At 42.2% G+C, this 71,255-nt stretch overlaps 3 protein-coding genes across 14 annotated transcripts in view; all 3 read left to right on the top strand.

Moving 5' to 3' along the window:
• The window catches only part of hivep3b (HIVEP zinc finger 3b), a 36,559-nt gene extending 23,639 nt beyond the window's left edge, over window positions 1-12,920 (top strand). For all 4 annotated transcript variants that reach the window (XM_005744484.1, XM_005744485.1, XM_013913680.1 and 1 more), the window contains 8 exons: window positions 326-2,678; window positions 3,017-3,303; window positions 3,434-5,467; window positions 5,799-5,947; window positions 10,154-10,329; window positions 10,486-10,587; window positions 11,344-12,011; window positions 12,197-12,920. In XM_005744484.1, the coding sequence (XP_005744541.1) occupies window positions 677-2,678; window positions 3,017-3,303; window positions 3,434-5,467; window positions 5,799-5,947; window positions 10,154-10,329; window positions 10,486-10,587; window positions 11,344-12,011; window positions 12,197-12,856 (6,078 nt within the window). In that variant the 5' untranslated portion in view covers window positions 326-676 and the 3' untranslated portion in view covers window positions 12,857-12,920. The remainder of the gene's footprint in view (window positions 1-325; window positions 2,679-3,016; window positions 3,304-3,433; window positions 5,468-5,798; window positions 5,948-10,153; window positions 10,330-10,485; window positions 10,588-11,343; window positions 12,012-12,196) is intronic.
• A 20,958-nt stretch (window positions 12,921-33,878) lies between these two features.
• phactr4b (phosphatase and actin regulator 4b) lies at window positions 33,879-58,016 on the top strand. Of its 9 annotated transcripts, none has more exons than XM_005744478.2 (16): window positions 33,879-34,046; window positions 40,282-40,396; window positions 40,644-40,688; window positions 45,384-45,554; window positions 46,651-46,731; window positions 47,522-48,025; window positions 49,334-49,657; window positions 51,872-52,003; window positions 53,032-53,557; window positions 53,875-54,170; window positions 54,290-54,488; window positions 54,671-54,726; window positions 54,994-55,055; window positions 55,144-55,281; window positions 55,483-55,559; window positions 56,501-58,016. In XM_005744478.2, exons 3-16 carry the CDS (start codon window positions 40,676-40,678, stop codon window positions 56,514-56,516), a joined length of 2,595 nt encoding a protein of 864 aa, XP_005744535.1. In that variant the 5' UTR covers window positions 33,879-34,046; window positions 40,282-40,396; window positions 40,644-40,675; the 3' UTR covers window positions 56,517-58,016. The 9 variants fall into 9 exon arrangements, with proteins under 9 accessions (XP_005744535.1, XP_013769139.1, XP_005744537.1 ...); XM_005744480.1 differs by having other exon boundaries at window positions 33,903-33,918; XM_005744481.1 differs by lacking the exon at window positions 33,879-34,046 and adding an exon at window positions 34,313-34,327.
• Window positions 58,017-59,698: 1,682 nt separating this feature from the next.
• rcc1 (regulator of chromosome condensation 1) lies at window positions 59,699-66,181 on the top strand. Its single transcript, XM_005744474.1, has 10 exons — window positions 59,699-59,780; window positions 61,022-61,118; window positions 61,438-61,625; window positions 61,738-61,917; window positions 62,288-62,384; window positions 62,485-62,607; window positions 62,747-62,887; window positions 62,992-63,111; window positions 63,201-63,353; window positions 65,417-66,181. The coding sequence occupies exons 2-10, from the start codon at window positions 61,040-61,042 to the stop codon at window positions 65,590-65,592; spliced, it is 1,257 nt and encodes a 418-aa protein (XP_005744531.1). The 5' UTR covers window positions 59,699-59,780; window positions 61,022-61,039; the 3' UTR covers window positions 65,593-66,181.
• The last annotated feature ends 5,074 nt before the right edge of the window (window positions 66,182-71,255 follow it).

Genomic DNA, 71,255 nt, shown 5'->3' with positions numbered 1-71,255 from the left:
CCCCTTTATCGGTGTAACTCTTTTGGTTTTTAAAAGCACACTAAGTCTTCCTCACAGGGCCCACTGTGTTTTCTGTTTCTAAATATGATCTGTTGATTTCTTACTTTTGACTGCAGTCAAAACAGCAGGACCTTAATTGCTACTTTGTCTTGTTTTGTTGGTTTTATTTAGAGGAACTTTGCTGGAAAGTGAAGAAGGGAAATGTTATGTTTACAGTATTTTCACATGGACCTTTTTTGAAAAGAAATCTGCTTGATGATTGATTAATTTTCCTTTTTCTCATTCAGTGCTTTCATTGCTTCCTTTGCTTTTTCTGTTTCTCTAGACCCATTTAAAAGACGAACAACTAACAGTCTTGCCAACGAACAAAGAAGATGCAAAAAAGACCTTGGGAGGACTTTTAAAATGGCTGAGGCTAGATAGAAGCAGAGCTGCTTTGAACGGAGAAATGATCCATGTTTACCTGCATCCATGCGGCTCCAGGGCACCTTTTAATGATGCCTCATTTTGTCCTCTTGCATAACTTTTGGCCCACTCTGAAAAAGGTGCTCCATTTTGATTTACAACTTAGTCTGTCAATGTTCCTATGCCTCTGACCTCTCTGCTGCCATGCGGTTAGACCAATGAGGCTCCGAGAGCCTTTCGTTACGAGTCTGTGAGGTCTCCTCCCCACTCTATGGAGGCTGAGCCCAGCCATCCGGCTGATGGGGAGCGCTCTGGAAGGCAAGCGCAGCAGCATGTGACATCTGAATCTTCATTGGGTTCTTGTCCACCTCAGCAACCCCAGCAGCCTTCTAATCCTCGTCCTGTACACAGAGCCTTGGGCCGCCTACAAAACCGCCAACCCAAGCGCACTGACCTGCTTCGGTTACAGCAGCAGCAAGCAGTAGCATGGCAGCGTTCAGATACCCCAGGTCCCTCAGGAGGCAGCTTCTTCTCTACAAGCTCCTCGTCAACCTTATCCCTCCCCTCTACGTCCTCCACCCAGGGTGAGCATGCTCACGGCGTTCCAACTCACTCCAGTCAACAGGGCCTAGAAGGGGTTAGCTCACCTAGGAAAGGGGAGAAGAAACCACAAAAACCAGGGAAATATGTGTGCACTTACTGTGGCCGTCCATGTGCCAAGCCAAGCGTTCTTCAGAAACACATACGATCACATACAGGAGAAAGACCCTACCCATGTGCGCCCTGTGGGTTTTCCTTTAAGACCAAGAGCAACTTATACAAACACCGCAAGTCCCATGCCCATCGTATTAAAGCGGGTCTGGCATCCAGTCGAGATGAGCCCAGTTTGAGTGGTGCAGAAGGCAGTGGCGCTGGAGAAGACCCTGAGGAACACACAGAGGGAGAAAGCACTGAGTCTGAGGACGAGACAGGCCAGCACAGAAAATCCTCTAAAGAGATGCTGGGGCAGCATAGGAAAGGAGGTAAGGAGCGCCTGAGAAGCTCAGAGGAGAGCCAGAGGCCTGAAGACTCCCACGCTGTCAAGCAAAGACTTGCACTGAGGCTTAGTGAGAGAAAACGTGGGCCCATGGCTTCTCCAGATGACCCACCCTCTTCCCTCTCCACATCATCTTCTTCTATTGGGCCTGGCAGTAAAGGCAGCACAGAGTCGGGCTACTTCTCCGGATCAGGCAGTACTGACATATGCCAAGTTAGCCCTCCAAGTTCCAGTGCCAAAACCTACGCAGAAATTATTTTAGGGAAATATGGAAGGCTGGGAGGGCAGCAGCGGAGTCCCCACCAGCAGCAGCCTCATCCCTCACATTCCTCATCCTCAGGAACCGAGGAGAAGAACATCTCCTTCGCCGTACCCAAAACCCAAGTAATAGAACACATTACCAAGCTCATCACTATCAATGAAGCAGTAGTAGACACGAGTGAGATTGACAGCGTTAAGCCTCGACGCTCCTCCCTGTCACGGAAGAGCAGCATGGAGTCACCCAAATTTACTGCCCCCAAAGACCCCTATGCCTTTGATCTCAAAGGAGAAGCCGCAGGCCCCAGTGGTTTGAGGCACATCCATAATCCTGACGCTGATCCACCGGGTACGCAGGACCAGTCAGCAGTGCCTCTGCTTAGAAGCCACTCAATGCCAATATCAACCAGCCAAGGAGAGTCCTTTGCCTCTGGCACCATGTCACCCAGAGGTTACCGCCTCTGCCAATCTTTTGATGAGCAGCAAGCAGTGGTCGCAGAGATGAGGATCGGCCATGCGCAGCGTATGCTCAAGCGCCAGCCTGCCATAGAGGTTCCCCTGGGAGCCGAGTCAATGTTGGAGGAGCCCAGTCCCACCACTTCCTGCTCCTCCTCAACAAGAGGCACCGAACTACCCAGACAGCCACAGCAACAACAACAACAACAGCAAAAGAGTCCCGCTGTGTTTGAATGTGGAACATGTGGGGCCCGCTTTCAAGAGACTGAAGTCTTCGAGGCCCACAGAAGCATCTGCCCAGGGCAGGAGCAAGAGAGCAGGGATGCAAGCAAAGCGTGCAGTGTAGATCGCCCGCTGATGATGCACCATAAGTTTCGAGCGTTAGCCATGGCTGTGAGGAAGCGGAGGAAAGAGGAGAGTCTGGAGGAGGATCCTCCCAGTCCTGGATCTGTAGCTGTGTCCGGCAGCTCTGGAGGCCTCATTCCAGTACCACGCAGACCAGAGCAGAAGCAGGCCCTCTCAGGTTTGTCTCTCATACATACAAAATATGTTTTTTTAGCTAAAATCATTATGTTAAGTTGCATAATCGATACAGCTATTCTCTTGAAGACCTTTTCTATGCCATTTTAGCATCTGAGACATGCAGATTATCATATACCTAAAAGTTAAAGCAGTGAATATCTAAAACTACATCACTGTCTTAACATAGTTAAACAGAAAGCGGGAAAAACTACTACCATGTAACCCGTAGCACTGTACAGTAGATGGGAATAGAATCCACAAAATGCTAAGTTGCATCACTCAAAAGCACAATACTGATGCCCTATAATGGTAGCTAATTTTTCTACTGCTTGTGTCTAGGTGTTTCCTTACAGACTGAACCAAACCAACAGCAGCAGCAGGACAGGAAGGGTGTGTCTGTCATCCAACACACTAGCTCTTTTGAGAAGCAAGAGAGTATATCTATGGAAAGTCAAGATCCAGACCTCAGAGAGAGTCAGCAAACACAACCTGAGCCAAAACCATCACCCTCTACATCTCGCCTCATCCGCCAGCCAAATATTCAAGTGCCGGAGATACTTGTTACTGTGGAGCCCGATGCTGAAATGCCACCTGTGTCACCCCCGCTGACAGCATCCTCATCAAAGGTAAATGTACCTTTTTTAATTATGTTTTTTTTTCTTGCTTGTTTACAGTCTTCATACAATGCATTTGTCCAAGTTAGCATCATTACCATTGACTTAAATACTAAATTTATAAAAAATGTATCTGTCCTAGGAGGCAGAGAGAGTAGAGGAGTTCCACTGGCCTCAACGAAGTCAGACATTGGCCCAGCTCCCTGCAGAGAAGCTGCCACCAAAGAAGAAAAGACTCAGGCTGGCAGAAGCTGCCCAGTCCTCTGGAGAGTCCAGCTTTGAGTCTATGTCTTTGCCTCGCAGCCCCAGTCAAGAAAGCAACATTTCAAACTTTTCTGTTTCTTTTGAGGATGTAGCACAATCAGAGCAAGCTGCCCGAGCTCCCAGTAGCCAAAGTTCCCAGATGTTGATGGTGCCATCTGCTTCTCACCAACACCACCAAAGCCACAAGGAGATGAGGCGCTCAGCCTCAGAGCAGGCCCCAGCTAGTCCACAACAAACGGAGCAGATCCCAGAGATCAGAAGTAAGTCCTTTGACTATGGATCCCTGTCTCCTCAGCAGTCTGCATCCTCCTGGAAGGAAAGGAGAAAGTGTCTTCTAGTGAAGCATGCTCCATTAGGGGAACCAGAACAGGAAGTAGGAGGCAGAACTAGTCAGCTGCCCAGAGCAGAGAGTCCGCAACCTGGTCCTTCCTACTCTAATCTTTCTCCTCTGTACTCCACTGGAGTAAGCTCCCAGTTTAGCCTCGATGCCACTGGAAAGGCTTTGCAGCTGTTACAGCCACAAATTTCTTTATCCTCTCAGGAGGTGCTTCCTTTGCACCCCAGAGGGCATCAAGCATTCCCCCCAGGGTCTTTGTCCCAGCTCCTCCCGGTCACCACAGCCAAATCGGAAGTACTATCCACCCAAATCATTCAAAGAGCATTTCTACAGTCACACACAGAATCTCCGCCTGTACAGATACATCCAGCACAAATCCACATGGCTGAAAGGTTGGGAATACCCCTCCATCAGCTTCCTCCCCCTTTTCCTCACCATTTTTCTTCCAGGAATACATCGAGCCAGGCCATGTACTTGCCCGTTCCTCCAAGATTTACCACACACATTTCTTCTCCTCAAACTACAGAAAGCAGACCCCCCATTTCTTCTGTGTCTTCTTCACTGACTCAGGAGTCCCTTGTGACAATCTCCTACCACCACCCGAGGCCGGTCATCGCCACATGCCTGGCACAGCTTGCACCAGTAGTGTCTCTCGTGGTGCCAGTACGCCTCCAGACTCATATACCTACATATGCCAGTGCAATGTATACCACACTTTCCCAGATTCTGGTTTCCACCCGCTCACAGGAACCAGTTTCTTGCACGGCTATGGTCATCATGGGCCAGGTGGAACGGGAGACACTGCAAAGGAGCTACTTGAAAGTCCCCTCTCCAGATGTCAAGAGCCTTCTTCCTCTGTCTCTGTCATCAGAGCTGGCCTCAGGATCTGGAGATGGATACAGTCCACTAGGGGCAGGAGGAAGTAAGCGCATGCTGTCCCCTGCAGCCAGTCTTGAGCTCAGCACAGAAGCCCAGCGTCACCAGAAAAGAGTTAAAGAGGAGGAAGAGGAGGAGGAAGAGGAGGAGGGCCACCATAAGGAAGAAGAGGAGGAGGGCCGTGTGGAACCAAAGGTAGTACAGGAAGAAGAAAGGAAGGCAACTGGGAAAAAGCTGGAAAAGGAAAAGAAGAAATCAGATACATTAGAAGTAACGAGTGTGGATGTGCATGGGCAGCCAGAAGACCAGCCAAGGAAAAATGACAGGGAAGAAAAGGTGGAAGAGAAGGAAACAACTGAGAAGATCACCCAAAAAAAGGAAGCTATCTCAGCTGTGGAGGTGGGCGCAAGCGCATCTTCGTTCCCCAGCCTCCACACTTCAACCTCAGTCAACTGGTGCTACCAGAAGTATGTTAAACCCAACCCATCTGCCCAGAGGGACCCCCGCACTTCAGTTTATTCAACCTGGAGCGTCAGCGCTCACAACCCCAACTTGCCAGGCATCAGCACAAAGGTCGCCCTGTCTCTGCTCTGCTCTAAACAGAAGCACACTTCTGAGATTTATACCATGGCTACGGCCCCTACTCCAGCCGAAGTCAAAGTGGCCCCTGAAAACAGCAGGACGCCGCATGTGTCAGAGGTAAACATAAACACAATAAACATACATTTCCACTTAAATGTTGACCATGTTTAATTTGCTTACATCAGAACATTTCACGGTCTGTTTTGCTCTTGAATACTTCTACATCTTAGAAGTCAAAGCTCTGCAGTCTTCATCTCTTTAGGTTGCTAGCATAGTATGCTAGCATAGTTGCATACTATGCTAGTATTTTCTAACATGGTCACCAATTGTGCCATTAGAAAAACATAATGATAAACAACTGGAATTATACTGAATCTTGCTTTAACAGCACTTAACATTTTATTATAAGTTGTTTTGAATTTTTTTCCCATGTGTGTCTTGAGTGTAGGTACATGCCACCCCACCCAGCACCCTCACTGAAGTAAAGGAACAGCAGCAGCCTGAAAAGAAGGAAGAAAATAAAGAGATGCGAGAAGTGGAGAGACCATCCACCTCCAAGCAGAGTGAGCCTTCTCGGGTTTGCATCTTTGAAGGAGGGTAAGAATTGTTTAATTCTATAGTTTCAAAATATGGCAGCTCCTCATTACACTTCTTCATAAACCAATGCCCGCTGACTGCAAAACAGCCTATGGAGAGCTGACAAGAGTGCATGGAGAAAATACAATAACAGATGGGAGGCCACGAGTCCAGAGGGACTTCATTTGTACCTGTAGCCAAGCTTTTTCCTCTCACTGCTGGCACGAATGTCTGTGTTTTAGAGGTGTTAATTTGGAGAGCTAGCAGCGTCTGTGTGTGTATGTGTGGGTTTGTGTGTGTGAGAGGGCGGAAAAGGTTGTCTCCAACTTTGTGAGACTCTCATTAATATTTTTATGGCTATAAAAAGTCACACGGAGGCACAGTATGAGGCAGTCTGCAAGCAGTCAGAGTCACAGTCGAGGCTGTCATATTTGTCTACAGACCAGATCAGGATAACACATAAATGCTTTCCACAAATGCCTGAGTGATTTTTCCTCCAGCACCAAGTGCTTTATTCCTGAGGTTTGAGTATTCTGAACTAAAGTTTCCCCATTAAATGTATCTGATTAAATCTTTATTTTATGATTTCCTCCTGTTTGTCCACTAAGCCTTTCATGGTTTGACTCGTTCCTTACACTCCTATTCAGCTTTCAGGTCCCCCCAGTCAGCTGATGACCGTCCCTCGGTCTAGATTTAAACTCAGAGGAGTTTGGGAATTTTCTGTGTTTGCCCCCAAACTGTGCAGTCAAATCTGCTCCCTCCACTGAGATTTTGAAAGCTAGACTTAAAACTTGTTTTTACGTAATGTCATTCGAGTCTGCCTACTTGCTCACTGTGTCTCCCGTGCCTTTTTTGACTGTGACTGCATGTTTAGCACCCACTATATCTCATATCTATGTACTTCTTATCTATTCCCCTGTTGTTTTCTGTACAGCACTTTGAAAAACGTGGGTTTTTTAAAATTTGAATTTAGTGGAAAAGAATAAAAGGAAGGTATACAATGTTGCTTTACGTAGATAATTTCCTATGATACTGGTATTCTTTTTGGTTTGGTTTGGTTTTGGTAAATTTTCTATTTTTGAGTTTTTCTCTTCCAGAGTGTTAACACTTGGCACACCCTGCATTTCCTGCTTAGGTGCATGAATGTCAGGTGTAAAGAAGCTGTCCGTGTAACAGTAGATAAGGCACTGAACTTCAGGAAGTGCACTTTCATCCACAAAAAACCCCCAGAGGTGTTGCCCATTTCTCTCTGGCAGCTCTTCCAGTTTCACTTACCTGCACATTATTTTGTTTTCATTCCCTCCAAAGCCTCCTCTGTGTCCTTCCTGTCTCTCATCCCCGCTCCTTGATGTTCTCCTGCGTTTCCACCATGCATGCAAATGGTCACAGCTACTCAATCTTGAAGAGAACAGAATGCTTTTCATCCCGACTCATTATCCCTGTCTCCCTTTTGTCAAGACTTTGAAATCATAGCCGTGTGCCACTCATTTCATTCTAGAAAGCAGTCTTTTATGAATATGTATCACGCAGCTTTGTTTATGTTCCAGTGGCTTGCCAGATTTTATCTGCTTCCAGGCTTCTCTGGAGTTTAATAGTACCACACTGTCATCTCAATAATCGATTTCAGGAAATGGGCAACAATAAATGCTTTTTACTAGTCGTGGTGAAAGTCTGGGGAAGTTTATGTGGGCAGCAGCTGAACTGATTCAGTGAAAAACATGATTGTCTTCTCTGGTGCAAATGGTTAACCATGCATGTTTTGTTACACCCTGTAACACTTTACCCGTGCCACTCAGACAGACTGAGGACAAAAATATTAGTTTATTCTGTTTCTTTCTGGTCAAATGAGGATTAAATATGTTTTAATCATCTTTAGTAGCTCTGTTTGGTTAGAAGCATTATTCTTCAACAAGGCTCTCATAACGCTAAAACATGATTTTTGACTGAATGTACTGAGAGATATGCTGCTGATTTAATGCTAGATAACTGAAGTGAAGTTCTCTTACTTTACTTTTTTTTCTTTTCGGATATGTGGGTGGATATTTTTAGCAGTAGCAAGAAATACACGGCAGGTAAACAGTAGCCAGCTCCTGAATGAACACAACACATTCTCACTGTTGAGGCTATTTTACAGTTGTGTAACAATTTGTTATGATTTGCCGTTACTGGTTCTGTTATACAACGGGGAACATTCACAGCCACGTAGATGTCGTGACATCCTGTAATTAGACACAGTCGGCACAGATTGGATATTTACAATTCAGAATGATTTGTGAGTTTCCCCATGAGTAGTGGATTTTTCATAGAGGACAATTCATTCAGATATAAGACCTCTGTGCCACGCCGTGTCTACAAATAGCCTTTTGGTAAACATGAAGTTTGTGCATAAACAGTGTTTTTTATAGAGTAGACCTAAATGTGTTGCTTGATTTTTATATGTAGTATCTATTTTAGGTTGGTGGCCATAGCCAGGCTTCCCTTCCCTCTCTTTAGCCGCTGATGTTGTTGGCAGGGCCACCCGTTCAGAGCAGAATAGCTGCTATTCTTTGCACCAGGGTGTAGTGGAGGGACTCAGTGCTGAAGGGGTTTTGGTGGGGCTTCCCCAACCTGCACCATAAAGAAAGCCTTGTTTCTCAGTTTTGTGTGTGTGTGTGTGTGTTTGTGCATGTATCTGTGCTGCAATCACTAACTTCCACAGTTATCTTTGTTATTATCACTGAATTTGCTCGCAGTGCAATGTGAAAGAAGAAAGAATGATGACTGCACTCTGCAGTAATCCTCCAAGTATCTTTGAGTGCATATTTTGGGCTTTGGGGTTTGCAGCTTTCATTATCACCTTCTGGGCTCCTAGCAGCTGTTTTCAGGGTTTAACTGAAAACTAGCTGGCAAACATAATGCTCTGTCTCTCAGATAAATCAAGAAATATGTGTATGTGTGTCTGGCTGTCTTATCTCATCCTATCTCGTCAAACATTCATCAGATCCACTTTAAACTTGGCAGGTGCGCTGCCGAGGACACGAGTAACTGCAGTGCCAAATTTGAGGTTATCTGGATGAGCGGGTCTCATATTTTATCTGCGGTTTTCTATTACCTTTGTTTTCCTCAGGTTGGCCGTTCTGCTCTGTGCTGAATGGGTTGTCATTGTGAATACATTCGTTGCCCTGTTGCAATCTCAAGGCCCATACCGCAAAGCTAAAACATCACAACTAAGTGCCAAATCGACTTTAAAAGGTTAAAAAAACACACAGTCTGAAGTTTTTATGTTTTTTAAGTGTTAATGAACAACGATCAAAGCTGAATTATATTGACATAAAAATCAAAAAAGCTTTTTAAAATCACGCAGGAAGGAAAAACACACAAACTGAACGCTGAGCAGAAGGTTTGAAGATGGGTATTTCTTGCTGTGAGGCCACAGTCGTACTCCGGGTACTCCCACACCTCAACGACCTGCAGTTAGTGGGGTTAGGTTAACTGCTGATTCTAATCTAACCCTTCTCATTCTAATATTTTTGCTAATAATTGTTTTCTGTTATGCTTTCACACCCTGCTTAGCGGACCTTTGTATATATTGTAGAAATGCCTGAACATTTGGACACAGTTTCAGAAAAAATGGCTCTCATCACTGATTACTTAGTCCCCAGTTGTTATGTAATGGCAAATAGTAAATGAATTGGTTCTTATATAGCGCTTTATGCAATATGCCTCATTCACTCATTCATTTCTTCCATGCTTAAGTGTTTTCTGTCTGTCAGAGTGTGACTGTCGAAGCAAACATCTAAACAAGTCGACTTCCTGTTTGATTATTTTGCATCTGCCTCGGTTGGTTCTGGTCTCAAGTTCACTTTATGAGTATTTATTAGCAGAGACACACACACACTCATTCATTGAATGTATGCTTATAGTGGTGCTGTTTTCAGTACAGAAATAACCGGTCTTGTCGCTTTCACATCAAGCGACACATTCAGGGACTGCACCAGTTTAGAAGATAAAGAGGAAAATGTTTTTTCGAGATGAGACAGAGACATAAAATCAGAAAGAGGAGGTATTACTGGACTTAAATGTTATGTTGCCCTGCATCTGCTCACCATAACCGTGATAAATTTGCAAATGGGGTAATGTGAATGTTGTGCTTACAGCTTGTTCCGGTTTTCCTCAAGTGACCTAAAATCTAATAAATGCAGCCTTAAAGTTGCTGTCTCTGATCTCTTACCTGTCTGTTTCTCATAGGTATAAATCCAATGAGGAGTATGTTTACGTGAGAGGTCGCGGCAGGGGAAAGTACATATGCGGAGAGTGCGGCATCCGCTGCAAGAAGCCAAGCATGCTGAAAAAGCACATCAAAACGCACACCGATGTCCGTCCATACATTTGCAAACACTGCAACTTTGCCTTCAAAACCAAAGGTGAATGGAAAATTTGGGTTCTGTTTATTAAAACGTGATGAGCTCTTTGGTCCTAAATGTAAAAATGCTGTTTTTGTCCATTGATCACATTATTGGCTGTGCTGCTAAAATGATCATCTCATTTGTCTTAAACTCTCTTTCTTTTTCTCTTCCTAGGAAACCTTACAAAACACATGAAGTCAAAGGCTCATGGGAAAAAATGCCAGGCAATGGGTGTATCTGAGTCGTCATTGGATGAGCCGGAGAGCGAGGAAACAGGTACTTCAGGTGGTGGGGATGAATCTCACATACTTGCCTTCCCCCTGTGGAGAAATCTTGGTACACAGCTGGATGAACTCCTGCCTGTGAAGAATAGTAGCTGTTCAGCACTGACAGCTTATGCAACACGATGTTCTATTCTCCTCCCTCTGGCCTTGCATAAGAAATTTGAAAAAGTATAAGATAAATAAATGAAGAATACAGAACATGCCACAGCGTCCTGATGTTGTTGCAACAGTCTGGCTGCTGTAACCTGTCCTTAAGGATGAGTTCTTGGTATATAACGAAACAAAGCTGAGCCCTTTTGCCACAGCTGACACCTCCCCGTCAAAGCTGGAAAAAAGCCTCAAAGCCTTCACGATCTCCTCCCTAACCTTCCTCTGCAACCCCTCCTCTCTCTCGCTGTCTCTTTCTTGCCAACAGACTACACTCATCACAGCCAAGGATGCGCCATTTAAACTGTCTTTCCATTCACAAGGCTGCTGAGATAGTTTGTGAATAGAGGCATGGCGCTTTTCAATTAAATTCCTTTTCATTCTCAGTCTATTTATAAAGTGCGTTTGAAGGGTGCCGGGTTTGGTTTGTCCTTTGCTTTGACTGTCCTCACGCTTTGTGCTTGTTCCTGTAAATCGCTGTTTTGTGACTTTTGTGTTATTGCACGACTTTGCGCATCCAGTAAATGAGATTTTAGGGCCCATGGTGTTGGCATGAATAGATATCTAAAGTCTGCGTGTTTTTCTGTGTCTGCACAAACAGCAGGGAGTGAAGAGCGTGTGTGCGGCTCGGAGGAACAGGAGGAGCATCAGTTTTCTGACGTGGAGGAGTCGGATGACGACGAAGACAACGACGACGACGATGACGAAGAAGAGGAGGAGGAGTCCACGTCCCACGAGGACCCACCGTCCTCTGTATCGTCTGACACCCACCCATCAACAGGGGGGCGTTCAAGCTCCAGCAGGCACTCTAAGCAAGGCACTCCTGACCCCGAGCTTCCGGGTCCCATTCCCTGCACCAGTCAGGAGCCCTCCCCACGTGGAGTTTGGCCTGGCAGAAGAGCCGCCTCGCCGGGGAGCAGGAGAGCAGTGTTCTCCCGGCGAGGCTGGAAAGCATCTCCAAGAGCCTTCTCCCCAAGCAGTGAGAGCTGTTCCCCCAGCCGCAGCCTCTCCCCCCGCCTGGAGTATTCGTCACCCATCCAGAGCCTCTCTCCGAGGACAGAGCTCCCCTCACCCAGCCGACATGTCTCACCTTCCCCCGAACGAGGACCTTCTCCCATCAGACCCCTTTCTCCTCTCCTTCCCCTTTCACCCAGCTGCTACCGATCGTCACAGGTTCCAACGCCTCCCTCGCCCCTGGGGATGCAGCACAGAACCCCTGGGTACTTACCGTGGGAGAACCCTGGTACATCAGGTAGTCACATCAGAGTGGTAAGTCTATTTTCTAATTAGTTCATAGACGAGTCACAGACATGTGGCTGCACTTTTAACCAGATTAAGCAATCCATATGTCTTCTCTACACTGTCTCTCACAAAGCTCTCAGGGTACAGGACTTTGTGTACTAGAGGAGCAGGCTCATGAGCTAGCAATAACATAGTCTTTGCTCCACCTACAGGAGAAAAGCAGAACAGCAGGAGAAGGGCCAACATGGTCAGACACCAGCTTGTTTCCACCTGCTTTTCGCATTTCCACTTGTGAGGGTTATCCTGGCCACCAGACAACAGACAACATCTTCAGCCATCTTCCCATGCACTCCCAGCAAGCCAAGGTCCCTTATTCGATGATCCCAATAGGAGGGATCCAAATTGTACAGGCAAGACCAAGGTCCCACGCTACTACCCCGAAGTCCCCAACATCACCCCCAATGGAGGGGCCATCACTGGCCAGGTTTGAAACATACTGGGGCGGGACCCCCAGGACTCAAGGGCTTAGGACTCCTGGAGACCACTGGTCAGAGCACCAGACAGCAGGAACCAGCCAGTCAGGGCAGCAAGGTCTTAGCACAGCACTAACATTTTCCAAACCAGAGTTGGAGGCCACAGACTCAAAGCAATATGGCAGCTCGCACAGCTCCGTCCACACCCACGGGTCCTCTACTGAGACCACTGAGCACTGCGCCAGTGACGACCGTTCAAGAGCACCCCCTAGTCTAACACCCCCGGTAGCCTCGAGTGTCATCGGACAACAGCCAGAGAGGGAGGAACGAACATCTGGTAGTGATATGGTGGAGGGAGGAGCTAAAGGAGACTCCGCCACAAGAGACCAGAGAACTTGACAGCGTCTACACTTCGATGCATCGTGCATCCCATTTTGCTTTATTGTTTGCTACACTAGTCTGTTTTGTTTGTCTGGTTTTTTTTTTGTAATTGCTTTGGGTTTTATATACATTTTCAATACTATTGTTCATTTAAATGTTTGTTTTGGCAATATTCAGGTTTGTTATAAAGATGCACTTTTTTCTTTATGAAAACAATGTTTGTGCATATATATATATATATATATATATATGTGTGTGTGTGTGTGTGTATATGTATATGTATATATACATATATATATGGTAATAATGTAAATACAACCCTGTTTCCAAAGGAAGCTGGTACACTTTGACACTTTGTAAAATGTAAAATAAAAACAGAATACAGTGATTTGCAAATGATTTAAATCTCACATTAAACTGAAAATTGGTGACAATATAACAAATGTTGAAAGTAGAAACATTAAATTTTTGAATTGTATATGCACATTTTTAAGTTGAAGTCATGTTAAGCACCATCTTTAAAGAACTTCGGGACAGCAGCACAACCCTTTAAAACACCAAGTGTTGTGGAAAGGAGGGCACCGCGTTCTATAACTCTGAGAGCACCTTTTTTTCTTAGTTTTGCTTTAAACACAATTTTATACTCAGAACATTTTGGGATCATTTTGCTATATTTATTTCTACATTTCTTAAGAAAAATATTTGCGGCGGGCAGTGCTGGCACCTGGATGGAGCCTCGGTGCCTTCATGGTCATATGCAGAATGTATATCACCATGCCTAAAAAAAAAAAAGACAATCCACATAGCAGCACATGCTGATCCTAAACCTGATTTAGCACAAGCCAGATGTATGTCTCTTTAGCCTGCAGGACACAGCATCCATGATTTACAGAAGAATTTAAAGAAGTTTTTGAGTATTCGAACCATAGCACCAGTTTTTCATGTCATGGTTGCCTGTCTGTGTGTTGATTTCTTTTATCTAGCATAACAAAAACCACAGTAAGAATATAAAGTAATAAAAGTTTTGCTATTCTCATATTAGGGTACAAAACGTGCACATTTAACTGCACTCTGTTTTTATGCACATTTTTATCCAGGTCCTGACTTTGTTGGAAACAGGGCTGTCAATGTGAAAGGAATAGAAATCCATTTGTAAATGACCAAAATTGTTCATCAAAAAGAATTCCATTTTTGTTTGTCCAGTATTACTGAAAATTGTAGTTACTTGTGCCTTTTATGTCCAGGTTTGTGTTTTTGAGATGTATAGTAAAGAGAAGGCTGTGAAATTTTATATCAGCTTTTTTAAAAATGTTCTTCTGGAGGGTTAATACTTTGTCCCTTGATTGTTTCTTTTGTAAAGGCCATTGCTTTAATGCCAGGATAACTAAGAGTTGTATCACAGACGTGCTGAAGGGGCAGCAGAAATGTGTCAAAGGAAATGCACTGAAGTTCTATTTTTATTACAAGAGATTTTAGACTAGAATATATGTCTGTACAGGGAAGAGTGCTTCTTATTTATTATTCTTTGATGATAATTATTATTGTTTCAAGGTTTTTTGTCTTTTGGGGGTTTTTTTTAAAAAACTTTTTGTTATTGGGGGGGAAAGAAACTTTTTATTACATCTGTGTGTCTTTTTCATGATGTTCTTGTATCTTGAACTGGTGACAAAAAGTTAAGACGCCGAGTCGTCGGCTGGTACCAGAAGATCAAGTGCCCTGCGGATTTCACACAGCAAAATTTCTAGTCATTAAAGAAATAAAAACAAAAAATGCACCAGACTCTGAGGTCGTGACTTTCTTCTTTTTGGCCTTAGCGGAACATTTTGAACAGAACAGTTTGTCAAGTTTAGGACAAATTGTTTTCACACATTTGATGATTTCTTAACATTATCAGCATTGGCTTCAGTTGAAAAGCAGACAAAACGTTAAAATCATATGATAAATATCTACTGTTGCCAAAGTGCTTATTCAGAGGGGGTCATATGATTGTCTGGGATTTTAGCTTTGTACTATTGTAGGGTCTTTACCTTACAATACAAAAGCGCCTTGAGGTGACTGTTGTTGTCATTTGGTGCTATATAAATAAAATGCAATTGAAGTTATTTTGATGGGAAAATGGGAAATGGATGCAGTGATTTATTGGAACATGCAGTGCATGAGGCACAAACAGAGCTTTTACAATCTAACCTTTATTCATCAAGACATGCTGGACGCTCTTAGGCAAGCTTGTAATTTCTGTAAGTATAGAGCATAGACCTTCAGCACAGATGCTTTAGCCCAGGGGTGTCAGACAGAAGGCCCACACCTCATGCATGTCCCCTGCACCACTAGCTGTTTCTTCTCGTTTTTAATGCCCTACCCTACCTCCTTTTTTAGATAAACATTCATTCACCTCTCTTTAGTACGTGGGGATCTGCCTGGCCTTCCCCAAACTGCATTTTTAATCTGTGCTCAAACCATGTGCCATTATCTATTAGAAATGCAGTCAAACCTAGATGAGGATGTGGTGAGTAAATGTGTAGTTAAACATTTTTATACTGACAGAAAGGGGAATTTCACTGGTCTGGCCCGCTTAGGATCTCCTCCAGTTTTCTTCTGTTTTATATTGACATAACTTAAGATACTGTTCATCTGCTGTAGGTTGTTTTTTAGACCTGAAACCCGTGTTTGCCTTGCACTTATCAAGTTTCCTCAATTTTCTATGGAGCACACCGTGCTGAGATAACCTATGGCATGTGCCACAGATTTAAATAAACAAATGGGAACAAATGATGTTTTTTTTTTTTATGACGGTCTCCTATTAACAGGTAAAGATTATATTTAAAACTGAAAATGAGTGAAAAAGCAGCCAACTTCCAAAGAAAACCACTGAAAAAACCTTCAGAAAGCTCAAGACTTTTGCACAGTTCAATATGTGTTAAGGTGTGTTAAGATCTAGGGTTTGTTCACAATATGTTCGTGCAGATTATCCTTTGAGCTCTCGTGCCTGTAAAGCAGCAAGCACAGTAATCACAATCAAACTGAGTGTTCGAGATGTTTCTGTCAGCGAGCCAGGCAGCTGTACAGCTTCAGCACCCCCACTAGATGTCACCAGTTTCAGATGAAAAATATATTTCTCTTCCATGAAGCTGCTATGCTAGAATCAGGGCGTACTCCTAAGCCTCAACTCAGAACCACTGGAGCAAGTCTGCTTCCTGGTATCACTGGCTTTAGATTTCATTGGGGTCAGCAGGTGACACACCTTCTAATTCTTAACCAGAAGTTACAAGTTCCAAGAACTGTGACTGTCTATATGTGTCATTCTGTTACTCCCATTTTTTTTATTATGAAAGCACATATATTTATCACTTCTAAAGAATTAGTTTGAGATTATGAAGATCAGCTTTATCAAGCCTCACAATCTTCTGATCACGCTGGCACGCGCAACTCTCGGTGTGCGTCGGGCAGTGTAAAACAAGATCAACACACAGGGCAATATTCAGATAAACAGTATCTCTCCCATCGCGTCTCAGGCCATCCGGTGTTTTTGGTCTTACTTTTAGTCTGCACAGCAATGTTTAATCACACAACCAGCAAGAGATTACGCAAAGCTTACTCAGCCGTTACACGCCAGTTTTTTTGACGAGGAGCCAAAAACCTGAGAGCTGGTGTGAATAAAATGTTGCACAGAAAGTATTAAAAAACAGGCAGCAGTGGGGCCCTTTTATTTTTAGACACTTAGTCCATCAAAAGCAGTCTGAAGCAACAGATTCGTCTTCCTCCTCCGAAACATTGCAGATGCCAATGCCTTACGGAGCCCTGCTGGGATAGTAGGAAGTTTTATCAAGGAGTCAACTGAGGAGGGTGGATTTTTAATTAAAAGTAAACAGCTTCCAGGACAGAAGCCTGCAAAGACATCAGGGTGTGGTTTAATATAAAGACACTCTCTGGCTATTCCTCTTGCTTGCTGTCTTTTCCACTGCTTTGCATGCAGTGATGCAGAGGGCTGCCTAATGTGACACGTCGATCCCCGGGGGTGTGCTTTAGGAGGACACATCTGTGTTTCTCAGGGAGCTGAACTACTAACCTCTGGGAGACAAATGTGAAGAATTCACCCAATCACAAAGCAGCAGTGATAGCGGTCACACCACATCACACAATCCCCACATTTTTATGTAAGAGGAAAATGTGTTCCCCTCCCCTAAACAAGACTGTCAGATTACATCTAGACACTTGAGAGACTTGTGCCAAGTTGGTGTAAAAGAGGCTGAGCCGTAGAGTGCACCACGTATTGGGGCGACTGTGGTTCAGAGGGTTGGGAAGCTCGTCTTGTAACCGGAAGGTTGCTGGTTCGATCCCCTGCTCTGTCTGTCCTGGTCGTTGTGTCCTTGGGCAAGACACTTCACCTACCACCTACTGGTGTTGGTGCGATATGGTAGCCTCGCTTCTGTCAGTCTGTGGCTACCACTGTAGGTTCACCTCTTCCTATTTTATGTTTAAGTCGCTGTCTTGTGTTTTTTCCAGCATACTTTCCATATCCAAGTGTTTTCTGGGCATGCCTGCCCTACAGAGGAAAAGTGCTGTCTGCTTCCTGCTTGTTCTGCACGTTCATGCGTAAGCTTTCATCAGCTCTTATAGCAAACAAACAGTAGATTCTGTCATCCTCTCATGTCCATCTGTCACTGGCAGCTTCGCATGCTTCCTCTGTCATTAGAATGGGGAAAAAACAATGGCTAAAATGTATTGTTTCATCATAACAGCTTGACGTACTCAAAATTTTGCTATTCATTACTTCATTTTCCTATCAGGTAGCTGATGAGCATTTGGGAAATGACAGCAATGAAGCGCAATAGTGATAATCCAACATGTACTTAATGTATTTACATGTTTGAAGGCGGCCATTTGGCTATCTGCGTGACTCTGGCACGGCTGACCTGCCTTGGCTTGACTTGACCGAGAGACCAAGTGCATGTGGGCAGGGATGAGCCACACTATCTGTGTGCTCAACTTCACCACGGATTGAGGATGGAGGGGCGTGATTTTGATCTGGTGTCACAAGTTTTCAAAGCACACCCACGGTTTCATGTTATACTTCTTTGGGTTAGGGTTACAGCCTTGATTACTCAAGAAAAAGGGTCACAGTGTCTCTGATATATCTGCATGTTAATCTTTGGAAACAAAAAGCATTGTGCTGGGATTCTGGAAATCAATTAACCTTTATTCTATTGATCATTTGATACAATACAGAAACTGTTACTGAGAAGACAAAGTTAGTTTAATTTAAAATGTCTCCATTGCATACCAGCATATCGCAGCATCTCCCCTCCCACAGTGGTCACAGTGATCCATTGTCTTGTTCCTCCTCCCCGTGTTTCCGCTTTATTAGATAAACAACTCTTCAGACCTCACATCTTCCTCCATCCCCTTCTTCCACCTCTCACCTTATCCACCAGCACAAAGCCAGGCAATCCCTCATTCAAAATCAGACCGGTATCATAAATGTCATTCAAATGTAATCTCTAAATGACATTTACCTCTGTTACAGATGACTTCCAGAGCAGCAGATACTTGGAAAATGTGCCACAAGCTCACACATTCTGGGGTCCTACACTGAAAGTCCATGACAGGCAGATGTGGGTGGAGCTTTCAATGTGTCATCAAGTGAGAGGGGCGAGGAGATGTATAAAAAAGAGTGGCACAGTTCAGACAGCTTCAGACCAGACACTGGCAGCACATGAAGAACACAGTTGCAACTGTATGGATAACAGTCTCTGCAGAGCTCCATCCGTCCACTATGTCTGCTCAGAGCAGCATTCTGCTTCTCGTCACTCTTTGGGCTTCAGTGCAAGATGGTAAGTGCTATATATTCTTTTTCAGTGGGGTGTTCATGGCACAGTTTTTTGTAAGACAGCAGCCTACAATCAAATATTTACACTGGTATTAATCACAGCCACACTGTGCGCAGTGACATGTTAAATATGCAACACACAGCAGCTTGTTTGTAACACCTTTAAAGCTGCTGCTGTTTTTAAACCTAAAATCACAAAGAGAAACTTGAGTGTTTGTGAGTCCTTATTATGCCAAAGTATTCATAGATTCATTTGCTTGGTCATTGTAAATGATCAGAATCAATTTTAGAGCTGAAAACTGGAACTCTTGAATCTAGATCGGTGTTTCTCTCTCTATATATATATCTTTTTAAATATGTGGAAAATAACGAAAGTGAGCCAGACTACTGACAGGTATTGTTACTTAGCTGGAGCTGATGTTGTGTTTGGTTAACCCTTCCCATCTCTGACTAGGTTTAGGTCTACCAGTGATGAACCAGATGGAGGTGGAGGTTCAAGAAAGAGTCCCAACACATCGATTGAGGACCAAACGCTGTGCCTGCTCTAACCCGCTGGACTCAGAGTGTCACTATTTCTGCCACCTGGACATCATATGGATCAACACACCCAGGTGAGCTTAAAAGGAAGCGCCGTGAAAAATGCCTGAAGGCTCTGAGCATATTTTCCTGTATAGTAGTGACACATCTCACAGCCTTGCAGCCCAGACGCTGCAGAACAACTTTGCTGTCATTATCACTGTAGTCGGCAGCAGTGAGATATCAAAGAGCAAAGTCTGCAGGCTGGTTATATCACGAGCAAGGCACTGACTTTGTACTTCTCTCTACAGCAAGACGACAGTTTATGGTCTTGGTGGTGCTTTCTCTCGACGCAGACGATCCACTGGCCGCTGCACATGTGCCAACCGCGATGACCAACCCTGCACCAAATTCTGCTATCTCAGGTGAGCACCTCATACAGCCTCAAAACCTCAATGTAAAGCACTAGATTAAAGGCAAAGCTGAGAATATATGTTTAGCTCACTGTAGGTAAAGGCAGGTAATATTTCCCTTTGAGGATGACAGGGAGAAGTAGGTATAAGGAAACAGCTTGTGCTATTATTAGCCTAAATATGTTTTCACTGAGTCCCACTTGTCCAAGGGTGTGACTGTCAAAACAATGCAGCTGGAGCTGAGGGAGTGGAGTAAGCGTACAAAGTTCAAGCAGGTTGTTTCTGATCGGCTTAGATGTGCAGATTACACAGATCGTGTAATAAAGCCGGCCTGGTCCCTGTCCTGTGATTTATGTATCTGGATCTGGATATCAGTGAAGCGCTAAACAGAGAAAACAAGAAGAGGCATGGTTGAATGGCAGCATTCTTCAAACCTTGACAGAAACGATAACTGCTGATTGTGGGCCTGGAACATAAAACATTTAGTGAGCCTGTAAAGATAAGAGTCTTTTAGGTTAACACAGAGTGCTAAAAAAATAAGCAGCGCTGGATCATGATCAATAAAAGTTTTTAAAGTGACAACCTTCAGCTTAAGCATGACTATTGGTGTTTTATTGGCTCTTTCTCTGCAGCCCTGAAATCAAAACTCTGCAAAGACAAAAACGGCACTCAGTCAGCATTCTCAGGTGAGCTGTGAAAGTTTTTAAAATGCCTTTAAAACCGATATATAAGTTATATTATGATGATTATGATGATATTTGAAGTTGGTGGCTGACGTTTGTCTTTTTTGTGTGCAGCAGAGTGAAGAGGGCGCAGGGTGCACATGATTCAGACAGAGGCAAGTCTCCGTGGGCTCAGGTGAAGCGCGCTGGCTAAACAGTGGAGCTACTGGAGCAGGGGGAAAATGAGAGAGAGAGCAGTGAGCACCTGAACAAATTACCCTCCTTTGATACAGAGGAGGGGAAACAAAGGGCTGAGAGATGAGTCCCACACAGGAAGGCCATGGAGAAAAGCCAAAGCGCCACAAAGATCGTCTGTTCGTACCTGCAATTAGGGGGCGGAAAATATGCCGCCAGTTCTGCAGGCGTAATGGAAACAGAAGAAGAGGATCGCAGCTGATATGAGTTATCAGGTCATGTGTGACTTTTGCCTTTTGGTGTGTCAGAGCTGTGTGACTGTGCAGACAGGCCAGGCCAGCACCGACTAAGAAGACAGAAAGAGGAAGAGGAGACTTGTGCTTCGTATGTACGAGTCATATTTTTGCTGTTGCATAAGACTCTATTTACTATATTATAGAGCTCTAATACTACAGCTTATAAAATTAACTTTTTCACTATCATTGGGGGTTTTTGACTTTGTTAAATGAAGGTTTTTTTTCAAGGATATTACAAGATTTGTGTACAAAAGCATATTGTGTGTAAAAGTAAATACATTTATAAAGCTGTCAGTTCTTTTAATCAAACAATAAAGAAAATGCACATGACGTTGTGTGCGTTGTCTTATGTTATGTCTCTTACGTTTCACTTTGTGGCGTCCTGTGTTTGCTTCAGGAAAGCAGAGAGGTGATTACTCTTAATAAATCACATGGGAAAATTGATGTGAGGGAACCATATTTAGCAGCTGTTGCTATTCAATTGTGTGTGGATCAAACATATTGTCAGAGATCAAACAGAGGCCTGACGTGGGTGAATGGTTCAGGAATCTGCGCTTCACATCAGTTATAAGTTTACCTGCTGTTCAAAGGCAGCACAGGCTTTGTTTTCATAAGGATCTATGGAAAGAATGCATGTTTTTGTAAACCAGAGGGTGAGAACACGCTTTGAAATTCCCACTCGCTCCGTGTTCCTTACCGACTGTTTGTACAGCACATACTCTCCGTTCACACGTGAATATGTAAGCGGGGAGATGAGTGTCAAAGTCCTAAAGGAAGCAATTATCAGAGATGATTTATCTGTCATCAAATGGATAAAGTGGAAGAAAACTGACCGGCCCTCACTTTCTAATCAAAAAACACTAACAGCTACACACGAGTGATAGTATGCCTTTTTATTTCTGGAGTAGGATTTCCTGCTTGACTGCATTTCTTTTCAGGTCATAACTTCCCTTCAACGCTTTCTGGGGAGACCCCCTGCAGCCCACTTTTCCAAACAGGCCTGAACACAGTCTCAGCTTTTCCTCACAAACAGACTGCCTGAATCCACAGTGGACACAGTAATAGCAGACATCTTCAGATGCAGTTTCACAACGCTTCACACAGCTCTGCTATTCTGCTTTATCCTTGCCTTACAAGCTACCTGCAACACATGAAAGAAGAAGTGAGAGCGGGGAAATGACAGGAAGTCTATATACGTTCATTCGGGGTTGATGTTGTGGTCATGCATTTTAAATTAGGGCATTTCCTCATTCTGCTTGCCAAGAGGGACCAACAGCAGCAATAAACAACTGTAATGACTCTGCTGTAACGCAATACAGAGATAAAGATGATTAAAAAAAAACATTCACATGATTAATAATTAACTTACAAAGAAATATGACTGTGTCAGCTAAGCTGTGAGAAAGCACAGGCTGTCTCAGTGCAGAACTCTGTCCATGGTGCTGGAACAGGAGAGGCTCTAGTAAACCACGTTACTGCTGATGGATGAGCTTTACTGGTTTCCACCAACACTCTGGCAGTATTTCTCCATTGCCAGTAGAGAGTGCGCTACTCAGGCCTTTTCTAAATGATCAGCTTTTGTCCTTAAATATAAATTGCTTTCCAATTTCATTCAGATACAGAAAATAAAAGCATGGTGCATAAAATAAAAAAGTTAGTAAATTAAGGTGTAAAATTGAAATGTGTGTATGAAAACAGGCTGGAAAAATCCAAAACAGTGGACATGCAACATGCCCTGAATTGCACGTGAGTGAGTTATCTCTTGATCTAAAAAAAAACAAGTCTGACAAACATTAAACTGAATTTTATGCACTTGCCAATTTTGTGTTTAATTGGTTTCCACAAAGACAAAAGCCGTTTGGGTGTAGCTGTTATGTTTCAGTGGTGTGTCTGCCAGTCTTACAGATACCTTGTGGGAGGTGTAATAGACAAGTGGCTGTACAATAATAATACAATAACAATGTTTCTCCAATTTTGTGTCAAATGACGATTAAAAAGGAATCATGTGTTGATGTACAAACACCTGACCTTTGATTTTGTGAAACTTTGTAGTGGTTGTGTAGCTGTTCTGCAACTTCAGTGTCTTAGTACAGCGTCACTGCACTTGTAACCACATCAGGATGCTGTTTTTTCAGTCCTATAAAGCCACACTACAGGGATTAATAATGGTGAGCAGGTAGATTGCCCTTCATTTCCAATTATTTTATGAATATTCTTTAAAATAAAATAGATAAAGTGTTTAAAACTGTGGCAAGAGAAGAAACAATTCATCTACAATCAATCAAATTATAGGTAATAGCTCATAGTGCACTGAGCAAATACACTATATTGCCATTGCTCATCTACACATATGAACTTGATGTGCATTCCATTCTTAATCCAGTGGGATTATTATGATGTTCACCCCTTTGCAGTTATAACAGCCTAAACTGTGCAGGAGTGTTTATGGAAATTTCTGACCATGTTACCTGAAGTCTGTTCGTGAGGTCAGACGCTGATGTTGAACAAGATTCGCTGCTCTAATTTGTCCCAAAGCTGTTCCATCAGGTCGAGGTCAGCACTCTGGGAAGTTCTTTCACACCAAACTTGGTCATCCATGTCTTTATGGACTTTGCGCACTGGTGCGCAGTCATGTTGGAACAGGAAGGGGCCATCCCAAATGTCTTGGTATGCTGAAACATTAAGAGTTCCTTTCACTGGAACTAAGGGGCCAGGCCCAACTCCTAAAGCACAAGCTCACACCATAACCCCCCTTTCCACCAAACTTTATACTTGGCACAGTGCAGTCAGACAAATACTGTCCCCCCAGCAATTACCAAACCCTGGATTGCCAGCGTGATCCGTTGTTCCAGTTCTGTTCAATTCAGCTTTATTTATATCTTGACAAATTACAATAAGAGTTGCCTCAAGGCCAGAGAACACATCTCACTGCAGCTGTCTCTGTGATTTTTCCGTGGACTACTGCTTTGTTGCTGTTGTTCCCAGTTGCTTCCATTTTGCTATAATGCCACTAACAACTGACTGTGGAATATTTAGTGGTGAAGAAATTTCATGACTGGGCTTGTTGCATCCTATCACGGTACCATGCTTGAATTCACTAAGCTCCTGAGAGCGACCCATTCACAAATGTTTGTAGAAGCAGCCTGCAGGCTTAGTGGTTTGATGTTATACACTTGTGACCTGGATGGGTCAGGAAAAATGATGGCAGTACCGTGTATTTTATCGCCACTTCTTCTGTCTTTATTGTGACTTACTGATCATGATTATGCTGTGCACAGAGATATACAATACAAATACCAAGGTCTTGCTTCTGCCATCTTCAGCCATCTCCAATGCAGGAAGTTCCTCTTTACCAATCAGACAAACTCTCTTTATCTCAGTGATAAGTCCAATTGTCCACTATTCTCCCAGTTCTTTACTCCTCGATTCTGTGTCACATTCAGCGTTGTGTTGTATACATGAGCACTGATTTGCCCATTGACGACTGAAGGCTACACACACCTAAAGTCAGTACGAGTTACATATCATTGTCACCTGGTTTATTGATTGAGTACAGCTGTGTTTTAACCTTTGACAAAGTGGTGAAGATGCGGACCGTACTGGAGATTCTAGCTTGCGCTGCAACGTTTGTGCTTTATATTGAAACGTTGTTTTAATTAAACACAAGAGCACAAATAGTTTCTACAGTGTGCTTCTTTCTGAAAAGCCAGTTTGTCTGTGAAGCTGCTCCTTCCACTAACACGCAACGTACAGCAGAATTCAGGTTTGACATAAATACCTCTCAGAGCCATAGTTTTCCACAGATATAATTTCCTGCCTATTCCTTTAATCATCTTTCATGGGATGCAGAGTTTTGGGGAGGAACTGTAATTCGTGGAATGATGACTCAATAATTGATCAGAATAAATGCATGTCTGGGATACAGAGCATTTCTTCACCTGCAGGTATGTGATGAAGCTGTTAAACCCCTCTAAAGTCATAATTATTACTTGTGTTCTCCTAATACCAATACTTTCAGCTGACAGCTCTCCTAATATGAGTTATGTAAGTGACAGATTGTGTTTGGGTTCATGCTTTTGTAACGTGAGAGTTGTTTTCTCAGCAAACACAGACGCTGACCTGTCAGCTGAAATATTTCATACCTGTCTGTGTATATTTCACAGCTAGGCAGACATCATACAGTCAACACCGGTGTCCTGAAAATCCATCTTGTTTATTCATATTGTAAGCATGATGCAGTTGCACAACACTGAATTCTCCAAATGACTCATTCACCGCACCGGCAGTGACCCTGGAGTTTAATTAGCTTCAAATGATCACATAACATAACACACAGCCCCTACTGATTCAGCACACTCTGTAAACATTCCTGAAATGCTTTGGCTTTCTGCACTCCGCTTTACTTCAAAAGGCATTTTCTGGGTCACAGCCAACTGGCATTGATCAGGATCGTTAACAGCATGTTCCCTCTCTTAAAATAGCCTGCTGTATCACCCATCCTTAACCAAGAATAAAAGCTCAGCAGTAAATCAAGAAAATGTGGACATGTTAAATGTGTAAGATAATTGCATAGGAATTGAAAAGCCCTCTGTCCTCCTTCTGTTCATCCTGGGCACCATTAAGTGCGTTTAATGGTGTTTGCTACTATAAAGGAGTGCAACCTTGTCAGTTTGATTTAACCTCCTAGGACCTGGCGTCCACATATGTGGACATCACATTTTTGGTTGTCTAGACCAAAATACTAAATTTTGCTCTACAAGTGCCTGATATCCACTTACGAGGACATTATGCTGCCTCTGTTTCATCAAAATTTAAAACAAACATCCTCATATGTGGCTCTCATTTTTCTTAGAAACAAAAATTAAGTTAAAAAAAAAAATCTGGTGATTCTTTGTTTTTGCATTCATCGGATCTCAATATGCCCAAATATCAAAGAGAAATTAAAAATGCATGCCATGGAAGAGTTCAGGTCTTAGGAGGTTAAAGAAAGAAAAAGCTAGTGTTCTGTTTAAAGTGTAAATAAAAACAGAATGTAGTCATCTGCAAATTATTTAAAGACTCTTTGAAAATACAACATAACAAGCTGAACTGTGTGCTGACGGCAGATGTTGAAAATAAGACATTTTTCATTTTGGAAAGAATGCATCACTTGGAAAAAGCTGGCAGAGGAGCATGTTTGTCACTGTGTTGCATCTAATCTTCTTGTAGCAAGTTTCGTCTGTCATACTTTGTCAATGGTTGACTGCTTTAGCTCCTAAACTTTTTTTTATGACTGAGCCATGCTGGTCCATCCTGTAAAAATCTTTCACCATAATACTGTTGCAGATGTTTGCTTTAAACCTGTTTGCAAAGAACACACCACGTGGCCCTTCTCTTTAGTCTAGAGGACACAGTCTCCTTCATTTTCAGGAGAAAATCTGAATTTACTTGGTTGGACCACAGGACTTCAGTCCACTTTAAATGATCTCTGTTACACAAAAGGTGGCGTGTTATGTTCTTGCTTAAACCTTATTTTACAAAATGTATCGCAAAGAAGCATTTCAGCGTGCAAGAACTGCATTCAGAAGTATTTCCAACCCCAAGCACCAATTTCAAATAGCACTGAGAAATGTTATTGTTAAATTGCTGAACCACTCATGCGTGAAATATTTCACAGTTTGGTGAACCTCTTCCCATCTTTTCATCTGATACACTCTCAGATCACATTATTAAATAACTTAGTTTTCACATACTCCAGCGTGTTAAGCATTACCGTACTAAGTATTGTATAGGAAGTATACCATCTCAAGTTCTTAATGTGCTGCAGGCATCAAATTCAGAAGGAGTATATTCTTGTTTTTCTTGGTTTCAACTTTTAATGTGTTGCTTTTGTGCACTTTTCAATTAAATCTGGAGTTTAAACGATTTTACAAATAACTGCATTGTGTTTTTGTTTTTGTTGTTTTTAAACAGGACTGTATTAGGTATTCATAAAAATTCTTATCAACAACTCTAGACTGATGTTGTCACATACACAACTGTTCTCTGGGTATGTAGACAAGTCAAGCCAACTTTATTTATAAACAGCAAGCACTGACCAAGGTGCTTAACATTAAGGAGAGAATAAAAAGGAAAAATACATTAATACTAATACTAATACTAATAATAAGAATAAGAAGAATATATTTAAAAACGGGGAAAAGTACATTAAAGCACAATTTGCATATATGTATAAAATACACAGCAATAGCCCAGTATGTTAGCCACATACAGTACAGACACATACACATTACACTCATATATGCACACAGCTGTTCCTTTATAAGGGATGGTTTTGTTTTGTTTTTTTGTTTTGTTTTTATTTCCAGTCTGTTTACTGAATCTTGCGATCAAAAACACAAAATAACCTTTACAGTAAATCAAGTGTGAGTTTTACCCTCCATTGTGCACTGCAGTCATTCTTTACCACCAGAGCACAGGATCATTTTTCTGTATTTTGGCTGAAACAGCTGCCTGTCCCATTCATATCAACATATGCACCACTTAACCCGTGGAGGAGTCCACGCTGTGCAGTACCTAGCTGTTTTTTTAAACTAGACACAGAGAAATCAACAAAAAATTAGGATAAAGGACAAAATGCAAAGACCTGTTTGAGAGAAGGATAAACTGATCCTTTATGAAAGCAGAAATGTGCTCTGTTGACTTTTTCAACGACTCTTTCGCTTTGAGTTGTTACAAGATCTTGTCATGATTGTGGAGTAAATCCAAGAAAAGCCATTTTCAAGGAAGGTTATCCATTGGTTATTTTATGCTCAGTTTATCAGTGATAGCAGACCTTAGCAATATTAGCAGATTAAAGCCTCTACAGAGGCTCTAAAGAGATTTCTCAGTGAAAAACACTGAGAAATCTCTCAGTGATCATTTGAGCATTACAGAATGTGGCTTTTCTTAGTCATCTGTTTCTTGATAGGCTTTATTGCTGTAGATATGCCCTCAGCACTCCCTTAACTAGGAACACCTAAAACATCTAAAGCAATCATGATGTCATAAATACCTGTGTTTGGGATGTATAAACAGTTCAGAATTTGCTGATGTGACCACAGTGGTATCCAGTCAGACTTTCCACACAAAGTGTGCAGTGCTGGGGTTATATTAATTAGAGATAACACCTCATACACTCCCCTCCTAAACTGTACTCATTTTCGTTTTCTTTCTTATCTTACACAGTGAGGATTTTGCTGATTGCACGCACTAGATAAACAACTGAACGAGGATTTAAGACATTTATAATAATATAGTTATATAGTTATTTTTTGTTGTTGTTTATAACAGCCTTGAACCGTGCTGTTGTTATGTTATTAAATTGTTGGCACACTTTTACAAAATAGACATAAGAATACGCTCAAGGAAACCAAGTTGCATTGTGATGATAAAGTTATAGTGAAAGTGAAAACTGTGTATTTGTTGCTTGGAGTGAAGAAGCATGTCATCACTGCAGTTGACCAGCAGATGGCCTCTGGTTATCATTATTTCACTTGAGAAAATAATAAGAAACAGGTACTTACTATTGACTTGCTGCTCAGACTTAAAGCTTGTGCTTTCAATTAAAAATAGGGGAAAGTAAATCTGGAAAAGTTTGTCATTAAAACAAAACAAAACAAAAAAACTGCCCCACCCCAAACACAGAGTATTTGAACACTGCCGGGACACACATTGGCTGATAATTTGATTCATATTGAAGATATATAATTTTTAAAATAAATAAATAATAGTCCAATAAAAATTCTCAACAGAAAGATTGTTTAATCAAAAAGGTTTTAAACTATTTATTATCAAAGTCAGCTGAATGCACTGGTATACTGTTCCAGAGCTTTGGTGTCACAGACTAAAACGCTCTGTCTTCCCTGGTCTTTAGTCAGGTTTGAGGAACAACTAACAAATTCTGAGCCTGTGAACAAAGAGCAGCAGTGAGCAGCAGTGTGTTTTGTAAAATGGATATTAAAATAAAATAAAATAAAAATATTGAAACGATTCCTAAGATCTATTGGGAGCAGGGGCGGCTCTAGAGGAATTTTCTTTGGGTGGCATGGAAATCAGGTGGGGTGGCAAAATCAAAGCCATTTCTTTACACGTATGCAGGTGTTACATTCTGTAGTCTATATGGTTAAAATGCATCAAATGCAGCAAGTATATGCATGTTGCATGTAGAAATGGTCTGTATGATTCCTAATGGATTTAACCTGAATAATTAAACATTTCAGTTCAGTAAAATCCAGGAAACAACACAACATGAAGTGGCTCATTTTAAGAAATAATCAGAGATCTGCTCTGTCATGAAAAAAATGGATGTATATTTCACCAGAATTTTTAACATTAATTACACACACCTTCACGGCATTGTCATTGTAACAATCAAAACCTGTGTTGAAATCTGAAGTGGCCATGATTGATTCAAAATGTGCTCTGGTGTTGGTTTGTTATGAAAACAAGAAATAAAGCAGCTTTGGATGCTATGGGTTCAACAATTTTTAATGGGGTTGGGGGCAGGGTAACATTATGCAATATATTAAGTTTTAGAATTTATGTTCAATGTTAAATGTAGCCAGGCTCAAAGTATCAATTTGAGCTTATTTAAATAAAAAACATGAAAAAATGTTTTCCAGTTCAGCTGAGGAGACTCTAGAGAAGAATTAAATATTCTATTTTGATGGCTGGATTTAGCTTTTGAACAAAAAGAAGCAAGACCCTTATTGATTTAGGATATAGTTCAAGAGGAGTGTCTTGATGCTCAATCATCCAGGTAAGGAAATCCCAAAAAGTTGATTCTGTTCATCTGGATGTAGAATTTTTGGTGGCAGAAACATTTCGTCACTCATCCAAGTGGCTTTTTCGGTCTCAGCTGACTGCAGGTTTCCTCAACGTTATAAACAGTACATTACACAATGACTGAAACCAGATCACTGGCAAGCAACGGGCTGTGAAGTCAGTTTCTTGATCATTAATATGCAAAATGTCATGACCATTGATCAACAACCACTGATCAAAGACTATTGATCAATGATCAATGGCCATGAGTACCATTCACAGAGAGTTGGGGAATGGCTGCAATCACAGCATTGTAAGATGGCGACAGATGTACCCTTAGGCCCCCTCCTCGATTCAGAGATGGTCTTTCCCTTTTCACATAAATGGCCTCCTTGACTCCACGCTCAAACCAGCGTTCCTCCCTGTCCAGGATGTGCACATCCTCGTCATTGAAAGAGTGTCCACTGGCCTGTAGGTGTGAATAGACTGTGGAGTCCTGGCCTGACGAGTTAGCTCTTCTGTGTTGTGTCATACGCTTCGCCAGAGGTTGTTTAGGTTCCCAGATGTATAAATCCCGGCAATCCTTCTGGCAATTAACAGCGTACACTACATTACTCTGTTTGTGCCAGGAGACCCGATCCTTGGGGTGGACCAATTTTTGACTCAATGTGCTTTGGGGTTTAAAAGCCACAGAGACTCTGTGTTTAGAGAAAAATACGTCTCAGCTGTTCTGATACTCCTGACACATAAGGGATCGCTAAGGGTTTTCGTTTAAACAACAGTTGTCCTTCTCTCCTGGATTGTCTGGAGCTTTCTGAAGGTGCCTTCCTAGCTTTGACAAAGCTGGGATAACCTCATTTACTCAGGGCCTTCTTGATATGATTCTTCTACTTCCCTGGTCGCTGTATCTGTGGGGATGGTGTTCACTCTGTGTTGTAGCGTCCTGATGACACCCGTAGGTTTACGGTGAACATCGACTTTTAAATGTGCCCCATTACTGATGGAAATCTCACAGTCTAAGAAGGCTAACCTGCCTTTTCATTATCCTCCCTGATGAATTTGATGTGTTGGTCCACCGACTTAATGTGAATAGCGAATAGTGGTACATCCTGAGATCTGATTTTCACCCAGGTGTTATCCACATACCTGAACCAATGACTTGGTGGTGTTCCAGGGTAGGACTATGATCAATCGTCATGACAGTTTACAAATTAACGATCAAGAAACTGACCTCCCAGCCCATTGTTCATCAGTGGTGTTAGTTTCATTCATTGTGCAAACGTACTGTTTATAAGGCTGAGGAAACCTGCAGTCAGCTGAGACTGAAGAAGTCAGTTGGATGAGTGACGAAATGTTTCTCCCACTGAAAACGCTACGTCCAGATGAACTGAATCAGCTTTTTGGCAGTTCAAGAGGAGCTACCACCGTGGTCTCCATCTTGTTGAAAAAAGGTAACAGATCCAGTTAGTAACCTGGATTTTTAGTGGACTAGGGTCAACAGCCTATCCAGCTTATGAGGCTTAAAAGACATATACAACTGAATGTCATCGGCATATAACTGATAAGAAATGTCATTAAAACAATAAATAATGACAGTTAATGGAAGCAAGCAAGCAAGAAAATAATAATGGTCCCAAAACTAACCCTTGTGGGACCCCATATGTTAGAGAAGCATTGTTAGAGGTTAAGGTTTATGGTTAAGGGTAGGGTTATGTTTATCCATTTGGCACACCCAAAATGAAAAACAAAACAAAAGAAGTGAAAGGTCCCATTAATACAAATATTTCAGAGCATTTTTTAAAGGTAAAAGTATCTAGTTTTTTAAAAGAAAAAAAATGTCCTTAACAAGTAAAGCAACTGTATTGGTGAGGTTGTGGATGTTAAGAGATAACTGATAACAGTTCTATCCCACCTCGAGAAATATATATGCACTATATACTAAAATGCTCCCATTACACAGACAGCTTTTATACACAGTACATAAACAGTTAAAACGGAAAGATTTGTTAAGGAATTAATTCTCGAATTCACTACTTTATACTTTATACTAATTTATCTGTTTTCATCAGACAGTTAGCATGAGGGCCCAGACTGCATTATGCTGTGGCTGTGTGGACCTATCTTTACATATGTAGCACTAGCTACATTCAAAAGAGAACAAATGCACATACATCTGCCAAGTGTACTTATTCAGTTACAGTTGAGCAACTAAGCGCAATCTCATGTTTAACTTTCTGTTTGAGGGTAGTTTGTGAACTTGGTGCCTCCTCTAGGGAAACAACAGTGTTCTTATCTGATTCACTGTCAGCAGAACATGCTGGTCCGCTCACTCAGATAGAGATTTGATCTGGGGATGTAACCTGTGATACTCGAAGGTTTGAAAAAGACAGTTTGTGGAAATTCTGGGGAAGCTGTTTAAATGACCCATGCTGTGTGTTTACTGCTGCCAGCAAATGATGAGGTGTTGTTATATGCATTCACAGCCTTCTCTACCCTCAGTTTGGTGGGTGTGCCATGAGCAGGTGTTACCCTGCAGTCTTTTCTGATTTTTATTTGCAATTCAAAGTTTATCCAGATGGAATGCATGAAAGTTAGCAAGTACAGTTTTAATGATACTGACAGGTCAACTGATTTTTCACTTCTCCATGAGCAGAAATTGATGTTTATTCTCTTTGTGTAGTTTGAGGTCTGTGGTAAAATTGCAGTCAGAGAACAGGACTTCCCCAGATGCCTGAGAAACTAGAATAAGGTGTAACGGCCATACTGGAAGAAAATGTTCCCATTCCTGGAACTTTTTTCATCCCTCAACATGCCTGCTGTTTTATATCTAAATGTGTATGAAGTCATGTGAAAAAGAAAGTATAGCTGCTTTCAATTCTGAGGTTTTACTTATCAGGACATAAAAAATAATCTGATGTTGAAAGTAAATGCATGTGATGTGTTGCACCATATCATTATTTATTTTATAACAACTAAGCCGAAAAGCAGTGTGTGGAAAATGAAGGGTACCCTTATTGCTCCCATAGTAATTAAGAGGGTAAGTAGCAGCCAGGTGCTTCTAGTTAAATGTTTCATTAACTGGTCATCAATAAGGAGGAATGACAATAGCAACTCTGCAGTTACTTCAGGTTATTGCTGCTTAGGGTGGATCTACAAGCTTTTAAATCATTTTTTAAAATTTTCTGATAAATCCTTGAAATTGAAAGATTGCGTCCAGTTCCTCTGCATGATGCAGGCGTCATTGTTTCAGAGTTTGAACAGCTGCTGTCAGACTGCCATTCAGCTGGGTCCATAATTTGCTAGACTCTGTTCACAACTGATCAAAAAAAATCAATATTTGAGCAAAGTGAAGACTTTAAGCTTTTATTTAAGGAACTTGACATGAATTTTGAATGAAGTGTTTATTTACTATCATTTTATACACAGTCCCCCGTTTTCAGTAGAGAATTGACTGTAGTTTCATATCCTTATTACTGCTGAAACAGAGTTAAGTAAAGTTGATTCTGAATTTTCACTATGGGGCCAAAAGAGCAGGAATAAAAAGGATACATCTGTTAGCTGAGAGGAATACATTGTTTAAAGAATGCTCTTTTCTTTAGTTTTCTTTTTTTATGACTTGGGAGTAAAATTTTGAAGATTTTTTTCCCACACTGTTGGTTAATTGGTCCGCTTTACTCCTCCCATTTACTCAATTAAAGAAGATTTTTTGATATTTTTTTGTGACAAATCATTAAATAATTCAAAAAGCATCAAACATAAGCGCCCCCAAAATGGAAGCAGCCAATCGATTTAGTGAGAATGGTCTCTGTGAAGAGATACTGGAAAAACAAGAACAATACAGAATTTCACAGAACATATAATACACTGAGATTATTGCTTTACAACAATCCCATCAATAACTTAATGTAGTTTATTATTATTATTATAGTTGTTGTTGTTGTCACTGTTATTATTATTAAATGTTTAAATGGTTGTATTTTATTTTCGGCATCAGTCTCATTCTTACAGCGTTATAACTCAGGGTGTGTGTTTAATAAAATGTCATATGGGGGTTAAAATGATAGCAGGCTCAATCTGTACGTCAGGGCTGCCTTTATTATTTTGTTATTTTTAAGGAAGGGAAGAGAGGGTCTTCATCCTGAGAGTGTGAAGCTGGACAACATAACGGTATGCCCCTCCACCCCCTTCCCACCCCAGAGCTGTGGACTGCAAAGCCTGGTGGGTATTGAAGTCTTCACAACAAAGAGAGAAGCCGTATTCTCAACGGCTAATGCGGCGCTGTCGCTCCCACTGAGGACTACCGGTACCGAGATGCGCAGCTCGGGATGGTTTCCGGTAAGTGCGCAAAATGTTTGGACCGGGCACTGGAAGAAGGGGAAAGTGTGAGGTGAGGAAATGACCGGGCTGCTATTTTTAAGTCGGCTGTAAGTACTTTCAAAAGAGGAGGCGGCGGAGGAGGGACGTTCGTCAGGAGGGATGTAGGGCTGCTGATTCCTGAGCAGCGAGTACAACACGGTGAGTTTGCTGCAGAGATGTCTGCACAGACAATAACCTGCAAGTTGCGCTCTCAAGTTGGTCAGTGCGAAGCAGCCGTTTTCAGAAAGCGATTTGCACGTTCACAGTGCGATGCTGCGCGTGAAAGTGCTGTGTTTCTGCACAAAGCGAGTGCCACAGGGTCAGCACACATCTTTGCTCCTGCTGCAATTGTTTCACACCCTGGAACTCCATTTTCCCCGCTGATGCTCTGCTCAGGAGACCGTGCACAACAAAGGATCGGGATGATCGGGATGTGCATGGTGTGTGCCGATGAATGTCGTCGGAAGGTCCGCAGACCGGTTATTTATCCGCGTCATATTGTGCCATATATGCTACATCTAAACTATATATACTGAGAAAGAGACAAAAGCGATTGTCCCTGTAGCTGTCTTATCTCTGTGTAAGTGTTGGTGTTGGTGTGCAAAAGAAGAAGAAAAAAACATGGATTACTTTTAAGGACATATGATGCATTTATGGTGGGGTGTAACACCTATAGGCCCATCTTCAGCTCACAGTAATAATTAAAAGGGTAATACATTGCCTCAGGGCCTGCATCTGTAGGCTTGATAAATCACAGCATGGCGGAAATGTCAGGAACAATGACAAATCGGGGGATAACAGACCCCACTCTATTTATGTTTATTTGTTTATTTACTCTATTTCATAAAATGTGTCTACCGGCAGAGTTTTTATTTTGAGGTGTGACACCGGAAGTCGCCGTTTTCGCTGCGTGGCTGACTTGACTCCGGTCTCTCGTTCACTCAGCAGCATCTTGACTCCACTGGCGCGAGATCCGCTCGCGGGGAGAGAGAGGGCAGGTCGGTGCCGCGAGCCTTCTCGCACGGGCTCCCGTTTTTCCTCTCCTGGTGCCGGGGAGTAGCAGCTGTTTAATTTCATGCTTTTTTACGACATTGCCCGATTCAACCTCTCAGGTAATTTTGTATTTTTGTCTCGGGAATGAAAACCGGTTAAGTAAGAGTCAGTTTAATCTCGGCGATACAATTAGAAATCCGCTGTCCGTGTAGGTCTAATTAGGACATGGATTGTTAGGGCAGCGATGAAAGATGTGCATGTGTCTGACATCAAAGTGTGATTGGAGAAATGGCAGTCTGGCAGGGCAATTTATATTTATTGTAATTTTTTCTTTTCTTATACGGATTCATCGCAGCCCATTATTATGGAGAGTGCATACTTCTTCAAGGACGTTATAAGCTATACTGCCATGAGGAAATGAGAGTGAAGTAAATTATTCAGCTTTACTCCAGACCAGGCTGATAAACTTCCATCTCAGAGAGCCTCCTGATGGAGAGGAATAAAAATGTGTTTATAATAAGGCTATTATTTTATTGTCTCAATTTCTTTTCAATGCATTGTGAAGCTACTGAATCTGACACATGATAAAACTTGGCTAATGGTCTCATCAGGTGTTTTCTCTCCTTAAACATGCAATGAAATCCATTTCCTGTGGTTCCATCCACCATAATAACTCTTGAAGTTAATGTGCTCTTGCAGAAAAAAAGAAGCTCATGGCTTGTGTTCGGGCTCTTTCCACTTCCCACTGGAAGCCTCCTCTTTAATGGACCATTAAGAGGAGAACCACAATGGTTAAGCTGTCGACTGTGCCTGATTCATTTGGTTAAACCGCGCAGATGAGACTAGTCTGAGCATCACATTCCTTAAAAGCTCTTTGCTGAATGTCTCAGATCAATCCTCGTTCACAGGGCAGCCGCTGGCAGGGAGCAGAAGTGGGCGGCCTGCTCCGGTGTGTAAACATGCATGTGCGCCATGGCAGAGCTTGTCGCCGATAATCAAATAACTTCACTTAAGTTATGCTTGGTTCCCCTGCAGTGCAGCCTTCACGCAGGTGGAAGGACACTACAGAAGAAAAGTTTAGCAAAGGCGAGGAGCTTTTTGGGCTCCTTGTAAAAGTGGGGCACTGGTCCCTGTGGTGAGAGGCACTTTTCTGGGGCAGGCTCTGATGACGCTCTCCCAGCACAGATTGGGAACAGACACCCTCGTCCATCCATTTCGGAAAGAGGTGTAGAAACTGTGCAGCCCGGGACAGACAGCTACAGAAAGGTCCAAGCGTAGACACAGCAACATGGGTTCGATCGCCATGTTCTGTTTTACAATCCTTATTTCTTTTTGATACCTCACTGGAATTGGCCTGTAAGTATGCCTCCGCTCAGCCTACCTGCTGCAGATAATAACTTGTATTCAAACATTTGCTCGTTGTGTTCAGTTTGTTAGAGTCTACCTTGTTAGGACTTAAGCATGGAGTTAATTACTTTCTTCCAGTGATTTGGCAGCTTTTTGTGCCCAGAACCCTGGAGTGAGAAGCAGACTGCTATTTAAAGATGGCATAACTCAGCCAGCTGCTGCCGTTTCCGCTCCCATCGTAATTGAATCAACACTAGTAGACTGCGCCAGTGAGGGTGTGTGCACTCCGCAGAAGATTACACAGTCGGGACCTCTAGGCGGTCTTTAACAGTCACTTTCACATACCTGGTTGGTGCATTTGGGATTTTGGAAGCCAGGCTGAAATAATTGGCCATGCAGGGATGTAGTTTGTGATTAGTGATTGATAAAGTGGGCAGGTAAGTTAGGCTTTTTTATGTATTCTTCTCTCCGAAGAGTTCAGCTCGAGTTTGTGTCATTAATTGATTGTGTGCATCCCGTTTTCTTCGATCTGCTTGTCCAGCTGTGTGAAGCGATATATGGCAGCTGTTAGGGGCCTCTGAGAAGGTATCTTTCGTGGTTAAAACTCAGAGGTCCTGCATAGTTTCGATAAACACATTACTTTCATATCGATCTGTTCTGTACAATCAAAAGGCAGGTACAGGGTTAACAACTCAATAAGGAACTAGGCCATGAACATCCCTTTTTTTTTATCTGTGACTGGCTGTGAGCGTGACAACAGCAAGTGAAACAGAACAATATTTTCCTGTGGAACGTATCTCCTCAAGCCAGTTCTTTATTTATGAAAAGCCTGAAGTGAAGTGTAGTCGAATAATCCTGTTTATATGTATAGATATATATGGAAAAGTCCCAGTATTTTAATTTCCACCCCCTGCCTTTAATCCGCTCGTACTTTGAAGACCTAGAGATATTTTCTCTTTCCGTGGAACACTCACCGCACAGCTCGATTATTTTGAGTCATCTAGCCAAGGCTGTGGCACTGGGCGGGAGTGTAAAAAATTTCATCTCTGACCACAAATGCATCTGCCTCGTCTCAGTGGTGTTAGGGTTCTCATCCAGTCTGTGTGAGTCTGTATGCGAATGGCTGCACTACGAAGGCTACAGTAATTTCAGGCTTTCAGGCAGTGCTGTTTGGCCTGTTTGATGTGCAAGTGATGTTACTTACACTTCTTCTTTTGAAAGGGAAGCTGACCTCTGACCTGCCAGAAAATTGCCCTAGAGGAGAAATAGAAAAGAATGCCAAAGTGAATATCCAGAATTATATATGTAGTGAACTGTTTGCGTTTATATATGTGATATTTGGATTATTTTGCAATACGATCACAGCTTCCTTAGACTGACAGAGCTTACCTTCAGGGTAGGACATTGGCCAGTGATAATGTTAATGATCTAGTCAAGGGCCTCTGGTAACAAAAGCCAGCACACTTTCTCTTAATATATCCCTCACTGGCAAAACCATTAGATTTCAAGGCAATAAAGCTGCAGTTTGCCTAATTTACTCAAATGTAAGATGATATGAAGGCCATTAAAACCCAGAATTTTGCCTTGCAGTAATATTTAAGAGCAAGAAGGAATTTTGTGGCCCAAAGCCAAACTTTATGGTTTGGGTTTGGGCCACTTCGTACACTGACAATTATAACCAGCGTTTTTGTTTGGTTTTTTTCACATTAGATTGCTTGTTGTTTTCTCACTGCAGAAAACATTTGTGCCTGATTTTCTCTAAAAGATGTGGCTTCCATAGCATTTCAGCTATTTTATTGCTAAGAATGTCTAATTTGCGCTCTGCTGTACAATCATGCTTGCATGTCTTGTTCTGTCATTGAACCATTTAAACAATCAACAAACACACTGTCTTGAATTATTAATCAGGTTCAGCTGGGACTAGAACTAATGAATCAATTAGAAAATAAGAAATTATTTTCTTTATAGCTGAAACTTTAAATCATTTCAATTTAATTGTATTAATATTGTGAAAAATCACAACAAATGTCACCTGAAGGAGATTTAAAGATGCCATAACAGACTCGTAATATTGTTTTATCTATAACTTTCTAGAAATGTCAGAAATGTATGAAATAATTCCCCACCATTCAGATGTTGTCATGTGCAAAGAAAGTATATGATTCCTGCAGTATATGACTAAGAAACCCACCAACACAGTAGATTTGAGAGGGTGGAGTTCTTCCTTAGTTCATTCTGTCTCATCTCACTAACAGGCTTTAATCTATACCTAGCCCTTTGATATTATCTTTCCACTAAGCATGTGACAATTAACTTGTCAGCCAATTTGGAGGTTGTTGGCATATGCTAGGAAAGTGGTTACTATATCCCCAGTCACACAAAATCTGTATTCCCTTTCTGGTTGGCAAAAACCTCCTTGTGCTTGCTTTGGTTGCTAGCATATTGCTGCAGTCACCCTGAGTTTGCATGGAAATGGTTGTTAGCGAGTGTTTACAGACAAACATGAAAAACTGCAGTCAACCATGGAAGTCTGCCTGAAACCAAAGCAGTCGCTAGGAAGAGTTTTTCAATCGTAATTTGATTCAGCGAGAGCCAGCAACCTCCAGGAACCAGTGCCAACCAGTCCGCAACCTTTTTTGCTCCACGGACCGCTTTAATGTCAGACAATATTTTCACGGACCGGCCTTTAATGTGTCGCGGATAAATACAACAAAATAAAATGATACGACCAAGACAAAAACTGTGGTATTTTGTAAATATAATGATAAGCGCAAATTCACTGTGTAATTGTGTAACTTTATTAGCAGCGCCCTCCTGAAATGTGCCAACAACATCCTCCTCTCTGCCCCTTAATCCTCTCTGGTTGCTATGGTAACGCGTTAATATTTATTTCAAAATAAGACACACAACTACAACACGGGAAAAGACCCAGGGAAACCGAGTTAACGATAAAAACTCTGAAAACCATAAATTTCACACACGAGCTTCAACTCTCGCGGCCCGGTACCAAATGACTTGCAGATCTTTACCGGTCCATGGCCCGGGGGTTGGGGACCGCTGCTTTAAATAATATACCCAGTATGTGTATGATTGATTTAATCCATTTGATTAAAACAGCAGTAGATTGGTCCAAACCAGTGTGGTTGTAAAGTCTTTGCAGTCTTGTGTTAGTATTTGAAGTCAACATGACAGAAAATGGACCAAATGAAGGACGATTCCCAAAAACATAGTGTTGACTCAATGTGCTACAAAGCTTAGCTAGATGTGCATCAACACTATATCGTTGACAATGTATTTTTACTTCTAATTATACAGCAGTTATACTTGTTAATGAGTCAGTACTGCAAAAGTAAATATTTCTGCTTGGTTTTCTTTGCTGCCTTAATTATCAAAGCTTTTGTGTTGTGATTTTGCTTCTGTTTTCCAGCTTTTCTATTGCAAAGAATGGACGGTGCACCACTTTGAGTACATAAAATTGCTATTTGTGAGCTTGTCCATGAGCGGTTACATAACTGAAGTGTCATTTTACACACGACTCTGATTTGAATGAATGCCAGAAAGCCATTTACTCATTACCGTCACCATGTATACATCAATGGATACAAACTGTGGCATCAGACCTTTTGTGATTTAGTGGACTGGAGCTATAGTCTGCTTTAAGCTCTGTAAAGTCTGACCAAATTGTATCAGTTTTTGTTACACAGGGGCTTCTAAAGGCCTTTGTAGTATTTCCTTCTGCTTTCTTTCTCCTACAGCACGCACCTTCAAATACACAATAGATTCAGTCTGGTATTAGAAATTACTTTTTTTGCTTCATCCAAACTCATAGATACATCTTTTCCGGACATTTATTGCCGGACAGGTTCAAGCTCTGAGATATGGAGTATTATTTGTCTAGTTGTGACTTTTAGTCGGTGTGCCTGTGTTTTCACACCCAGGTGTGATCGGTTTCTCTTCGCAGTCTTATCGGAAAATTCCTGGGAAGTGTGGATCTCCTAGTTGTGTGTTGTATGTCAGACTGTGATGTGATCGACCTTGTTTTTCTCTCTTTCAGAGTGGATAGGATGGTTGGAGGTGGCATCGTCAACATGCTAGAGACCTGAAAAAATACTGCTGTACTGTTGCCAAGAACCCCGACCACCCACACCCCTCCCATGACTTTGTGTAGTGTATGTGTACGACTTTTTGCAGTTGCACAAATATACAGAAGTCAATGCACAGGAGTTTTATTTATATATCATATGCTTTATATCTGAAGGCAATCTAAAATGTTATAGCTAATACATAAAAGGGAAAAATTGCATTAAAAACTATCAATTGAAATAACAGAATAAAATGAATTATATAAAGGTATAAAATGAAACAAATGTAGAGCTGAGAATATGTCTGCTCATGTATTAAACTTGTGTTTTTCAGGAGATGTTGATTGGTGTGCCTCAAACTCTGTAATGGAAAATCGTGGTGAGTACCGAGTTACGCGTTGTGGTTTTTTTAAATGCAGTGTTAATGCTGTGTTTCACTTTATTCCCCCATCGTGAATGACTCATTGCACACTCTTGTCAGACAGGGCTGGGGATGTTTATGTACATATGTGCGTACCTGACTTAGTCTCCCTCCCTGCTGAAGTAGCCTGTCCCAGTCTGTTATCCAGGTCAGGCCAACAGGTTCTGGAGTCATGCGGATTGGCTCAGTTCTCGCTGGAAGCCAGCCCGGCGTGGTGGCTTTATGTGGGGCACAGGAAGAGAAAAGGAACGCTGCCGAACACACTAGCTCTCCATCTTTAGAAACAGCTCGAGATGCAGCCAAATGCTCACAAAGCTCTGATCTATCCAGGCATAATGACACAGCACAGTGCTCTGGATTCCTCTGAGGCTCAGACGAGATTTTTTTTTTTCTTCTAAAGACACTCAAACGTCAAACGAAATCAAAGCACTAATTCAGGGGGTCCACTCCCGCTTTTCTTCTCATTTACAGAAAGTGCTCACTTTTTCTTTGCCTCTCCTCTCTATTTTTAAGCCTGATACAAGACTGTGCTTCTTGGCAAACATATTTCAAAGTCATGCTAATCCTTCCAAGTCTTTTTAAAATGTGATATAAGGGAGTTAAAAAAAGTGTATAAAATGGTGCCTGGAGACATTAAAGGAGGCGAGCAGCATGATAAACACCCTGCACTAACATTAGGTTACTGAGCAGGAGTCAGCTAATGTTAGCGTGCAAACCCTGTATAGAAAGTGCAATGTTTATTTCTCTGATCAAACTGTCCACTCAACCTGGTCAGTGTCATTCTGTTGATGGCGATGAGAGCATACTGGACCTTTCCTCAGAAACAGTAATGCATCTGATCTTGCAAAGCATTTCTACTGGTCAAGGGTACTGATTGAAATTACATTACTATAGTTGCATTATAGGTGTGTATATATAACTATATCTTGTGTGTTGTGGTCTGAGATCTGCAGCTTCAGGTCTAGTGTCTTCTGTGTTGGTTAACTCTTTTTAATTCACTATAAAGGAATATTTTACATTGTACAGATATTACTGAGTACACGCACTGCACCGCATACTACAACACGCGCCGTATTGAAAACAAAACGTGTCTTTTCCCTGGAATGGTAGGCATCTTTCAGTGAATGCTGACCTGTGCTATGAGCCAAGGAGGGAGGGTCAGCAAGGAAGGGGGAGTCCAACTCCAGGAGGGAGGGAGGGGAGGTCTGAGGATATTGTGCGAAGGAGGGATGGGGGAAGGATTGAAGAAAAGGCACAGAAGGCGGCTAGATGACAGACACAGAGAAGCATAAAAGATCTTAGGGCATACGGGGACTTTGTCGCAGAAGAAGCACGGCAGGTGAAGGAGTTGATCTGTATCGTGTAAGGCGCACACTTAAAGGTGCAGGACAGGTAGGGGCCCCTCGGGGGCTGGATCATGGGACAGAGCCTCCGTGTGGAGATCTCAGCTCAGGACCCACAACAACAACAACACAGCCGCAGTGGTGAGTTTCTGGGCTTACATTCTTGGTGTACTTTACACAGCTGTGGTTTCCTCCATCGCTAACATCAACAACATGAAACTATTTTCTCGTTTACTAGTTTTCAAGGATAGAGCAGAGCTGAGGATTGGTGATTGTGTAATAAACTTTGCACAAATGTTGCGTAGCCTCCCTCCTAATTCTGCCCCTCATTCATGTTTACCACCACAAGGAATGCTAAATCACTGGGATCATGTGGCTAATTCTCTACAGTGTTTTTAACACACTCATGCATGACTTGTGCACTTATTTTCTTATGTTACACTGCACAGGAACATCAGATTGCATATGTTGTCTGGCTCAGAGGTTTTACATAATTTTGTACCGCACCAATTATTCCAAGTTTCTAAGCGCCGCACGATGTTATATGATCGTGCATTTTATGCAAGTAGTGAGTAAAAAGATATGTACAGCAGTAAAACGTTACTCATATTACAGTGTCATGTAATGACATTTATTTCTACTGGATCTTAAATTGTTGAAAATGTTAGGGAACACGTTTTTTCGCAGGAAACAGTCAGTGCTCGTAAGTGGATTAAATGTCATAATCGGCCCTGACAAAGGTAACTGTTACACCGAGGTTGGAGGTATTTCCTAATATTTATCCGCCTGGACTTTTGGTTTTTGTGTTAGCGATCGGGATAGCATGCTCCTTTACAGCAACAATCTCCTTTACCCACATGCTCACCTGACCAGCCTGCCATGACTCAGTGAATCATGAGGTTAGAGGGAAATCTGGCCAGTTGTATGGGGGAGTAGTAGGTGTGCCTTCTGGATATGGCTATGTCATAGGAAGACACCAGCACAGTCACACACTCTCGTGTTTCCTGTCTGCTGTGGCTTATCTGGGCAGACTTTCTCATTAGAGTAACACTATTAAGAATGTAGCTCTGTTATGAATGGAGCTATTTTTTTATATATCATCATTCATTAGTTTCCCTGTTGTACCTTCGAGCATAGTGTTTCCATGAGCTGTACAGTGGACTATGTTATTGAATATGAGGGGAAGAGGCTGCCTTTGTTCTCTGGGAGGAAACGGCACTCCACCCTGATTCTGTGACTGCGTTTCCAGCCCCCCCCATCCCAGCCCGCCACATTATGTCTGTACTTTTTCTCTCTTTGTAGCCCTTTTTTTACCCTCTACTCCAATTCCAAAACGCACAGTCACACTCAGCTATAGTGTCACAACATGCCAGACCTCTTCACACTACAGCTGAAACAATGGCATGTTGGAGAGTTTTTCTCTGTATCTGTGAAGAATAATTTGGAGTGGATCTACAAGCTTTCTTGAACGTGACAGCTGATTTGGGTCTTCTGTACTTGTTTCTTTTTTGAGGACTTTTTTTTTGTACTAGTGGATTGGCACCTTTTATAATCGAGCTTCACTGGCTAACGGAAAAGACCGCTGAGGATATGGTCAGTCGTAGCTTTCAAATAGATGCCTGCTGCATGGGCTGAGTCCTCTGCCATCGTCATCTCTGCAGTGCTTTGGAGTGTGCAGGCCTGGCACAGCCAGCTCTTATCCTGCTTCACTGGCTTCATCTGAGCCACTGTGGCAGAGGCGTCTCTGACAGAACGGTCTGCTGTGTGTGAGAACCTCAGTTCTGGATCGCGGAGAAGCTGCCTTAAGCAATGCTTAATCTGGATGTTATGGCAGCTGGTCTGAGTCCTCAGATTTCTACCTCGCAGAGATAAGCTGGATTTCCACAGCGTGGACATGTCTCTCGACTCCGGACTCTCTGCTGTAGTTTCCGTCAACTCTCTGCAACTTGGTCTCCTGCGTTTTCGTCATCTGTGATTTGATGCTGGCATATACACAGGACAGTAGATTTTTGGTTGCTGAATGCTCCTTGCGTCCTCATGGCGTGCTGTTTTAAGTCCCACCACCATGCAAGCTGGACACTTAGCACTCCTCTTCAAGGTAGATTAGTGTCTGCTTTTTAACTACTTGTCAAAAATGCCATTTTTAAACTCACAGTAGGGTATGAAGTTGAAGTATTGTGATTAAAACTGTTTCCCTATCCGAGGTTTACAGTCTGTCAGGCTTCTGAGGTCTGTGTAAACACTCAACTCAAATTTTACACCGCCAGCAGTGTGGAGTTAATGTGCCTGTCCTTCAGCTGCAAAAAATGGGTTTGAATCTTGTGTCAGCAACCATTCGCCTTTCTGTAGTGTCACTTAGCAAGATACTGAAACCCTGCCAGCTCCAGGGGTGCTGGACTGCAGCTAGCTGATACTGATGTATGCGTATCAGTGTGTGTGTGTGTGTGTGTGTCTCAAATAAAGAAAAAGTTTCTATCCAGGAATAACGTTTTGTTGTTTTAGTGTTCCCTGGACTGCTAAGTAAGCCACATCAGTATTGTGTGAGAGCATATTGTTGTGGGAATCAGACTGCAGGGCATTACTGTCGCCAAGACATCCTGTGTGAGCCCGAGACTGGATGTTTTACATCGGACTCTGTTCTCTCTCTGCTGGTAAATATTATGTCTGCTGAATACAGCAGCTGCAGCCTGTTTGAAAGCCTCTCCAAGCTCAGCGCGCTGTCAGTTGGCCTGTCAGTCATGTGACCCAGAGTATGTAGCCATGTCTGCAGATTGCTTTTTAGTTGAGTTCTTGAAGCCTTGGTGACACCTAATGATAATTAGTGGTTTTTAAAGAGCTTTTGCTTCTTGTTACCTGTATGTGTGGGTGTGTACATGTGTATATATTTTATATATGTATGCAGAATGACTGACAACCTTTTTCTGCTGCTTATGTCTGCATTCGTGTGTGCCCCTCTTCTCTATGGGAGCAGTGAGGGCTGAAAGGCTGATAAGGCACTAGACTCCATCCGGTTAAGGAATGTGAGTACTTGACAGCGAGAAATCCTGGCTCCGAGCCAGTGTTAGGCTTCTCCTGTTAGCTGTGGATACGTGGAGGAGTCCGTGAGCTCTCAGCGTCACCCTGCCAAAGCACGCTCGGCCCCCGAGAACTAACAGCTAAAGATAATAACCGCCATAATGATCCTGGCCCTCTTTAAAAAGCAGCAGATGAGCTCAGTTAAAATAGAAAGCGCCGCTGCTGAGTGGGGTGTCTATAATTTCATGTTATAAGTTCTATTGTATTTGTTTTAAATTTGTGCTTTCTGTTTTAGATGATGAAGCTGAGCAGCACCACAGCACAATGGTGGGAGAGGGAGGCAGCACCGGGGACAGCACCCCTCCCCCGAAGCGCAAGGGCAAGTTCTCGACCCTTGGCAAGATCTTCAAGCCGTGGAAGTGGAGGAAGAAAAAAAGCAGCGAGAAGTTCAAAGAAACTTCTGAAGGTTTGTGCTGCAAACTTGTTCTCTTTGCGAATGCCACCTCTCCTTTCACCCCAGCGGCCGTATCAGTTGTATTCAAATGTCATTAAAATTCCTCAGTGAACATGTTTCCGCCCAAATGTTACAAGCAAGTTTGTCTCTCGCTATTTTCAGTGCACATAATACAATAAGATGAATACAAGATGTCTCGTTAAGAGATGACGTGTATATCACGGTGCCCTTGCGTTTTGAAGCGTCCTTTTTGGCTAATTAATCGTCTCTTTAGCAGTGTGGCACATGCCATCTGTGAACATTTAGAGGGTGGAGTTCTAACATATCATCTAATGCAGGTTTAGGCAACTCCCGGCCTCGAGTGCCGTTGTTCTGCAGGTTTTAGATCTCACCCTGTGTCAACACACCTGAATCAAATGATTAGTTCATTCCCAGGCCTCTGGAGAACTTCAAGACATGTTGAGGAGGTCATTTAGCCATTTGAATCAGCTGTGTTGGATCAAGGACACATCTAAAACCTGCAGGACAGGAAAGTCCTGTCCATAGACTGTATATGAAAGATGGATGTTTTTACTGTGACACCTGCTGGTTACTGAAGTTCTAGACTTTTGGCTGTCTCCTCGATGGTTTGATGCCGGACGTGATAAGAGATCGCTGCATCTGTACGAAAAACCGAGGGCAAAGTATCGCAGAAACTTGACAGTTACAGGGTGTTTATCCTTTTGTAGAGTACTATGTACTTTTGTACAATCTGACTTCTTTCTGCAACCAGTAGAGTTGCCCTTGCTGGTCATTAAAAGTATACTGATTTAAGACACTTCTGAATTGGCTTCACTTTTCAGGCCTAGAAGCCACACCCACATGTTATATACAGTATGTTATATATAAAGATACTTGCTAACTGGTTCTAAGTGTTACTGAATAATATGGGAAACTTACAACCAGAAAGCATGGTGAAGAGGTCCAGTTCAGTGACTCGAATTAGCACAACATATATATATCTATATATATTGCTTCTGGTGCATGAGATCACAGTGAAAATTTTAAATCATAAATATCTTGGTGAAAAAATGGTCTATAAAATGTCATTTCCTTTTGCTCTTGACAGAACTAGAGAGGCAGATGTCGACAAGGCGCACCCGACAGGAGCTTATAGAACAGGGGGTGCTGAAGGAGGTCCCGGACAGTGGTGAGGGGACTTGTGTGATTCAAAATGTGATATCTTTGCAAAGCTTTGTCTGCGTCTGACAGCAGCAGCCTCGAGGCAATAACGCCCACTCAGACGGTACAGTTAAGTCTTCAGCACATGATAGCAGGAACGCTGTCTTCCCATGCAGCAGGTGCCTGAGACAAATTTAGAAAAACAAATTTGAGAAAAAACTGCTTTCACCTTGCTGTTTCTCAAAGTAATGCAATGTCTGTTTAAAATTACTTGCCACTCTCCAGAGCTGAGGAAAAGTGGAACAAATTGTGCCTTGCAGCAAAATAGCTTAGAAAGGGGGGGGGTGTGCAAACGTTCTGCTGGTCCCGCTGTTGCAGGAGCCCATTTATTAAATCTACAGCAGCTTCTTCATCACGGCAAACACTGACTGTCCATGGGACTTGAGTTAAGGGCACATTTTATTACTGTGGGAAAGAAAACTGCAAATTACAATTATTTTTGAACAGTTTCTGTATTGATTTTGTAGCCTTTAAAATCTCCCCTCACTGTATCTGAAATCCAGATTTAAAGAAGAAATAAGCAGCAAAAAGCATGTTTAACAGTGTTATGGCTCAGTTGGATAGTTATCAGTTATCTTGCCATGCATCAGGTTAATTGTAGAATATTGAACACAGCACTACCAGTATGTAAAACTTTAAAAATGTATCAATTTAGCATGTAATGTCCTTCTGCACTTTCTCAATAGCTCAGAATATCATTCAGTCTTCTAATGTATTTGTTTGAGTATTCACCAAGTGTTTTTGACCAATCTTTTTAGATGGAGAAGCACAAAATGTGAAGCAGTCGTATGTAAAGAATGGCCATACTCTGCCTGTTGGAGGAGGAGGAGTCATCAGCGGTGTCAGGAGCCCATGCAACCAGGGCCAACTCCCCTCAGATTCAGATTTTAGGATGAACCCTGCATGGCTCGCCCAGCCAGATGACCGAAGGGGCCGTTGTTCTCCCTCAGATGGAGACCGCCGTGGAGCTTTGGGCTCCAGGGGAACAGGACTGCATGACGATGGACGGAGAAGCGCAGGGATTGGGGCACGGGCGCAAGGGGAGGGCGAGTGGAAGTCTAATATGGCCTGGCAGGGCCACATTCACGGACAAATGGAAGAGAGCAGACATGGTGGCAGGCTTCACCCTGACGACGGGCAAAAGAGGCCAGGACTGCAGAAGGCCCCATCCGAGGACGGCAGGAGGAGTCGGCCTGCAGAAGGAGACTGGAAGCCTACACTCCCTCGGCATGCATCTGCTGAGGAGGGGAGGGCCCGGAGAGGTGAATCACTTCCAGTAGTTGTCCTCCCTGCAATCTGAATTTTTCCACCAATTTTTCCAAGTTGCAATCATAGCAGCACTGCTGTTGTCAGTGTAAGGCCATAACCGATGAAGTGCACACCTTTTACACCTTAACCTCCTTCATATTCGAAAAGTCTGTGATTCTTGGGTACCTTATCCCCTCCCTTTTGCTGTCACTTTTCTGCTTATATGCTGTCCTCCCAGATATAGACGGGCTCCTGTCAGCTCCCGGGAGGCCTGCTCCAGCTATGCTTCTTATTCAGGAACATGAGGGAATAGCTCGTCCTCTCTTCTCCTCTCCTAATTAATGTGGCGCGATCGCTATACTCATTATTGCCCTTTAAGGCTAGCACAGTGAGCTCAGTGATAATTGGTAAAGTGCCACAGCTAATTGATTTCCCAGAAAAATAGAATTTGTTCAAAAATAATGGTGTTTAGCTCTGTTTTTAGATCTCAGCTGTGTGGTTATCGCTCACGTGACAGGTTATTCTGTGCCAATGTGTAAACATGCTAGGAGTTGAAAAGTATGCAAACACTATAGCACGTCATTGCAGCAAAGAAGAAAGAAAATTTTGTCCACTTTCCTTCATGTGTCATTGCTCTGCTCTTCTTTTCATCTTACCTTGTTTTTTTCTTTTTTATGATGCTACTTTTTTTTTACCTCTCCCACTCGCATTTCTATCTTTATCACATCTCCTGCTTCCTCTCTCTCTGTTCTTCAGTCTGACTTCCTGCTTTCCCCTGGATTAGTTCCTCTTTGATTTACATGGCATCACACTGATAACACTTCTGTAAATAAATAGCCCCGAACCTGAGAGCGGCAGGAATGGCGTGGGCGCAGCGGTGGGAACAGCGTGGGGGCCGGCTCGCGGGTATAGTGGGGTGGGCAGAGGGAGGTGGGTTTTTTTTGGTGGTAATTGCAGCCGCCTACTCTGTTTATCTTCACAGCTGATCCCTAGATAATGCCATTCTCAAACAAGTGCTATCACAGAGAGTGCTTGGAGTGCTTAGAGCTGTAGAAAAGTGGCTCATCGCTGAGTCTCTGAGCTGAAACATTTATAGCAATCCACTGGGATATTTGGTGAGATTTTGCTAATTCACTGAAGTGTATTTCTTATGATCATGCATAAATAGAATACAGTATATGCACTGCAGCTGAAAACCAATCATGTATTGCTTAAGTTTATCAGTCTCAGTTGACGTGCTGTAACTTTTAAAATTATATAAGCAGAATTACATGTTATGATATAAAACTATATGGTTAGCTGCTTTTTCCTTTTTTTTTTAGAATCAGACAGCCATTTTGCTCCTGACCTGGACACCCTACGTGAACCTCTGCCACCCAAACAGGTGATCATGCCTCCAAAATGGCTGGTGAGCTCCACCCCTGAACCTGGCAGCGAGTGTCCACCTCGAACTCCATCCAACCACCCCACGAGCCAGTTCTCTTCTCCGTCGGGTGTGACGTCCAAACCTGTTCGATCGGTGTCTTCTGCGTGTTCCAACACTCAGCAGTCTTCGGCCGCTGCCCTTACCCCCACTTCTCAGCCCGCCAAGCAGCCCCCTCTGCCTCCACCCAAGCCTGTGAACAGGGGCAACGCGGCCATGCTGGGTAAGCTTTTACTAACAGTAGCTTCTTAGGTTAACAGATGTTGCAGGGACAGGAAGCATACATCAACAATCCAACCCCTGCTCAGTTAGCGTGTAGTTTTCCAGCTGGCGTATACAGTATGTACATTTATGCGTCAGTGCACTACTGATGGTAAACTCTTCAGCACAACATCCTGTATACGATACTATCTTAACAGCATGAGCTGCTTTTCCCCAGTTAATTACTTATTAAGCCTGGATTATTGTAGCAGAAACGTATTCCAGCATTTTACGCTATGAGGATAACAAGGACTCCTGTGGCTGTGGGCCACTGCTTCCACAGATACAGTGTAGCGGTTCTGTGGTTTTGCCTCATCTGGGATCGTGTTTTAATTCCCAGTAGGGGGGGAGGGGTGGATTACAAAAATGCCCCATTTGTCATCAGTTTATTTTACTAATTGTTGTTCTTGACACAAATAGAATACAAAATGAGTCAGTTAGGAACTTAAACTAGTTTCAGCTTAACATTTACACTACAGAGAACTCCTCGAAATCTAATTTCTCAGTACACTTGTTGACAGTTTACTATGAAGTGACTGTATTTTAAAAGCCAGGAGGCTTCTTTGCTTTGTGGCCAAGTTTATGGACAAAGAACAACTGAGACAAAAGGTGTTAATAAAACACACCGTGAAGCGGATCCTGTTACAGTTACAAGGATAGTAATCATGTTCTTACCTATGTGTTTGTTTTAGTGATTATCACTTCGGGAAACAGTACCATTCCCTCATAGTGCAACTCTGTTTATATACAGTTGTGTTCAAAAGATTGCATCCGCTCATCACTGGCATCGTCATGATCATCCAGGGTGGAATGATCGTAGAGCGTACGTGTGTAATGACTTTAAAAACACGAATTTGGGGCACAAGTTTGATTTTATTCTGGGTTTTCTCGATCCACTCGATCAGAAGTATACATACAGGCTCAAATATATACACTCACCCCCACTAATGTTGGGATAAATGTTCCTCAGCAAGTTACACCTCAACCAGACACTTTACTTACATAAGATCATGTTATATGGATATGTAACTACTTTGCCAAGTTTTGGAAAAAGACCGAAACTGTCAATATGAAATTCAATTCAATTCAGTTTTATTTATATAGTGCCAAATCGCAACAACAGTTGCCTCAAGGCTCTTTGTATTGTAAGGTAGACCCTACAATAATACATACAGAGAAAAAACCCCAACAATCATGTGACCCCCCCTATGAGCAAGCACTTTGGCGACAGTGGGAAGGAAAAACTCCCTTTTAATAGGAAGAAACCTCCAGCTCAGGGAGGGGCGGGGCCATCTGCTGTGACCGGTTGGGGTGAGAGAAGGAAGACAGGATAAAGACATGCTGTGGAAGAGAGACAGAGATTAATAAAAGGTATGACTCAGAGGTCTATTAACACAAGTTGAGTGAGAAAGGTGACCGAATATGATATGAATGACGGTAAACTGGTTTTACTGGACTGAGAGGATATCGACAAAGAAAAAACCGACACCTTGAAGCTCGACTGAAATTTTCAGCTGCCCACATGGACAAACCAAATTCCTTCTAGACAAAAGTTTTGTAGTCAGACAAGACCTAGGAACATGGTACTGTCGAGCATGGTGTTGGTAGCATCATGCTCTGGGGCTGTTTTGCTGTCAGGGGTACTGGTACATCGCATAAAGTGGATGGAATAATGAAGAAGAATGACTACCTCTAAATTCTTCAACTTCTTCAACCTCAAATCAGCAGCTAGATGGTTGAAATTCCAACAAGACAATGATCCCAACACACAACAAAACTGGTTTTGGGATAAAGCAGGATAACATTAAGCTTCTCGAATGGCCTTTCCAAAGACCCGACCTCAGCCAGGAAAATCTGTAGACTACACTTAAAAGTCAGATCCGTGACTCTTTGTGGATTAGAGGAAACCCAAAATAATTTAAATTGTGTGCACCAAATTCTTTTTTTAACTCATTAAAGATGTTTGCTGCACAATCATTTCACCCTGGGAAAAGAAAAGTTGAAACAGTTCAAATAAATCATTAAATGCCCAGAATTGCTATGAGATTCATGGCCACGATGGGTGGATGTAAACTTCTGACCACAGCCGTAACTTATGAAATCAATAACACGACACCAGAAAGTAGCTGCATTCATTAAACATACAAGCTGAAGGCCTCCATCTCGTCCCTGTTAGTCTCCGCCCTGCAGGGGGGAGAAAACGCTCAGCTTCCACTCTACTGGTCCTGCTGGAAGCGAGAGTGCGACTATGATGTCTACCTGTCCCTGCCTGTCTACCTGTGCCGGCGGGCTGGAGGCCTGCGCTCAGGTAAAAGGATGCCCCCCTGGTATTTCTTTGGCTGGGGTGCCAATTTCTGGAATGCCCTCTTCAGAGTCTGCACACTTCATCATGTCGCATCCTTTCCTGCTGCCAACATATGTCTTCTGAAAAGCCTTTAACTTGTTCACCGGCCTTCATTGCTTTTCTTTGGACCTGGTATATAAGAGCCGCATGCATATAACAAGCTGATAATGAGTGTGCTTACTGTATGCAGGAGACAACTTCTGTGTGAGTGCAGTTGAGTGTATTTTGCCTCTGAATAAGGGAGGGCCTTTAGCGGGTTCCAGCTGTGTTCTGCTATGCATCAAATGAATTTTATGTCTCTAATCCACTCAGCTCTCACTCAAATGGGATGGATGGGTGGACTTGAATGGATGACTGAATGGGTCGAAGAATAAAAAGGCAAAATGTTTCTAACACAAGGGCTCGACTTATTATAGAGAGGAAGTCCATTACAGTGTAGGTTACTGCATGTTGTAAGTCTGTCAGCACTGTTCACTTATTATGTCTGCTTTTAATAGAAATGTTGCCTTAAAGCTGTCCTCTGAAGTCTTAAGAGCCAAATAGCAAATATGCAAATGTGCATGCAAAACTGGAAGGTTTGCATTTGAGCTTTTTGTTTAGGAGCTTCAGGAGCTTTACTACGCTAATAGAAAAAGTGTCGGTGCGGGGTTAGTCTGGCTGTGAAGAGCATGGATGCATCTTTTTTGTCTCTGTGACCTGGAGCACTCGCTGCACACTGGTCTTTTAGAGCAAAGTGTGCGTTCATGGCTGTCATGTGAACCAACTTGCTGTACGGATGCAGTAATGCTCAGTCAGACATGTAATCCCAGCATTCGTGCGTCTTCTGTCATACCGGGTATGTTATACATGTGTGACTGATGCTTGTGCACTTGCGTCACAGTGACAAACTAGATTCAAAAGTAAAGCACTTGCTAGCAAATCACTCACACGCCTAAGCTGTAGCTGTTTTTCTTTAGCAGTTATGGTTGGATTAGCTCTTTTTCGTTTTGCAGGTGACTTCACCCAAGCAACAGGGGGTGCTAGCCTTGTTCCGGCCAAACCCTCTCCTCCGATGCCTCCTAAGAGGACCACCCCAGTCACCAAACGCAACACAGAGGACTCTGCTTCAAGCCATCCCATCATCCCCTCACCACTTTCTCTGGAGGAACACAGCAGCCTCCCCTTGGGCTTCCAGCTGCCTCCCCCTCCTCCGTCCCCTCCCCTGCCGACTCACATACCACCTTCTCCACCCCGCCAACACATACAGACCCACCACCTCCACCATCAGCACTCCTACCCCCATCCGCTCCCCCAACCCATACCAATGCTTTTCGACCCACCGAGCCCGACCAATGAGTCTCCCCAGCGCCCGGCTCCCGTACCGCTGCACATCATGATCCAGCGAGCCCTGTCCAGTCCCGGCCCGGCTCAGCCACATCCAGATGGGTCGCAGCGGGCACACACACTGCTTTTCGAAACACCTCTAGAGTACCAAGGAGGAGGTCGCCCTCTGCCTGTCAGCATTCAACCACTAAAACTGTAAGTTTTTCTGCACAGAAAAGTCTGTGAATCAGTGTATACAAAGACAGTACATGGTGAAGAAGTATGGAGTCTGCACGTGATCTGTCTTTGCATGTAGCTTTCGGATCTTTTTCATCCATTTTCTAAGCTGTGTACACTTTGGACTTACTTGTATATCGATTTCAAGCTGAAAAAAAGTCCAGTCTTCATCATTGTAAAGTCAGATATAGCTGGAGGGACATATTTCAGTTAAATTCATTGAAAAACACGTCTTCAGGATTAGCCCAAAAAAACCAGAAAAAATGTTTTATATGCATGTATTTTTTTCCTGTTAGATCTGAGGATGACTACTCAGAGGAAGAAGAAGAGGAAGAAGATGATGAGGAAGAGGAGGAGTATGATGGGGAGATTCCACAGCCAGAGCTGGAGCCAAGGAGTCGCCGGTGCTTGGTCGGTGACGCTGGCATTTGTGTGATCCCACGGGGAAACGGCAATGACGACGACGAGGAAGAAGATGAGGAGGATGAGGAAGGCGAACACGACATGCACGGGGAGGACAGTGATTCAGATGGTCCTGTGCCTCATAAAGATGAAGACTCAGATGAAGATGAGGAGGATGAGCCCCCGATGAGTAAGCATAACAAACTGATTCGGAGGTCATTTAGTGGCTTTTCTGGACTCTTTGTAAACCTGTGCAGTGTTGCTGCTCCTTCTCAGCTTACTGCATCTCTCCGCTTGGCTTTTATCCAGGCGCACTGGCCAGCAGGGTGAAGAGAAAGGACACCCTGGCTCTGAAGCTGAGCAGCCGTCCCTCTGCTCCCGACAGGGATAGGTTTACGCAGGAGAGAAGCAGCCGAGATGACCACCCTCCAGGACAGACCGGCCTCACCTGGCAGAGCAGAGAGCAGTGGGAAGCCATTCGCACACAAATCGGCACTGCACTCACGAGGTAAAGATGAGCGGTATCATTGTATTGTTTAAAATGACAGCAGTGAAACTGCATTTCCTGAAGAAATTAGACCAATTTTTAAAAGATCCTTGACCTGCTTATTACCTGAATGTCCAAGTGAAGTAAATGTGTAAAAATAGGACTCCATTTTTCTTTCTTCTTTTCTTTTTTTTTTATTTCAGGCGACTAAGTCAGAGACCCACTGCTGAGGAACTCGAGCAAAGAAACATCCTCCAGCGTTAGTATTAACTCTCTCTGTCTTTGTTCATGATCCTTGACTTGTTTGGACTCCTTTGTTTCTGGGTTTTAGCAAAACCCCTCCTCATTCTTTCGTCTGATGCTTTTGCCTCAGCATTTGTCAACAAAGTACATTTCACATCTGTCAACAACAAGCACATATCTAATTTTAGAAATTGCTTTTAAACCTGCCATCAAACCAAGCCTTTTATGCCAAAGTCTAAATTTGGCTCTTCTATTCTTTCTCCCATCTTTGTTCTCCCCTCAGCTAAAAATCAGGCTGACAGACAAGCCGAAGTTCGAGAGATCAAGCGACGGCTGACCAGAAAGGTGAAGCAGCACGCCGGCAAACATCCCAGTGTTAAACCATGTATTTACCTGATATTAAACTGACATAAAAAAAACATCTTTATTGTAGCTGAGTCAAAGACCCACGGTTGCAGAACTACAGGCAAGAAAAATCTTGCGATTCCACGAGTATGTGGAAGTCACAGATGCCCAGGACTACGATAGAAGAGCAGACAAGCCGTGGACTAAGCTCACTCCTGCCGACAAGGTAATCAGCTGCATATAAAGGCTTTATCGGCACACCCGCTTTCTGATAGAGCACTTTACAAAATGTCCAAGACAGTGTTACAAACATATGATTTTAAATGTTAAACATGTGCAACTCCTTTAGGTTAATGTAATTTTTTAGCAGTATATTGTCTCGTTTTCTTTCTGAGTTCATGTTTAACCAAATTGCTGTTTTGTCTAGGCGGCCATCCGGAAGGAGCTCAATGATTATAAGAGCACTGAAATGGAGGTTCATGAAGAGAGCAGAATTTACACAAGGTAGACCTTTTAGTTGAAACTTGACTGGCTGATTGATTGCTTTGGTCAAATGAGTGAGGTACTGTGTTTTGCTGATTTGTTTTTCTACACCACTCCTTCATGTTGGTGGGGTATGGAGTCTATCTCAGCTGTTATAAACCGAGAAACTGGTTTATAACACTCTGGACAGCTCGTGAGTCCATCGCAGAGCTAAAGGAGAGACAGATGAACCACTCACACTCGCGTTCACATCTACGGCCAATTTAGAATCACCCATTAAGCTAACATGCATGACCACCCAAAACCTAGGACTGTGGGAGGAAGAGGGGTACCTGGAGCACAGGGAAGCCATGCAAACACCACACAGTTTTGTTTTTGTTGTTATTTATTTCTCCTGGTTGTGTCAGGGAAACAATGAAATATGTAATGCACACTTGAGAGTGATGCATCTTTGAACACTTCCTGCCATTTGCAGCCAACCTTGGCGCTCATCCTGAAGACATCTCCCCCCCAACAGCAGGTTTTAGCCAAAGGAGTTTGTTACCTTGCTACTGTGTCAACACTGTTTATTTCATACTGCTTCAATTGTTAACGACCTTCAGGATGTCACTTATTTTAGTCTGTAGACATCGGCTGCCTTAGCTACACATGCACTGTGTCCTGTGATTGCTTTACACTTAAAGCCATCTTGTGTTGCTTGCACCTAAACACTTTAAATATGAATTAGCAGCAGTGGTGATCTGCTACTACATTAATAGAGTTGTGACCAGTAAACATCCATGTAGTCATCTTTCTTGTGCATGCCTGGTTGAATGGCAGAATCCAGCACTAACAACGGGCAGAAGAAGACTTTTAGAGCAAAATCTGTACCTTAAATAGCAATATAATGAATTTCCCTGCATTAAAAGCTTAAGGATTACAAAGGTGTGATCTTGCCTCATGAGAGCTGTTTGTTTCTTTAGGTTCCATCGGCCTTAACATCCCTGCTTCCGGATAAAGAAGCACTTAAGATCTCCGGCAAAGAAGCAGCTGCTCCCAATGCAGACAGATCGCCCTTTTGCGCCTCTTGAATGTACTGTTATCAGGGAAAGCCTGGAACCGACTCCACACGAGAATGCTTCTTGCTTGTCCTCCATCGCCCTCTCACTACATTGCTTTCACTGAACCGAGGTGTTGGTGGGTGGAGACCAGATGCAGTATTTCTCCCGGACGGCAGGGGGAACCACGTGCCAATAAAGTGGAGAAGTGGCAAAGGACCTACAGGGCTTACTCTCACTCTGCTGTTGTGTGGTGCCCCTCAGGGACTCGGATATAGTTACAACCTTTAATGCGGCCTCGTCCTGTGTTGCCTTTTTCTTTTTTCTCCTTCTTCTTCTTTACTGTATATGGAAAAGCTAACTCATCTTTGCTAATGTAATAACGTAGAATAAAAATGGTAACAATAATGATGACCTATAACACTTCACACAGTAATAATAGACACAAACGGTCAGGAGTTGGCTGAAGACTTAAATATTCTGTTTTAGAACTGGACATCTCTGGGATATCGTGTGTTTGTTATCCACTCTACAGACTGCTGCTGTGATACGTTAGAGTGAAACTGGAAGAGATCTCATTGCAAAATATTCTGTAATGCACAAAATATTTTCTATTACAATTTTGATCACAAGGGTAGTGACAGCTTTTCTTTGAGCCTTCTTTATTATTATGATTATTATTATTATTTGGCTTGCCTGTATTTGTGGTTGTGATGTGAGTCGGCCTTTTAATAGCTATAGAAAAAGGTCAGGGGGCTGTTGGTGTTTTAATGCGTGCCAACACACCCAATACTGGTTTTCATATCACTGATTTCTGCAACCCACTGCATGAGCCATTACAAAGTCCAGTGCCACCGCGTCTGGATAATCTCTCTTCATTTATACTTTTTTCTTTTGTAAGTTTTTGTACTTCCCTTTAAAGATTGAACATGCAATACATTCTGTAGCCATTTTAAATAAGGTCGTTACGATAGTGTCTAAACTAAGAGTTAAATGTAAGTTGCTTCAAGTGTAGATCAGGGATTTATCACAAAAAAAAGAAAAAAACCACACCTGAAAACGCATAATCGGTCAACAGAAACTCCGTTTGGCTGGAACTTTTTGAAACTGCAGAAGTGTTTTACCTTGTCTTGTCTGGCCAGTAGCTTACAGGGTTCTCAGTGCTGTGTGTATAAGTTGATATAGGTTTATCTGATGCTTCTGTATATCTTGTCTTCCTTTTATTTGAAAAGAAATTTTAAATATAAAAGTATTATAGGTTGCTATTTTTTTAAGCAGAACATGAGTTTATGATTAAATGCTACAAGAATGGGAATATGAAAGTGCACCTTTCTGTAAATCTGAGTTCATTTTTAATTGAATGTGGAGCTGTATGAGCTGACAGTCTTCTTTTTAATTGTAAATAGTCTGGATCTAATTAAAAATCTTGCAATTCCTCGAACCTTCTTGTGAAACAACTCTGCAACTGAGGTCCAGTAGACCCAATGACTGTTCAGGTTGAGTCTTTTGTCTAAGCTGGAACGTCTAAAGAAACAGTGGGTTTGCAGCAACACCTGGTGGCGATTTAAGTTTTTGCACTGTCTTTTGATTTTTTATTTTTTTTTAAATTGCTGGTTTAAGGGCCTTTAGTGTAATTTAAAATGTATTTTAAGTAATAGGTTATATTTTAGATTATTGGATAAGGTAACACCAAAGGGTGGAGGTGTCAAACATGAGTCCCCGGGGGCCAGATTTGTTCCCGCAAAGACTCCAATCTGGGCCACTTGATGGTGGTTTTGGAATATGTGAAGGAGGGAATAGATTTTAAACTTTTAACTATATTTTTAGAAATTTTACAGGTTTTCCTACTGATAAAATCTCCCATATGGGAGTAATTAAGCCATAGATAAATAATCAAAAGTTCCTGCTTTTTCATATGGACTATAGTCATTTCTTTTTACAATGGACCCACAGTAAAAATAAGTAAATAATTAGAACAATGAAAAATTAATCTTCTGTGAATTACCAACATCTTTCAATTTTGTGATTACTGAAAAGTCTGGACAGTTAGCTGCCAGAACCTTTTCTGTAATTTTACTTGTTTATTTGTTTGTGCTAATAGATTTCTTTCATTTACTACAGCAGTATGTCTTCATCGTGTACAAAAAACCGAGAGGTATAGTTGAAATTGCACTTTTCATATTATTGGGATTAAATGTGTAGGTAAAGGTCTTCACACTGAGAAAATTGAGAGTTTTGCTAGTAGCTTTAGCGTCAGCTAAAGAAAGAAAGACACGACTGAAGGTAAAATATGTTCACAGATCTTTAAGGTCTGGGTTGGACGAAAGGAAATCTAGTTACAAAATATACAACAGATAAGGGACAACCTAAAAAAAGGTTTGTAGGTTACTGATAAATTTTTATCTCTTAATATCAATTAGACATAAAAGTGATACAAGATGGATTAAGGTGAAAATCAAAAGATTCCCAACAGTCTCTGTGTTAATATCAGCTGGTCAGCATTTTCTTTACATTACATACAGCTTGCTTAATTATTGAGCTGTACAAGATAACAGAAATATTAACTATATAAGGTTAAGGTTTTATATTACGCATTCAACTTTAGATGAATATACCACTACTTTTACATTGTTGTTGTTGGGTGTTTTTGTTTGTTAACAATAATACACTGCCCTATTACAGCTATTGACGTGTACCTTTACCTAAATTCTGCACTTTTTGAAGTACTTGAGGTACTGAGGGTGAGATGGAGCCAGATGATCTGCTGTGGCGACCCCTAAAGGAAACAGCCAAAATAAGAAGAAGGAGGAGTAGAAAATACTCTCATATCTTTGGTTATAATAAAAACTGAGTGTTCCACCAGACGTTAGTACTTTTACATTTATAACTGATCTGTAGCCCGATTCATTCACCAGAGCTACCTGTCCCAGTTCTGAGAAAGATGATAGGAGTACTTCCTCCAGCACCAAGTATTACTTAATTTACGCAGATACATGGCTTCGCCGGATGCACTTTATCATAGATAGATAGACATATATACATGTGAACATCTGTCTGTGTCCATCTTCCTGTGGCTCTGAGTGTTACTGTCTCTTTAAGGAGGCGGGCGTTCCAAAGGTTCCACAGAACGTAACGTTGCACGTCTCGAGACCGGGAACCAGGCTGTGCACGTTCACTTCAAACTGCACTCTTCAACATTTCACAGGTCAGTTAATTATCACCTCCTACACTTTACAGATGGATTAAACAAGTATCGAGAAATACTGCACCACTGAATCGCACGCAGTTACATTGTTAAATTATGTTTCTCGGTTTCATTCATTCAATGTCACGCTAACACCCTAGCTAGCCAGCTAGCATTGGCTAGCAAACAGTTAGCCGGCATTTGGCTGAAAAGCTTTACTTTCAATGCCGGCCAACTAACTTTGGTTAAGCTGTAACAACTTATATTTACTATCTTGCTTTCTCGCTGTGTTCGTTGCTCGTTGTGACACGATTATTTACAGTCAATGTTTTACACCACATACAACTCGTTCAGCAGCCAAGTTAACTGAATGTTAGCAAGGGCACATGGGCACTGCCAGCGTTAGATCACGCAGCTTAATTTAAACTGTCCAGCGCTGTAAAGGAGATGATAGCACTATCCAAGCACTTCCTTATGAAATCCCAGCGTCTGTCGTACGATCTATAGTGGGGACCAAAAGCTAAAACTGACTCTCATTTCAAACTGTACCATGTGTCCTTATTTTTGTGGGCAGTGGTCTCTTATCAGCATGAGAAGCAGGGGTGACTGAAGCGCAGCTGTTTGTGGGGTGAAAGAACCATTGAAGTTAGGCTCCGACAGCTGTTGAACCCTAAGAACTGCTGGGCAGTCTTAGAACAGCAACAAAAGGCTTTTTGTGTATTATGTTGGTCTGCTGGCTAGTCTGTAGTGCTGTCTAAGAGTCAGGACCACTGTGGTCTGGACTCTGGTTTGCGGGGTGATTGTGGTCTATAAACGCTTTTGTATTTAGAGAGATCATACTAGTGTAGCCTGGTTTTCTCCAGGTTACACTAGTGTTTTGTTATTGTGGTCCACGTTGCTTTTCTGTCTGCAATTAAAATACTCATCATGAGTATCGGTAAGTAATTAAAATACTCATCATGAGTATCGGTAAGTAATATAGAGAGATGGATGTATACTTTACTCATCCCCAGGGTAGACATGCAAATGACTTGTAGGTTAAATGTCGGCTGTTCATGTACTTAATTATCTGCCTTGCCTTGTAAATTTGAGACATTTGTGGTATCTAATAACTATCCTGTTTAGCCTTTTTGTTTCTTTTATTTTGTGTGGTGTAAGAATTCTAGCGTAGTTTAAATTACTTTGTTGTACTGTTTAACTCACATTATCCATTTAGTTAAGAAACTTACCCAATTTACACACAACCTTATATTTTCTTAAAGTCCAAAAGTGTTGCTATCATGCCTGCCAAAAAGACAACCACCAAGAGAAAGTCTGCTGCTATTGTGGAAGATGATAAAGACTCCAAAAAGGTGAAAGGTAAGTCACTTCCCTTTTCAAAACAGGAGTTTATAAAGGGGTAACCAGATTCAGTTTGAACAACTGATAGTCCAGCTAAAAAGTGGCATTGCATTTAAACATGTACACCACTTCTATTTGAGTTTGCTGAAGTAAGATATTTCTGTTAAGCAAGTATTATGCACATATGTGAAAGGAAGGCTTTTGACTCCCAAGTGTATCACACTGCATTGTCAGTGTTTTTACTAACTTTTTACTAATTTCATCATTTTCCATGTGTTTTCCATCAAACCAATAAAATTCAGTGCTCACTATGAAACTGGTTGTATATGTGTTTCAGTTTCACACAGGAGTCATTTCAAAGAGGCGGGGCAGGTTCTTGTTTTGGGCCAAGGTGATGTTGGACAGTTGGGTTTAGGGGAAGATGTCATTGAAAGGAAGAAGCCAGCACTTCTGTCCCTGCCAGAGAAAATTGTTCAGGTGACAGCTGGAGGCATGCACACCGTGTGCCTCGGCGAAACTGGAAATGTAAGCAAACATCTGTCTTATTTCTCACTTCAAACAAATGTAATGGCAACCTGTTTGTAGCGTTTAACAAAGAGCTTCTTAGTTTCTCATGTAAACTGTTTTCTTTGTTTAGATTTACACGTTTGGCTGTAATGACGAAGGGGCTCTTGGTCGGGACACATCAGAGGAGGGGTCTGAGATGATCCCGGGAAAGGTGACGCTGAATGAGAAGGTGGTCCAGGTATCGGCAGGGGACAGCCACACAGCCGCAGTCACAGAGGATGGATCGGTGTACATCTGGGGCTCTTTCAGGGTTAGTGAACTGCTAGTTAGGGAGCAGTCTGGTCCTGTGTGCTGTCTCAGCAACTATTTTTATCACCCTTCCATTACTTTCTATGTAATTGTTTTTGTTCAAAGGTTTCATATCATTTTTCCTTCAGCACTATATTATTATCCAAACCCTAAATGTTGTTCCTAAACATTTATTAACGCTGTAAAATAAATGTATAAAAACTATTTTAGTATATTGTAGTATGTATGCAGTGGAATCAGAAAGCATTTAATTTTAATGAATAAAATCATAATCTTCTTGTAATTCTACACAATGTAGGGAAAAGACATTGAAATGTATTTAATGTTTTGACTGTCTAACATGTTGTCTGCATATTACCCTGTTTTCTTAGGATAATAATGGAGTTATTGGTCTTCTGGAGCCGATGAAAACGTGTGCTCTACCAGTTAAAGTCCCTTTAACAGAACGCGTTGTTAAAATAGTTTCAGGTAAAAAAGAAAAGGTTTTTGTTTAGTGCTTTATGTTACTATGTGTGCATTATAAATGAGTTTCTAACTGGGATATTTGTGTAACTGATTTCTTTACTAGGTAATGATCACGTGGTAATGGTGACGCTGGAAGGAAATCTATACACGTCTGGCTCAGCTGAGCAGGGGCAGCTGGGAAGAGTGCCTGAACACTTTTCAAACAGAGGAGGCAGGAAAGGCCTTAGTACGTAGCACACACCTTTTCTGTTTTTTGGTGGATCAAAAACTGTAGATTTATGTTAATATCTGATTACATAAATGTTTCTTTTTTATACTGTCTTTAATGTTCTATACATCACTCCTGTTTATTTTTGTGATCTCAGAGCGGCTGCTGGTTCCACAGATGGTAAAAGTGAAAGGGAAAGTTCACTTCGTTGACGCCTTCTGTGGAGCGTACGTCACCTTTGCTGTGTCAAAAGAGGGCCATGTGTATGGATTTGGCCTCTCAAACTATCACCAGCTGGGTCAGTGTGACTCGTCACTCCTGCGTTATCCTTTGTAAACTCTACTGCCGTGTACTATTTGTGACTGTGACAGTGACTGTATCATTTCAAATGAATCTTTTTAGGCACCAAAAGCACCAAGATGTGTTTTGTCCCTGTAAAGCTTACATGTTTCAAGAACTCGACCACTGCCTGGGTAGACTTCTCTGGAGGACAGCATCACACACTTTGCCTTGATGCTGAAGGTAAGCTGGCTGTGTGTAATTGCAGGCAGATGTTACGCATCATCTGTTAGCACTCAAGTCAGCTGGAGTGTTGGACTCTTGTCTTTCAGGGCAGGTATATAGCCTGGGAAGAGCAGAGTATGGTCGTCTTGGTCTGGGAGAAGGGGCTGAAGAGAAGAGCGAGCCCACACCTGTGATGGGGATAGAGCTGGCTAAAGGAGTGTCGTGCGGGGCGTCTGTCAGCTATGCAGTTACCAGAGAAGGTGAGAACCAAGGCAATCAGGATGGGAAGAGTAAAACAACTGAGTCTGTTTGCAGCCCTTTTTTTTTGTTATTATTTTCTTCTGAAGCATTGAAGTGCAATGAGACACTATACTTTGCCCTAAATCGTCCTAGCTTTAAATTTATCTTACAAACACATGACCCCTCATTTCCTGTTTGTTTAGACATTGCTGCTGGTGACAGTGAGATAGCAGCAAGTTTAATCCAACTTTAGGCATGAAGAGAAAGTAATGTGAGGTTTATTAGCAGGAGATCACAGTTAACCTTGTTTTGTAGGGATACTTACACTACCAGTCACATCTGCACACACCTTCTTTAATGGTTTTTCTTTATTTTCATGACTATTTATATTAAAGATTCTCACTGAAGGCATGAAAACTATGAATGAACACATGGAATTATGTAGGAAACAAAAAAGTGTGAAGTAACTCAACATGTTTTATATTTGAGATTCTTTAAAATAGCCACCCTTTGCTTTGATTACTGCTTTGGACACTCTTGGCGTTCTCTCTATGAGCTTCATGAGGTAGTCACTTTGAACAGTCTCCTTCAACAGTATTGAAGGAGTTCATAGAGATGCTGAGCGCTTGTTGGCACTTTTGCCTTCACCCTGCCATCCATCTCATCCCAAACCATCTTGGTTGGGTTTAGGTCAGGTGACTGTGGAGGCCAGGCCATCTGATGCAGCACTCCATCACTCTCCTTCTTGGTCAAATAACCCTTACACAGCCTGGAGGTGTGTTTTCGGTCATTGTCCTGTTGAAGAATAATTTGGGTCCAACTAATCGCAAACTGGATGGGATGGCATGTGGCTGCAGGGTGCTGTGGTAGCCATGCTGGTTCAGTTTTGAATAAATTCCAAACAGTGTCACCAGCAAAGCACCCCCACACCATCACACCATCGTTGGGAACCCTACATGTAGACACCATCCGTTCACCTTTTCTGCATCACACAAAGACACAGCGGGTGGAAGCAAAGATCTCAATTTGGACTCATCAGACCCAAAGCACAGATTTCCACTGGTCTAATGTCCATTCCTTGTGTTTCTTGATGTTTTTTGCTTAGTCGTGGTTTCTTAGCAGCTATTTGACCATAAAGGCCTGATTCGTCTCCTCTGAACAGTTGATGTAGAGATGTGTCTGCTACTGGAACTCTGTGTGGCATTTATCTGGGCTCTAATCTGAGGCGCTGTTAACTTGCGGTTTCTGAGGCTGGTGACTCGGATGAATTTATCCTCAGCAGCAGAGGTGACTCTTGGTCTTCCTTTCCTGGGGCGGACCTTATATGAACCAGTTTTGTTATAGTTCTTGATGGTTTTTGCGACTGGACTTTGGGGACACATTTAGAGTTTTTGCAATTTTCTGGACTGACTGACCTTTAGTTCTTAAAGTAATGATGGACTGTCGTTTCTCTTTATTTAGCTGATTGGTTGGTTCTTGCCATAACATGAATTCTAACAGTTGCCAAATAGGGCTGTCAGCTGTGTACCAACCTGACTTCTGCACAGCACAAGTGATGGTCCCAACTCTGTTAAGAAAGCAAGAAATTTCAGAAATGAACCCTAACAAGGCACAACTGTGAAGTAAAAACCATTTCAGGTGACTACATCATGAAGCTCATTGAGAGAAGGCCAAGAGTTTGCAACACTGTTAACAAAGCAAAAAGTGGCTACTTTGAGGAATCTGAAATATAAAACATATTTAGAATAATTTATCAATTTTTTCTTTGCAAAATAATTCTATATATCTTGCCTCATATATTTGATGTCTTCAGTTTGTATCTATATAAAATAATGAAAAAAAAATTCAATAATGTGTCCAAACTTATTCGTTAATGGTTAGAAAGTTTTTAGATATGGAAAAAAGTCTTCAGAAAATGTGTGACTGACTGTCTGACACAAAATTGTGAAGCAGGATTCTTATCAGAGCCATCACTCACAGTGCAACAAGTACTAAACTTTCACTCCTGGGTTTTCACACAGTCGACACCCTTAGAGAATAAAAGGTTGCTCGCTCTCCTTACTGTCACTTTTTCCTACTCCAGGATCTGTGTATGCCTGGGGCATGGGCACCAACCTGCAGCTTGGCACTGGAGAGGAAGATGATGAGTGGAGTCCTGTGAAGATGACAGGCAAACAGCTGGAGAACCGTGAAGTACTGATGGCCTCCAGTGGAGGGCAGCACACCGTCCTTTTGGTCAAAGACAAGCAGGAGAGCTGATGTCCTGCACTGACAGAGAGTGAAGGGGGCGCTTCAAGGTGGGGCCAGGGTGCCTAAATCAGGGGAAGGGTGTTGATGAATGTGACTTCCTATGCTGAGCCGAGGGAGTGTGAGACGTGCGTGATAGAGGGGAGAGGTGAGGTTTGTCCTCTTTTATGGAAGCTCCTGTGCCCTTGGCATTGGGGAATGTTGTGATGTTTTTGGTAGATCATGACAAATGAAAGACTATTTTTTTTAAAGCTAGTTTTTGACAGTCCTTTAAAGTCTTTTCATCTGGTCATTTGTATGACTCTAAGATGTTATATGTGATGTTTATGACTGTGCATGTACATAAAGGAAATGGCAGTGCAGGATGTTTAAGGACATAAAATAGTCTTTTTAATGTTTTCATTAAAGCAATAAGTAGATTAGACCTTTGTCAGACAGGACCTGTACGCCTGGTGAGTTTAACATGTGCGACTACTGTTCGTTCTACCCAGTGCACACAAATTTGTTGTAACTGTTTGGACATTTGGTAACACATCATACTGTATCCTGTATTTTGTTGCATTTCCTGTCTGAAAAATAAAGCTGATTTCTTTTTTAAGGAAAATACAAGACACATTTACTTCATTTCATTTACTGTGTATTAATAAGATCCTGGTTACAGCTTTTTGATAGTAAACCCTTGCTGCTTTTCTTTAACTGTAAAAAGAACATTTGTCTGTGTGCGTGTGTGTGTTTGTGCTACAGAAAAGGCAAATAGAGGCCCACTCACTGAGCTGTTTATTGTTGAATACTCGTGCAACACAATGCTGGAAACATTGCTAAGAGATTTTAGTCCATGTTGACATGACAGCATCACACAGTTACTGCAGATTTATAAATTGTACATTCATGATGAGAATCTGCGTTTCCAATGCATCCCAATGTTGCTTTACTGGATTGAGATCTGGTGACTGTGGAGGCCATTCAAGTACAGTGAACTCAAGCAGTCTTCAGCAGATGGATACGCGATATAAAATGTTCCCCACACCATTACAACACCACCAGCAGCCTGAATTGATGATACAAGGCAGGATGGATCTATGTTTTCATGTCGCTACGAGTTACTGTTGCCTTTCTATCACCTTGTAGCAGTCTGGCCTTTCTCCTCTGACTTCATCAAGGTATTTTTTCCCCGAGAACTGCCGCTCATAGGATAGATTTTTTGTTTTTGTTTTTCAGACCATTCTCTGTAAAGCTTATATTTGTGCGGGAAGTCACTTAAATCACTTTTCTCCCTCATTCTAATCATGTTTGGTTTCAACTTGAGGTCATCTTCCCCTTGTTGCTGCCAAGTAATTGGCTGATTAGATGTTTGCATTAAGGAGATGTTGGACACGTGTAGCTAATAAAGTCCCTGTGGGTGAACAAAGCATTGCAGTTCTGCATCAATATCACTAATGTTTCCTTACTTCGTTAATCCAATGTAAGACCTGAAACATTTATTCTGTGTGTAATGTTATTTCTAATTAAATAACCATTAATTATTTATTTATTTTACTTGTTAAAGAACCTCCAGTGTAGATCACATAAAGATCCTTGATTCTGTAATAAATCTAGTGTTCCTTTGATGCACCTTCAGGGCATCAGTGGGCTAAATGTTAGAGATTGAATCTGCAGAGTTTGGAAAGGTTGCCAGGAGATGTCAAGGATTGATGCTTTTATCAGCTTTCCACATACTGAAGCATTCATCTTATTATAGTCCAAAAGCTTCTCAGCACAAAGACTCACATTCACACAGGAAGTCGGCAGTGACATCCTGCCATTAGTTCCTTTCACTTTTAGCTCTGATCCTCTTCATTTCACAAATAAAAGAGGAGAACAGCTACTCTCACACACCTGCACACGTGCACAGTCACTCGGAGATCTACATACGTCTCTCATAAGCTCATATTTGGGTACCACTCTCTGCAGGGCTTTAGACTACACACCTCTGACAGACTCTTCATGAGCAGCATCACGTGAAGAAAAAAAAAGATGAAAACATCACAAATTTAGCATCATGTAGCTCTGCATCAATCTGGGATGTAGCAGCTCTTGAGTTACCCTGCTGCTTTTTTTAATTAACATGCTATTTCATAAAGTCTTGAGTGCTATTTCTCAAGTGTGACCTAATCATGAAAATCCAAAGTGGGCTGATGACTTGAATTCTTTGGAGAGGCTTTTCTCCGAGTTTCTTTCATTTGCTTTTAAGAATCTGTTAAATGCGTGCAGCAGGAAGCAGTTGTCCAAATCAATCCGTCTTTATATCGAATTTCTGCCTCATATAGAATTAACACAGTTTGGATAATATGCATCTGAATGTGTGTTTAGGCAGGTTAAATGTAGAGAGGAGAAGGAGCAGCCTCAGAAACACTGATATCGACCAAACGGCACACTTCACACTGATGTGTGTTTTTATTCAACTTAAAGCACTTTAAAGATGCACTGCTTAATGACTTGCATTTAGCAAGTGGAAAGAGACTACATTCAGTAGGTGCAGATATTGTCTTTAAGCAGGCACATGGTTCATGTTAGGATGTTGTTTGGTGTCAGGCTTTAATAGGAGGAGAGTCTCACTTGGAGAAAACATGCCTGAGAGCATGTGCGCTGGCGAACCGAAATCAGATCTTATTAGTGAATAAATGACTCTCTTGCTGTTAAGCTGCTGGTCCTCCGTCCTCTGTGATCCATGCTAGGAGTTATTAGTGACTGCCTTGATAGGTTGAACTGCTCATCCGCTGGTATGAGGGGATCTCCTGAGGCCCACAGCAGTGAATCAAGAGCCGTGCAGAGGCTTAAAAGAAGGCAACATCTTTTGAAAATAATGCTTTTTTTAAAAGACGTGTTGTCCCGATAGGATAACACAACACATTAAACACTAGCAAAGCACAATTGTATGCAACGCATCACTTCAACAAGATGTGATATATCTGTCTTATGGACTGTGTTTAGCACTGGGTTTAAGTCACCTTCATGGACAGCAGCTAACTGACAGCAGGGAAGAGGGAAACTGAGACAGTCTCGTGACGGAATTGAGTAATTAAGGCTCAAACCACATCTTTAAACTGTTATTCTGACCTGAACTGGTTGCTTGTAAAGTTTCACGACTGTATCCTCTTCATTCTAGTACCTACACCATCCAGCCAGGCCTCCTATGTAGGATAGGTCCCTGACTCAATGACTTATATACAAACCACTGTGTAAAATGTAAATAAAAACATAATGCATTGATTTGGAAATCCCATAAATCCAGATTTTATTCACTATACCACACAAAAGCTATCTGATGTTTAAACCGAGACATTTAACAGTTTCTTTAAAAAAAGAAAGAGAGAGAGAGAGATAGCTCATATTCTGCCCAGTTCTGCATTGTCAGCCTAGATGAGATTGTAAAGTGAAAACATGCAGAGATGTCTGTTATGTTTTTTATACTGAAATATTTACATGACTGCATCATCGCGATATAATAGAGCTCAAGTTGTGTATTTATCCCAGTCTCCCAAACAAGATGATTGTCTTTTATTAAGCCAAACAACAAATCTGAGCTTTTGCTCCCAGCAAAGCGATAGGAGCAGGGACACACACAATGCAGCGCTGTTGTGAATGCTTCAGTGAGATTTTCTCTGTTCTCCATTCTGTTGAGCATATGAGCCGCCGTGAGCGAGGGTTAAAACACCAAAGCACTTCATTAAGCGTGTGTCACTCTGCAGCTAGACCACAGCATCTCAGTGTTTGACTGTACTTGTTTTATAGAAAATGTGAAACAATGAAAAAATTAAGCAAATGGCCTACATTTGTATAGCGCTTTTCTAGTCCATAGGACCCCCAAAGCGCTTTACACTACATTCAGTCATCCACCCATTCACACACACATTCACACACTGGTGATGGCAAGCTACATTGTAGCCACAGCTGCCCTGGGGCGCACTGACAGAGGTGAGGCTGCTGGGCACAGGCGCCACCGGGCCCTCTGACCACCACCAGTAGGCAAACACGGGGTTAGTATCTTGCCCAAGGATATTTGGCATGCAGCCAGGGTGCAGCCTGGGATCGAACCACTGACCTTCTGATTAGTGGCTGACCTGCTCTGCCACCTGAGCTACAGCCACCACAAATGTCACAGTTGTGGCAGTGCTGTAAATCTGGGTGCTTGAGGGGTGAGCATGCAGTCACGTCAGAAGCCAGACAAATGTATTTAACTAAATTCTTTATATTGTCTTTTAAACAGCGAACGTGCAGGCAGAGCCATGTGACTGTCAGAAGGAGCACGCTTCTAGTGAGGTTTCAAAGAAATCTTCAGCAAGCTCTGCTCTCCTTCACTCTCCCAATCACAGATGTGTCTGGTCTCTCTTTGTTAGCACTGTGATGTAATACACAGGACCGTCTGAGACATCAAGACTGAACATTTCTCACTCCAGGCGTTTGAGTGACATATTTCAACTTTCAGCAGAGAGCCTGATGCCATCTAAGGTTTCTGTTTTCTAAGACATCATCAGTCATTCTGGGCAGAGAATCTTATCAGTCTTTAAAAAAATGAACATTTGAACACACAATCCATCAGCCACAATAAATAAATACATATGGCCAAGATGTTGTTGTGTTCGCCTCATCTTCCCCAAGCCTAGCTGACGTTCGCTGCAAGCATGTGTCACTTAAGTGTTAAACGTGTCTGTAATGTTTTCTTCTCAGGCAGTTGCTCAGCGAGAGTCTTAATTGTTTTGAATGCACTGCGGCGCAATTCGTCCCGTCCTTGTATTCTTCAAGATGAGTACCAGTTAGTCGAGTAAATAAAATTAAAAAATAAAATATAATTAAAAACACATCACTAGAGCCAGCACAACATTAGCACATTATCAATCACAAGGGCACGTTATTTCTTTAATTTTGATTTGCTATAGAGCCAAAGAGGCTCTGCAGAAGACATTAAGTTGTGGGTTGTGAGTTAAACTAGTTGTTTGTTTACTTAACAAGATTTAACACTGACCTATGAATCACTGAAACATAGAAAGGCACCTAACTAAAGGGATGAACCAGCGTTGTGTCTACACATCACAGAGATAACAGAACAAACTCTAAATAGCATCATTAGCCTCTGTGTTACTAGCCACATGTCACAAAAACAGATCATTTGTTCCCGTTTCTTTAGTTAAATCTATTTAAAAATGCAGAATAAAACACAGTTCGACAGCTATAAAATAGTATTTTCCCCCCCAAAAAACTCTGCCAAATTGAAACGAGACAAATGGAGGACAAAAGAAGAAAGGGTAGGGCTAAACAACTGTCTACAGCATATGAACAGTATCTGAAAGTCATGTCCTTAAGAAAAAGGAAAAAAATCCAGCAAAAACCTGAAACAAGAGCAGAGAGACAGATCTTGTCAAGATTGATGGAATTATGAACGCAGAAAAGTTTCATCAGATCTGGATTTGATACATCCTGCAATATCAGACGCTTACATTTTCAGCATGACAGTGATCCCAAACTCACTGCAGTAAGAATTTATCTGGATAGAAAAATGCACAATGGACCACCATCAAATCATGGATGGGCCTCCCCGAAGCCTCGACCTCAGTATTAGTGAAGCAGTGTAAGACGCCCTTAACAGAGATCAGAGCAAAAGGCAGCAAACATCCCAAGAAGAGCTCTGAGTGTCCTTC

Source organism: Pundamilia nyererei, unplaced genomic scaffold (genome assembly GCF_000239375.1).
Source record: "Pundamilia nyererei isolate P.nyererei 1_Seehausen unplaced genomic scaffold, PunNye1.0 scaffold00144, whole genome shotgun sequence".
In the NCBI taxonomy this organism is placed as follows: domain Eukaryota; kingdom Metazoa; phylum Chordata; class Actinopteri; order Cichliformes; family Cichlidae; genus Pundamilia; species Pundamilia nyererei.
Note: the sequence above shows the minus strand (reverse complement) of the source record. Positions and strands in the feature narration are given on the sequence as shown.

Bases quoted from the DNA above. Each gene is read 5' to 3' on its own strand.
- phactr4b (XM_005744475.1), top strand. From the start codon at position 42,148: ATGGGACAGAGCCTCCGTGTGGAGATCTCAGCTCAGGACCCACAACAA. The intron at 54,489-54,670 runs GTAAAGATGAGC...TTTTTATTTCAG, and splicing joins ATCGGCACTGCACTCACGAG to GCGACTAAGTCAGAGACCCA. The intron at 55,056-55,143 runs GTGAAGCAGCAC...TCTTTATTGTAG, and splicing joins AGCGACGGCTGACCAGAAAG to CTGAGTCAAAGACCCACGGT.
- rcc1 (XM_005744474.1), top strand. From the start codon at position 61,040: ATGCCTGCCAAAAAGACAACCACCAAGAGAAAGTCTGCTGCTATTGTG. The intron at 61,626-61,737 runs GTAAGCAAACAT...TTCTTTGTTTAG, and splicing joins GCCTCGGCGAAACTGGAAAT to ATTTACACGTTTGGCTGTAA. The intron at 61,918-62,287 runs GTTAGTGAACTG...CTGTTTTCTTAG, and splicing joins ACATCTGGGGCTCTTTCAGG to GATAATAATGGAGTTATTGG.